The 50,675-nt window shown below is 35.9% G+C and overlaps 1 protein-coding gene and 1 non-coding gene across 2 annotated transcripts; one reads left to right on the top strand and one right to left on the bottom strand.

Moving 5' to 3' along the window:
• Positions 1 to 460: 460 nt before the first annotated feature.
• TRNAG-UCC (transfer RNA glycine (anticodon UCC)) lies at positions 461 to 532 on the bottom strand. Its single transcript has one exon. It is a non-coding gene; the product is annotated as a tRNA-Gly (tRNA).
• A 43,781-nt stretch (positions 533 to 44,313) lies between these two features.
• On the top strand, positions 44,314 to 49,146 carry LOC148869904 (protein SUPPRESSOR OF MAX2 1-like). Its single transcript, XM_088967322.1, has 3 exons — positions 44,314 to 46,336; positions 46,768 to 47,056; positions 47,157 to 49,146. The coding sequence occupies exons 1-3, from the start codon at positions 45,117 to 45,119 to the stop codon at positions 48,792 to 48,794; spliced, it is 3,147 nt and encodes a 1,048-aa protein (XP_088823448.1). The 5' UTR covers positions 44,314 to 45,116; the 3' UTR covers positions 48,795 to 49,146.
• The last annotated feature ends 1,529 nt before the right edge of the window (positions 49,147 to 50,675 follow it).

Raw genomic sequence — 50,675 nt, 5'->3', positions numbered from 1 at the left:
TACAACAAGAAAACATATTTCTCTCTTAAATTCCCTTGTTCACTCCATTGGTTCCCTAAAATTTCTAACCACCAATCCCTAAACAGTTTCTCTTGATCATCTAAACCTTGAATAGATGGATTAACCATCAACCAAACTTGTCTAGTACAATTATAGCTTTTAAAGATGTGATTAACATTTTCTTCTTCCCTGCAAAACTTAATCAACATCAATATTGACACCTCTACTTCTAAGATGAGATCTCAAGGGGAGCTTAGCAAAAAGGCACAGAAAAACTTGTAATTTTTTTCTTCCGGGTGTCTGCCCTGCCTCTCCTTGAGCAAACTCCCCACAAGTTATTCCTTGTTGCAACCTCCGTCCCAACTTGTTCCTTGTTGATGCTTTTGTAGGATTGTCCACCTTTCATATGTTAATGGCCGGAACTAGGGAGAGTTAATTGTTGGACTACAATTCGATTAAATGGGTTTGCCGGGAGTCGAACCCGGGTCTATTGCTTGGAAGGCAATTATCCTAACTGTTGGACTACAAACGCACCTTGTCCCATAAGGCAATGAATTTGAAGAGTTAATTAGTTAATTTCTGACGTCAGCTTTGGCCTAATAGCTCCACCAAGGGAAGGGTATGCATTAATTGCTGCCTCCGTCCTACTGAATTTCTTGAATGCTATAATTATTATTGGGTTATTGGAACGTGGCACAGCTATTTGAACTTTGAAGCACAAAGAAAGCCAAACCGTGCTAAATCAAGATGATTATACTAGAAAACTCTCAGAGATCTAATTTATATTTTTTGATTAATTTTATATTTCTATTAATACTAATTAATAATTTAATTTAAGTAAAAAATAACATACTAGTGGCTGAACTCAGGTTGATGCATGATATCTATATGTATTTATATGTTGATTGTAATGTGATGAATCAATTTTTGGTGATGTATTAATTTTTTATGCTAAGCATTTCGTTGTTCGGTCTGTTTCCAAATGGTCGATGACTTAGAGGCCGAAGTAGGGAATTTTGTTGGGTGAGGACCTGGATGTCGAGCTGACCAGGCTGAGTTGGGAGTGGACTAGGTGCTGAGCTGACTACAGGGCCAAGCTGACTACAGGGCCAAACTGATTGGTGGCGAGCTAGATTGATTGTTGAGTTTCGTAGTTCTTTAGAGACTTGCAAGGAATCAATGTCAGAGGACCCGGGGTGGCTAACCTGGCGATGTCACTCCGATGCTTAAGTCAGTACTGTCATAATAGAATGTGAGCTAAAAATCATAAAGTATGAGAACTAGAATATACTTACTTGCCCCCCCCCCATGTCATTGGGGTTGGTGCCTTTATATAGGCATTGTTTGGCGTGGGCTTCGTAAACCGCGTCCGAGATTTTCGAGAGGTCGTCTAAGTGGTCCAAGATTCCCGGAGGCAACCGCCATGCATGTTGACCATCCTCCAGAACGTTCGGTACATGGGCCAACTTCCAAGGATCGTGTGAGTGTTGGAATATGCATGCCAAATTTGTCGGCGAGGGAAGTTGCTCCTTGCGTCGAGGTTACTTTGGCCAATGACGAGGTGTTGCAGGTCGGCCCTGGATGAGGTGCTTCTAGCCGACCTGAATTATGGTCGAGCTCACTAGGTCAGCATAAAGGTAGGTGGCTAGGTCGGCGCCAATGCCAAGTCGTCATATCGGCGCCAGTGCCAGGTCACCAGATCGACGCCTATGCCAAGTCGCCAGGACGACGCCTGTGTCAGGTCGCCAGCTGGGACGCCATCATCTTGGCTAAGACAAGTTTTTGCCTAAGTGGTTTCGGGTGTCACCTAGTTGTTCCGAGATACCATGTGTCACAATGTCATCGGAGGGCCAAATCCACCCTCATCAATTGCCCCCCACTCCCGAACTGAAAGTAACTTGGCGAAGGGAGTAGATTGCTCCTTTTGGCCTAGAATGACTAATTCGATGAGCTCATAAGTGTCGATCCAATTTGCTTCTCAGGTCAGAAGAGTCCAAGTGTTTGCAGCTTTGTGCAGGGCCTCACCATCTTTATTTTTGGGGCACGAGAGCGAATTCATCTACTCGAGGAGAGGTGCAGCAGATACCCCGATGACATCTACCTTATTAGGGATGTGACCATTAAGAGGTTCTACGATCCGGCTAAGTACCTCAAGAGTGAAGCTCATTATGCCGTCCTTACCCACCTCAAGGTCGTCGAGTAGACCCAATCCAGGGAGGATGATGCAGCACGAAACTCCCAAAGTACGTTGTGACACGAAGGCTAAGCTACTATAAGAAAGGCCTTGATTACAATGAGACCCTAGGGAATGATGCATGGGGATTGGGGAGCAAGGAATCAATTGCGGTGCAATGAAATCACAAGGCCGCGATGCGCGATGAGAACTAGGTGCAAGCGCGATATATGCAGTAGGTAGGCGATGGGCAATGGACCAAGACTCGTCATATGAAGCTTAAAAATTGCATTGGCATGCATGCGATTACATGATGCATGCCCAAGCTGCAAAGTGCACAACTCTCTCATCACACATAAGGCAATCACCAAGGCTCCTGATTTCTTGAATCATTGTATTCATTACAAAGGGTTTGTTATTGAGAAGTCAATGAATTTCGCCTCGTCGGGCTTCAAATTAAGAAAAATAAAATTTGTCTTTTCACTTTATCAAAAGCTAGCATGTCCCAAATGAGAATCATCAATTGAAGATGTGATCTGTTTTCAGTTGAAGAAACTTCATTTTATACATTTGGTGTTTTGATTAGAAAATGAAGGGTGATTTGGCGTGACATAGCGAGAAGAGGACACGTGGACATGATCTGACTAAGGGATGATAGCTCAGCTTGGCAAGCCTAGCTCACAACGCTTGAGCTCAGGTATTTGGTCACCTCGGCGTCGGGTCACCTCAGCATAGAGTTATCTCGACATTCAATTCAGTCCAGAACTAAAGAACCGAAGTATCAGCTCGGGGATAACAGCCCGAACCGCCATGTAATGACTTCGGAAGTTTCGCTAGTATATTCTAAACCTCACGGGATCACACCGCGTAACAGTAGGCATTATCATCTCCCCACCCAGATCAGGCGGAAACGATAGACTTTATTGATTGATATGTTACTCCCCGATTAAAGTGGAAACGAATCTCATCCCCTTAGGCCGAAAATCCCGAAACTGTTCCATGAAATCCGTGGGAGCTCAGCTATATAAGAGCAACAACCCCTTCAAGGCCCAGGTACACGTGATCACTCTACTCTCTAGTTTTCAAGCTCTCAGATTCTCAAAGCATTCAGCTCGCACCACAGTACATTAACTTAAGTATCGGAGCGACGTCACCGGGTTAGCCACTCCGGGTTCTTTGATCTACTATCTTGCAGATTCATCTAACTCGCTGCTCAATTGAAAGCCAGATCACCCTCCAACTGGAAATAGCCAAATCACGCTGCATCAAAAACAAAGTTGTTGGTTGGAAGGAAAAATGAACTCTTCTTTCAAGTGTTCTTTCTAGCATCCCAGCTTATCTACTTTTAGGTTTCTTGGTAATTCATGTGTTATCATGTGAATAGAAAAGTTCTTTGATAGTTTTTGTAGTTGGAAGTGATGTGGAAGGCATATCATAATTCATAATTAAATATCATTGGGTTTCTTGGAGATATGTTTGTAAGCCTATTGATAGAGAGCTGAATATATATCAAGTGTGTGATCGATACAAGGTGTAATTTGATTTTTGATTCTTTGGATTGTATAGATCCCAAAATCTTTATAAATTTTATGGATGATGGGATTTTTTTCCTTTGGTATTCCTTTCTTGAGGATAATGATCAATAAGCTCTTACTTGTAAATAGGTTTTTCTTGCATTCCTTTATTAATAAAATTTACAGTATCTGCCCCATGGGAAGAGTAAATTTTGGGGTTAGAAAACAGAGTAATTTGTGAAATTAATTATTATGAAACAATTCATGGTTTTAAGCTTTGTAAAAGACAATTCCTTTCAATGAATTGTATTAATCACAAGAGGTAGGGTTGTGTTCAAGCTTGATTGGCATTGAACCTACCTCTAGGACTGTTGCCATAGATTCTTGCACAATTTGTGGGAGGCTCCAATTGTCTTCAAGAAGTATGTTATATGATTTGATTCGACCCAACAATTGTATCATTAATGCCTTCCCCATATCTACTTGACCTCCAAATTTTTTGTTCGAACAAAAAGATAAAATCCTAACAATTTAACCTAATTGCATAACAAGAACCATACGATTACTCAAACACCTCCCTATACCCTATCAACTAATGAGTTCTGTCTAAAAACACAATCAATTATATATTATTCCTTGGGATTTTATTTTTATTTTTTTGCATTGCATTGCATATCTGAACTAGGCACAAATTATGCACTTGGTGCAGTTTTCCCATACCAAAAACTGATGCAAAATTTGCACCACCTTCTTCTTATCTCAATTCTCTCACATCTAAAGTGGGGATCACCTTTTCTTACTTCCTACCTCATTCCCCAATAAATTACGTGCCTCTTAACTCCCTTCTCTTTCATATAATATGGGAATTAATACATCATGTTACTTGTTTTACTTATCACAAACAAATTAATTGAAGTCAACTCTAAAGTCAAAGTAAATAAAAAATGGCATTCAGTATATTTGCATTCTTATGCATTTAACCAGTGCAAATAAAATTCGAACTGCAAACAAATTGAAATTGAGCCTTGTATTCTCTTATGCTTGCCCACTAGCAGTCAAATTAGTACTGAAACTAATCACTATCGCTGCCACCTACAAGTGAATTTCCAGCCTCAAGGAATTCAAATCCGATAAGGCCAGAAGTAATCTACACCACATTCCTAGACAACCTGTCTAGCCAAACGTGAACCAAATTCCCAGAAATGTAAATGAATCTCACCACTTTATGAATTCAAATTCACTCATCAAGTCCATGTTTGGTTCACTGTTTTGGACTTCATTCTTTTAATTCTTACTCCTTTTAAGCAAGAATATAGGCAAGAATGAATAAGGTTAGGGTGTTTGGTTACAAAATTCTTGTCATGAGCCACAATTTTTTTAGAATAAAAAATCAGTCTCATAGCACAAAAATTGAGTAGCCTATAGCATAAAAAATAATCATGTCCTATCTTGCTCAGTTTCATTCTTTGAGGAAACACTACCTACAAAACTGTTTTCATATATGCTTACATTTGTGAAAGCACTTTTACAAAAAAAAATTTTTTATGAAAGTACTTTTATGAAAATACTTTTACACAAAAGCACTTTACAAAAATATTTATATAAAAACAAAATTTATGAAAAGCATTTTTGCGATACTTTTACATGAAAGCACTTTTATAAAAGTACTTTTATAAAATAACTTTTACAAATCATCTATACCAACTAGTAAACATTGGCTGTTGAAGACCTAGGCTGGCAGTTTATGAATACCAACACAATTTTTTTCTTTTTTTTTTTTTGAGGAATGAAAATGAACAACATAGGACACTTGTCAGTCTAAAAAGAATTAATTTTTAGGAAAAAAGTATTTGATTCATCACAATATTTTCTTATTCTGCCTACTTTTACCTATTTTTGTCCATTTTAGAATTACATCTTGGGTAGGAATGAAAATTGAACCAAACATGGCCCAAGTTTCCAAAATTCTGATGAAATTAGTGGAATCAAAAGGACTAGGGTGATGTTGGGTTCATGATTCTGAAAAGGGGCAATATTTGTTTTAAATCACACAATGTAAAAGATGCTGTTCTATTCATGAAAAGACACTATATATATAATTGTCATGTTTTGCTTACATCAATGGATCAATGTTTCCTAGTCGAGAAAACCCATAATTAAAATGTTGTATTGAAAAACAAATTAAAGGCCATTTTGTTGGCTCTTAGAACAATGAATTGTAGGCTTCAAAGCAAAAATCAGCAATAGCATAAAAATAGCATACAATGGTTGTGTTTCATAACAGTAGCAATGTATTGTTAGACTGAGTCTATGTGAGCTAGCTAAATGGGGATAACACCATTTTGTTTTGCTTCTCACAAGCAAATAAGATAATGTCAGATCTAAAGCAAAACTAAATCAGAATTTGCATTTGACATATTTAGATTTTCATCCATTTACACCAGAACTAATGAAATTTGCACTGCAAACAAATTGGAGAGCTTATGTTGCTTTCCCACTAGCAGTCAAATTAGTACTGAAACTGGTCACTATCACTGTCTCTAAATGCTTTACTTTTTGTTTACGCAAGAAAAAGTGCTTTGCTTTCTCTAAGGTTTTTATGTCTCAGCAATCATTCTTCTAGCAAAACCAATTAATCACCACACAATCTTGTAAAGCAGTACCAGCAAAACGACCATCTGATTACATGAGTGTCTAGCTAGACAAGGCAATTTATTGTTTGTGGACTCTACTAACTGTCTTTCCTGCTAAGGATTCAGACATTTTTTCCATGGAGGCTGGTAGTTGAAAGTTTTCAGTTTAAAAATGGGCCCAATACTGATCAGAGAAGGGCCCATATCCCCACCAACAAAATGCCTATATACGAAGACTTCATTTGGCCACGTTGTTAGGATAACACACAACCTGAAATGAATTTCCACCCTGAAGGTGAAGTACATCTTATATAAGTTAATAAATTTAACCATACAATAAATTTAAAGACCTCGCCTAATAATTTAAGCTTTTAAATTGAACAGTTTATTGAGATAATATCGGAACCTATTTGATCAAAGTAGAGTGTAGTGTTGAATCCCCGTCCTCTCATTATATGTAATTAAAAGTTATAGTAGAATCTAAAATTAATTGAATAAAGAGAATTAGTTCAGTTCCCAAAGTTCCTTTCCATCCAAGCACAGTTTCCGCCGATTCTCTTGATATTGCTTGCATCCACATTGAGGGAATATGATGTTTGAGTTCCTCCAATTAAACACAAACACACCGACAAAGGAAATAAAAAATGGATTCCATGATGTTTTGAATTTTATTTTCATCGTTGGCTTGATCATTTTGAGTTTAATTAGTTGTATTTAGTAGTGCCATTTAATATCTGATTGCTATCTGAATTCAATTTGAATCTAATATAAATCCAATAATAAGATCAAATAGAGATTTCAGTGTGAATTGAGTTCAGTGGTAAACCCACACTGACTCGACCCTATTGGGTTGGCCATAATCTGATGTTGGGTTCAGGTCTGGACTAAGGTGAACCCATGTTAAACCCCACCAATTAACATTGAAGTATTTGAAATGCTTATATATATTGGCTTGGTTGAGCATGGGTGCACTATATGTGAGAATAGGGATGGTAATTTTATGGGAATTTTTAGGTGTTTGACCCATCTTGGCTCTAATAGAACCCATTTATCAAAACCTTACAGGGTTGGGGATTTTAGATTAAAATCTTATAGGGTTTGGGTTTTGACTTTAGGGTATGTGATGCCCGATACCCAGGATGCATAAATATGAACCTATTATATTATATATCATGAACAAATTTATAAGTTTTAAGTATTAAGGTAATTATTCTATTATTAATATTTTATTTGTATAAATTTTATGGGATTAAAATCATCATTTGGTGTAAATTTGGATTTGATAAATTGTTTATTTCATTTAGTTATAAAATGCTAATTTTAAATATTATTTCTTTTAATTTTTAATTTTTATTTTGAATTGTTAATCATATATATGTATGGATTGTTTTGATGAATACAAATGATAACAAAACCTATTTATTTCAATAAATAGCACAAAAAGGTAAGATGGCTTAGTGGCTTAAAGTAGTGCTAAGAGATTTGGCGTTATCATTAATTGACCCAGGTTTAAGTCATGCTATAAGCATTAATATACTTTTTTAGTAGAAAAGTTGGGTCAAGGGATTTAACGGGTGGACTAGTTTGAGAGATCGAGAGGAAAAGTTAGACGAGTTTGGAATCAGGGATACATAGGCGGGTTCCGGAATGGGTAGGGCAATTTGCATGGGTACCCTACCTATTGCCATTCCTATGTGAGACAAACTAGCTAGAAAGGACTAGCTGATTAGCTGAAATTAATAATTTTTTTTATGGGTTGTTTGACCAATTATTTTTTCTACAAAATCAATGAACCACTAATATTCATTTATGACTGGTGTGGAGCAGAATCCTTAGTTCCATAGCCCCTCTTTATCTAGTTAGATCTTGTTGGGTTTGGGCAAAAATTATTTTGGTTGCATTTGGAATTGGTGTAAATTAAGAATGATGTAAAAGTTTTTGATGGTTCGACTTTATCAGCATTTGGAAGGAGTGTGTAATCATGATTGACATAAAACTCCATTCCGGTTCAATTTTGCATGCATTTGGATAGAATGGAGTTTTACATCGTGAACCAGTGTAAAGCCTCGTCAAATGTAAAATTTTACATCGATTATTGATGCTATTAAATACTATATCAATAAAATCGATGTAAAATTTTACATCAATCACATCACACTTTTCAAAAGTGCAACTGTCACTTCTTCATGGTTCAGTGTAAAATGTCATCTGTATACTTTTACACCGATGACGTTTTACACGAATTCCAAACGCTGCCTTTGTGTTTGATTCCATTTCACATTCCTAAATCCAACTCCTTATAAATCCGGATCACCTACTCATAAAATGTCTTCCAACACCCTCCCAACGTTACTTGACACTACACGTAGATGTTAGATCATTAGGTTGTTAGAATGTATTTTATTGGCAGGATCCAACTCGGTAGTTTTTAACTTTGTATTCCAATCTCTGCATTCAATTTCCAAGGCGGCTTGTCTAAGAAAACCGTGACACAGCATATCTGAACCACCAGATGTCACGGGCCAACCCTGACCTAAGTCCATGTGCCTAAGGGTCTAATTAGATACGCGTGAATCTCAACTAGATATGGCCCCTTGGCTTGGCAGCCAGCCTAGCTAGAGGCCTGGACGAGGTCAATAGGAGAGTCTAGCTCGAGGCTGACCGCTTGGGCGGCCGGCCAGTCACAGCCTACCTCTGCTGCTCGTCCCGTGTTGTTGCTGTTGTTGTTGTGTCTTAAGGTTTCATCAATTCAAACCAGCGTAACTTTTGGAAGTTTAAGTAGTATTGGACTTTCTTCCATCCTTTTGCATTTAATTAGTGTTGTAAACCAAACGCCCCTCTTTCTGTATTTGCTTATTTATTGGATTTTGTTGTTAAGAGATGTGAGCTAGGTGAAACAAGGGAATAGAGATGGTTAAGATGTTGTAACGTGAACTGTCTACTTTTTAGCTTCTTTTTCCTAACGATCAATGGTTTTTGCCTTGACTAATGTGCGTTGCTTATTTCAAGTCTTTCTGTATGCAAAAGTTTCTGGTCGGTCGGTGGAGTCATTTTTCCGCTACAAAAGAGTCTCTCGCACCTTGACTTCACGTCCAAACCTCCAATAAAAGGAGGTAAGCCGTCATGATAGAACTCTCCAGAAATAAAGAGAATTTATCAAAAGCACTTAAACAAAATTTTAGAAAAAGAAAAAAATATATTGAGCTCAAAAATGAAAGAATTTGTGGTTTATATGTGAAGACGAGAACATTAAGGGTCCGTTTGATACGCAGTCGGAATTGGAATGAAAATCTTTGGATTTGGAATCGGAATGTTTTATTTTTCTAATTTGTTTAATTCAGACAGGAATGGGAATGAGAATTAGAATCAGTAGTAATGGGATTTCATTCCTAAGGGAGGAGCAGGGAATGACCATTCATTCAAATGGGTGAATGCCATTCTAGTATGAATAGGAATGGGATTCCAATTCCTTCCAACTAAACAGTTGAGATTGGAATAGCCCATTTGGATTCCGATTCCAGACCTCTATTCCTAGAAACCAAAAGGGGCTTAAGTTTTTTCACACAATAATGATTAAAAGAAATAGGAATCAAATGCTTGGGGTGAGGAGTTCTCACAATGAATGGATTACTAAACTAAATCAAGTAAAAGAGATTTTTACTTAGACTTTCAAACATCGACTGCAAAGTGAAGGTATATGGAAGCAAAAGATGAGTTCTTAGAATCCTCCAACTAGGGTTGTTCATGGGTCAGGTTGGGTCGATTTGATAGTTTTTTTTTTTTTAACCAATCCGACCCGGTCGGGTTACTTAAAGAGTAAACCAAAACCGACCTAGTCAGTTTAGGTCGGTTTGGGTTGATTTGGCTGCTAAAAAAATCTCTCTCAATTTGGTTGAATGATTCAACCACAACTTGCATAACTTAACCTACCAATGCACCACACATAATAAAGCATAAACCAACCAATGCACCACCCTACACCTCTAGTGTAGGAAGGACTAGGACTCCTATTTCCCTATTTGGTGTAAAGGAGAGAACCTCTCTTTTACTCTTTCCAAAAGTGTAAGAAACCAACTAGCCAAGTCTCCAATGTGTCCACTCTCCATTTTTCCATGACTCCTATCATAGCATCAAATGAGAAATTTTCCAAGTTTGGCAAGTCTAAAGGTATATGGATTTTGCTTGCAATGCTTGCCAATCCCAAAATGATTTTTAAAATTGACTAAAATTGTGTCTTCCCCTCCTCCCCCATAGCCATATTCAAACTTTCCTATTTGATGTAAAATTTACTACTCAAAAAAAGAAAATAATCCTAAAGACTAGAAAGAAGAAACTAGAAAATTAATGTTAAAAATAAGTAACTAGGATAAAGATAACCTAGTTAGGGATTACCTAGTAACTACTAACTAGTTAACTTGGTTCGGTTCAGTTCGGTTTCGGTTTTCACATAAGAAAGCCGAAATCAAATTTGATAATTCGGTTTACCCCTCTTCACAACTTGAAACCGTCTGGTGGTGAAGAAAAACTAGTCAAATTGGGTTGGATTGGGCCAGGTTGGTCGGTTTGGTCGGTTTGGCATTGTTTGTGAACAGCCCTACCTCCAACCTCAAGTATCTTATGAATCTCTAAATTCCATAAATGAGTTAAAATCCCTAGCGATGCCCTCGATATAATAAAGAATATGTGATTGCTGTTATAAGAGCCTTCTTTCACTTTGGTAAGATGATTAGAGATCTTAATAAAACCTTTTTGCTTTTGTCTCAAAATGCAAAAATACGGAACACCTGGATCAATTTAGACCAAATAGCTTATGTAATGTCATTTACAAAATAAAAGCAAAATCTTGGTAAATCGAGTAAAACCCATCCTCACAAAGCTTATCTCTCTTTACAATATCAAATTACTGATAATGTCCTGATAGCACATAAAATCAATCATTCAACGAAAAGGTAAAAAGTAAAATGTAGTAGTATAGCTCTTCAGATTGATATGAAAAAAGCTTATGATAAGATGGAATGGGACTATTTGCTAACAACTCTCACAAACATGGGATTTCATAAGCAACTTATAGGATGGGTAATGGAATGCATGACAACAATAAGCTACAAAGTGTTAATAAATAGTTCTCCAGGCCAAGTAGAGGGATAAGATAGGAAGACCCTCTCTCCCCAAACCTTTTTTGTCTTGTGTAGTAAAGCTCTAACAAGACATGTGGAAAAGTTATCTATGGGAACTAAAGTAAATCCAGGATTTAAAACATCTAAAGTTATTTATGGGAAAAAAGTGTTAATAGATGGCTCTCCATCTTTGTAGATTATTGTTGTCACCATGACAAGTTATCTATGGGAACTATCTTGGATGGTGACCTCGTCCTTAGGAAAGTCATGGTGTCCGAATCCAATGTTGGAAACCTCGATTCTAATTGGTAAGGCTCCTACAGAATCAAGCAGGTCATCGGCCTTAGCACCTCTTGACTAGAACACTTGGGTGGAAGATCGGTTCCTCATACTTGGAACTCCGAGAACCTCTGGATTACTACCAGTGACATGTAATCCTTGCACAAAGAGCTTACCAATGAAAAGTGCAAAGCTCCCCTCACCTCGGCTTCAACTTTAGTGTAAATGTTCCTACTACGCTTAGCTAGTAGGACCCCTCGACCGTGCGACTAGCCATAGCACATGACCTTCACCAAGGTCATATGCTTGGATTGGACAATGGCCAAGGAACACGACTCTTGGCGAGTCGTACGCCTACTTGCCTTATTTGCCAAGGCAGAGAACCTCAGGGACCTTGGCCATGGTATCAACCAACAACTTCGGCCCACTACTTACTAAACAAATACACTAAAAAATAGATAATTTATTTTTCCAAGGTAGGAAACACTCGTGATCTTGGCCAGGCACGTCCCCATGGCCTCAACTGCACAAAGGCTTACAATCCAAACCCCCAGGAAAGTTAAGCCAGTCAACCTAAGGCATTCTCCTCCCTTCCCTTCTCAATAAGGAAAGGGGCCCCAAGCCCTCAACGGCATAGCTCCTTGGCCTAGCCACTTTAACGGGGATAGAGAACGAGCCACGAGATCTAAGGCACTCGCCTCCCTTTCCCTTATCGCTAAGAAAAGGGGCTCCGAGCCCTCGACACTGTAGCATGGCCTCAGCTTGGCTACCTCAAGTTAGTTTCCTAAGCGAATAACTAAGTAATGAACAACTACTTGCTACTTCTGACCTCTTGAATGAGGGGGCATCGCACCCTAGCACACCAAAAAAGAAAATTACAAAGAAAAAGAACAAAAAGCATAAGTTACATAAAAAAATATATTTCATTGATGTATTCTTTTAAGCTTTACAAAATTTGGCCTCGAATGGGGAGGCTGAGCCACTTTACAAAATGTGACAAAGTAAAAGGAAGTTGAGGAAGGACCAGCAAAAGGAGACCTCGTGACCCTTTAACCTTCAATGTTCTTGCTCTCCTTAGCCACTTCGGTCTGTGCAGACTGGCCATCGCCGGCCTAGCCCTTGAAAGGCTACACCCCCTTGGCTGGTTGGGACCCCTTGGCCACCGGATCAGGCAAAAGCCCCAACTGACTAATGTCAAATTCAAGCACCAAGGCCAACACCTAGGCCTCGCTGTCCCTGATGCTCTCTAGGTACAAAGTAGTACCAAAAGCCACCAGCTCTTTCTAGAAGTTTGGAGTGCTCTTCCATTCCTCCATAGCCGCCTCTGCCCTCCTCTCATCCGATGCCAGCCTCTCCTCGACAGACCGCAGTTCCACCTCAGCTGCTCACAACTTCTCCTCCAGCTCCTTTTTCTTCCCCTCTGCCTCATTGAGGGAAGCCCGGGCAGTCCTTTGTTGCTCCCTTTCGGCCACTAGGACTTTGTAGTGTAGGCGCTCCTCTCGCAAAGAATAGGTCACCTCCTCTTGGCCACTCTCGGCCTCAGCAACACAAAGCTCTAGTAGCTCCCTCTTCTCTTCCGAGGTCCTCAGCTACTCCAAGAGGACCTCGACCTTGTCACACATGCCAGCAGTTATAGAAGATGCCTGCAAGGAATATATAATCGTCAAGCTAAGGATGGAAAGAAAATAAAGATTTTTCTAAGTACCAAAGGAAAAATCACATACGTCGACCAAACGATCCAACAGGGTGTCCTAGACACCTTGTACACTGACTTGGGTCCAGTAGTGCCGATCTGCAGACGGGAGCACCCCAGTTAGCAAGGATCAGCTGACCCCTGGAGTGCTCAAGGAATCACCTTCTCAGACATTCCACTAAGGGCGGAAGATTCAACGCGTCGCCAGTGGCATATCATCATGAAGCTCGACAGACGTGTGGGTCCCCAAATGGCGATAATCCCCAGTTGCACCTTTGGTCGGGTGCCCCTACAACGTACATGGGCCTCCTTCACCACCCTCGACTGGGCAATCCTTTAAAGCCAATGTCTTACCCCTCAGAGGCTAGAGGGGATCAACAGGCCTCTTTATGGTAGGCTCTCTTCGCTGGTCGACCTCTACAGGCCCCTTTCCCTTCCCAGCCTTGGCAGGCCCTTTCCTATTGTCAGCTCTGACTCCAACAGACACCTTCGACTGAGGGTCCTTCTCAGCAAGCGCTCTTCCCTCTCGATGGCCCCTCGTTAGGATTCTTCTTCAAGGACTTGACAGCCTACAACAACATCTCTTTGGTGTTCCCTACATCTCTACAAAATCATGAGCATGTTGGTATGTGGTATAAATGATGAAAGCCGATGAGTAAAGCCGACAACGGGAGCTCCACTACCAAGGCGAGTGGGGTTGAGGCCAACCCACACCAAAGCTTCCTTTGACACCAAGAGCTCAGCTCAGATAATCCCGATTAACTGAATGTGGTTCATCACCTTGGCCTCCCCATCCTTGTCCAAGACATTATCCTCTTGGCCACGAGGTCCATCTCCCCCTATTCCGACGTGAATGGCCAACCCTTTGAACAAGACACAAAGAAATACTTCTTCTTCCAATTGTGGACAAACGATGGGTTATCCACCACCCTTCCATGATGGGCCTAGAAGTAGTAGAAAACCTCCCCAGAAGGGTGCCTCCTTAGAACGAACATGCACCAGGATATCTTTTTAGACACATAGACACCTCGGAGCCAAGCCATCACCTTTACAAAAATGAGCATCCTCACGGCAATGGGGCAAGTTGACTGAGAGAGATGTTGTAACACCTCAACAGCTCGGAGACGAGGGGAGGGATGGGGAACCTAAGGCCAAAGTGGAAATAGTGCTCATGCACACACACCTCGCCCTCATCTGGTCGCCACAGCCGATCACCGGTATAGGGGACTCTAAGCCTATATCCCCTCGGAATGTTGTACATCTTAGCAAGATCCCTCACTTGCTCTATGCTAAGTATGCTATCCATGTCGGAGCGTGGATAGCGCATTATTTCTATACCTTGGGCCGCAGCCTCGTCTACAAACTCGGGGCTCAGCTCCTTGCCTTCACCGCACTCCACCACCTCGAGCGAAGCCAAGGCATCAGCCGTGATGTCACCCCTTGGCCTTGTAAACCCAACACTTTCACTGGGAGAGTCATTGCCCTACCGGCTACTCTTGGCGCCTCTAGGAGCAGTCCTCTCCCTCAGTACTCAGATCTCGGGCCTCTAAGGCAAGCCCTCAGACTCATCATGGAAGTGGTGGGACAAGGCAAGCTTATGCCCGACATGTCAGGGAGATCATGGCATTCAGGACTGGAATCAGAGTAAGACATGGCTAAGGATATAGTCTTTACCTAGTGGATGAGGTCTCTGAAGGTTAAGGGATTGGCTAAGATGATGGTTGAGGTCTCTGAAGGTTAAGGGATTGGCTAAGATGATGGTTGAGGTCTCTGAAAGTTCAAGATGAAGAAGGCAAATGGTGACAACTACCTTGACCAATGCCCTACTGAAAGAAAAATGAATGGTTCAGATTCACTTAGATCTAGTGGCCGTGGAGCAGCAGACTTGACAGCCCAATCTGAGGTGTGACACGTGTCAGTGACCTCAGGATACAAAATGACACTGAGCAAGTCAGCCGGTTTGACCATTGATCCTGAGCCAGAAGCAACTCAACCTGGGCGACCCGACACCCATCTTGCATACAGTCATGACCCATCAACGCTGAGACCCGTCGCATGTACGACCATGACCTAACGTCTGTCCCACACATGGTCACAACTAACCGATACTGAGATGCATCCCATGTATAGTCATTACTAGTTGACACCAACACCCGTCTCGCACATGGCTATAGTAAATCGATTTGTCACCCGTCCCATGCACAACAACAATCAGCCGACACCAATGCCTATCCAACACAAGGGTCCACTACAACGACTGTGAAGCACATGGCTGAAGGGCACAATCACCTTGTACCCGTACATGGCACGGTACCTAGCCTTCGACCCTCCATGACACTCCTAAGAGGCAGAGTGACAGCAAAGCAACTACCACTGAGACAACTAAGGGGAGCCCTCAAATGCCTCGGTTGACGCCTCCACCCTTTTGAGCTACTGCACTCTCTGACGAATCCGAGGTCTTTGTTCAACATGCCATCCTATGCCTCCTAGTGATGATATTGCACTCTCTTCAGTCGAAGCCGAGGTGTCCACTCTACTAGCAGCCTCGGTTGACGCATGTGGTAGGGCCAGGATGGTGCCACATGGCATCAACCGGATTAAATCCTAGCCATCCTCTACTAACAGCCTCAACCAACTCCCAGGTGAGCTCAAGTATAAATAGGTGTGCCACTCCCTATGTAATCTATCTCAACTTTTTCTACTCTCAAGCTTTCTAGCACTCAGATGACCTCATTTGAGCTCCTCTTCTCAGGCCTCGTCCGACCCCTTACTGTGCACCTGACTAATTTAACCATTGGAGTCATCGCCCCTAAGATAACACCCAGGGCCTCTAACATGCTCTTTGATCTTCAGGTTGGACTCTGAAGCCCTTCGACATACTAGCCCTCAGCTAAGAAAGTAAAATTACCTTATTGCCCTCATCCCATCCTTGGCAGGAACAATAAGTAACCTAAAATAAATTTAGAATGTATTTGGTTTGGCACATAATTAGGGAAATTTGGAAATTTCCCAAATACTTATTTTATTTTTTATCCTAAAGATAGAGTACAATATATGATAAAGAAAACATGAAAATGGCTTCTCAAAATCAAGTGGGGTTGACAATACCTCTCTTTGAGTAGGTGTAAATTTTTATTCATGTAAAGACATATTGTCTACATGTTGTAAATGCTAGTGGGTCTTGCATGCATCCTTGCGACCTAACCCCACTAACCTGCTAATCAGGTCTAGCCCCATAAACGCCAAAGCTGAAATAATGGCTTCACCATAAAAGTTAAATCACAATACTTCAATGATGTTGTATAAAGTCAATAATCTTTGTAAGTATATGGTTGTATAAATTTTTCAATAAAGATTTAGGATATGTTTGGTTTGAAAGAAAAGATAGGGAAAGAAAAGGAAATATAGAAAAATCTATATAAGTTTTGTAAAGGTTTTCTTACCTTTACCTTCCTTTCTCTACTTTTTCCTTCAAACCAAGCATAACCTTAAAGAAAATACAATAAAAAGAAAATTCAAGACCTACATGTCTCTTCATCCATTTAATATACCTTTCTTTTTTCACTTGCAACATGCATGGCGCGTGTGCCTTTTGACTAGTGTAACTAGATCTCAATTGTAATTAGGAAAATAAAATTTAAGCTCTACCAAACCGACCACCAAAATTATTCTTCTTATCTCCTATCACTTTCAGAATGTAGTCTTATAGTGGTGTCAGGTCCTTATCTACTACTTAGAGAAGATGCCTGTGGACAACTGTGTTAAAGAAAACTGAAATTAAACCACCAAATGTACTGCCAAAGTCAATGGATTAGTACTGAGGAGGCAATGTGACACATTTATGTTGCCATGGCTGAAGCCATGGTTTGGTACTCAGGAGGCAATGCAGACATTTGGGCTGTTTTTTGTTTTGATAGAACATATGAGAGAAACGTAAAATTGAGGGGAAGTTCTTAAAGAATTAAAAAAATAAAAACAATATTAATTAGAACTTTCCCTCCTGACTCTTATTTTCTTTCAAACCAAACATAGCTTTAGGTTGAATTTATATAATATATATTTCTAGGTATCTTTTCATATAGAGACAACAATGAATTGATGAGAAGGTTGTGCATTTTCTTTTCTTTTTTGTTTTTGTGCATTTGGTGGTAGCTATATATATAGTGATTGATGTTGAATGAAAAGTGGTGATGCTGGTGCAGCCACTGTTCTATTTACCCATTTTGGGCCAATTCTTTTCCTTCTTTTTTTTTTTTTTTTTTGGGTGAATGAACCAAGGTGTTAGTTTGCAACTGGAAGTAACAGTGGAAGTGTTGGGCAAATTATCTTGAAGAAGCAAAATGTGAGGGTCGTTTGAAAACAGCTGAAACGACTTAACTAAAAAGCTTATTAGTTTGCCCATTAGTGAATAAGTTTTTAAGGAGGTTGTAGGCTACCTCCTTGTTGATTGCAGAAATTGAATGTTGTATAGATAATTACAGCCTTGAATATTTTATTATTTAATAAATTTATCAACTAGAAAACAAAGCAATAAGTCTTTCATTTCAACAAATTTGATCGTTATCAAACGACCCTAATTAATGCTGGTTCTGTCTTGTAGGCAAGAAGTAGATTGGGTAATGCTAGTTGAGCTGCTATATTGAGTAAGAAGGTGATATGGGCACCCGGCCTTTGGCTGGATGATGGCAATTTCTACCCTATCCGGTGGGTACCTGGCCTTTGGCTGGATGGTAGCAATTTCTACCCTACCCAGTGGGGAGGGGTCAGGTTTTAGGATTCTACAACCCATACGAATACGGGTACGGTACGGTATTAGGCTAAACCTGATCCTCCCCAACCCACATATTGTTAGAAATCATATAAATGTTATTATGTGTTGAATTTAATAATATTTCAAATTTTATGTCAAGGATAATTGATAGTTTATATGTTTTCTATATGTCTTAATCAAATAATTAAAAATTTTATTGTTTATTTATGTTATTTTACTTATTTAATACTTATATATGACAAGAAATAATAGAAAATTAGATGTGGGTTCTAAACCCAACCTGCCCCTTCCCTTGGATGTGGAGAGGGTAGGACTGGGGAGGTTTTTGTATTTTCATGTGCAGGGAGGGTTTGAATTCTCAAAATCCAATCCACTACAGGTTGGGAGGTTTAGGGAAATGAATAGGGTTTAGAATTCATAAAACCGTCCCTGAACCTGCCCCATTGCCATCCCTAGATGTAATGGGTGCCAGCATGCATGACTTTTCTCTAAGTCAACTATTTCCTACTTTTCTTTTCCCCACTTAATTTTCTGCAAACCATACACACACAACCTTCTTTCAGACATGCATTTTCACCCTTGATCTCTTGCTCTTCAGTGTGGTTTGGGAACTAATGGTATGGGTCTTAACTACGATATTATATGTGACAAAAGTTAGTACATTCAAACTATATAACTGAATATTTTTCCTTCCAAATTTGAACGATTTATAGAGACTAAAATGCTTGTGAGAAACCGAATATTCTTAGACTAAAATGCTTCCAAATTGAACTATATAACTGAATATTCTTAGAGATCAAAAAGTTGAAAATGACCAATGATATTGATTGTTTATGTAGGGGATCTCTTAGGTTGAATCCATTTTTTAGTAGGGCTGGAAATGATATCCAATTGTTTTACGAATTCAAATTTGAATTTCATCCATTCAGGGTGAATAAAATTCAATCTATTTATAATTGGATCAAATATGAATCCGCCCCTATCTGCTCTATTATAATTCAATTTGATTCAACTTCAATATATATGTTCATATATGTCTGAAGTTTATAGTATATCTATTTCGTAAAGTTGGTTTGAATGTTTTTTATTAAATTTTCAAAGGTTCAAATTTCATATAAGTAATTTTTAATTAATTTTGTTCATAAAATATAATATCAAAATCATTTTTAGTTCATTTTATTAATATTGTATAATATTTTGATCACTTTTATATATTATTCAATATCTGATTGCAATCCAAATTCAATTCAAATCCAACATAAATATGATGGATAAGATCCAATTCAACTTTGACTATAAATGAATCAAATTGGATCTACTTATATCTGATCCAATTCAATCCATTTGCAGACCTATACCAACATCACAATGCAAAAGGGAAAAAACAATAACTAAAATGTGTGACCCGAAATAAGTTTAATCCATCTTGGCCTACCTCCAAGTTAATTAGGGGTGCAAGTTGGGTAGTTATTTGAAAATTGGGTAAAATCCCTTAAACCTCCCATCAGTTTTCTGGAAAGGTCTTAAACCTCCCCTCAACTTTGGCTTGACCTTAAACTTCTCCTGACCTTTGGGGATAAAAAGATTTATACGAGTCCGGGTCTCCTGTCCATGAGAACTCTGCCCATGTTTATTGCAGCCACACATAGAGAACATCTCATCCTCTGCATAGTATTATGCAGGGGAGACGTTCCCATTTCACGGAGGATAGTGTGTTGTTGGTAGACGTGCGCAAAGTTCTCATGGGCAGGAGATCCAAACTTGACTTATGCACCTCCTTTATTACTAAGCATATTATAATGCCAATTATGCCCAAATGTTTGATAACTGAAATGCTTTTAACTTCTAATAAAAAACCCTTGCATCTTTAATAACCAAAAAGAAATAAATAACCTTAAACCTGTCTTTACCCCAAAACGGGTTTATTTATGCCATAAAAATGAAATATTAAAGCATATTTACTTGTATTAAGAGTTTAAGAGTAAAGTTGGAATTAAGAAAAATCAATTAACTTAATAAGAGGAATTAGTATGAGTCCAGTAGACATAAAATGTCTCTGTCAACCTTAAAACTCAGGGAGATTTAAGGGCAGGTAAAAGTTGAGGAGAGGTTTAAGGCATTTTTATATAATCCAGGGGAATTTTATGGGATTTACCCTTGAAAATTTTACATAGCTTGGGTTTCCAAAAGGGTCCATTTAAATTTTAACAAACTCTCAACCATACCCTGCCCAAGTTACACTCTCCAAGATTTTCCTATTACCAAAAGAAATCAATTTTAAAGAGTAAATGGGCTTATGATGATGATTGATGCATGTGCATGAATCAAAACAAATGTCTTTGGATAGTGCTTCAAATAAATGCAATTTTGAGCGTGAATTTTTTTTGCCTCCCATCAGAAAAATAACACCTAAAGATGTGGCAATATTTCTAACAGAACCCCTTGTTAAAAATAATTTGATTGTAGCATTTAAAGTGTTTGCCTCTTTTTCTACCAAAAGCAAACAATAAAATATTGTTTTGCTTCTCTTATTTAAAAATTATATTGCAATTACGATGACATCATAACCCATTGAAATATTCTGATCATTCACTTTTCAATATTCAATGTGAGACGGGAAAAAAAATCATAAAATATTTTTCTTCCAACACCTCCCAGCACAAAACCCTAGGTGTTGCATTGTGTTGCTGTTTAGGTTATGTTTGGTTTGAAGGAAAAGGTAGGGAAAGGAAGAGAAAGGAAGGTATAGGTTTTTTTACCTTTCCCTATTTTTCTTTCAAACCAAACATAATCTTAAGGAAAAGCAATTCCCATTTTTTTTGTTCAACCAAAGATGGAAAATGAAGTCATGGGGGGATGGTCCTTCCGATACATGCTTTTATTGAGGCATCAGTAACTAGGATTGTCAATGGACCAGCGGATATTGGTCCAACCTGACCCGGTCACATATGAGTCTCTTACAAATGGACTTGGCCCAATCCAATCAATAAATACTTTGGATTATTAAATTTGGACTGATCCTATTCAATGCCTTATTTGACTGTCCAACCTGTTCAAATTAGTTTTAGTTCAGATTGGGTCCAATAAAAACCTAGTCCTTTGACACCCCTATCTTTATCTTCTGTTAATGGACCGGATATTGATTCAATCGGACCCAATTCAACATAAATCCATTACAGATGGACGAGGTCAAATCCTATTCAATAAATACAATGGACCATTAAGTCTGGACTGGTCCAATTCAACATGTGTTATTGGATCGTCCAATCCATACAAATTGATTTTGATTTTGATGAATTCCAATCCAAACTCGATCCCATTGACACCCCTATGAATAAGAGCATGATGAGCTATTGCATGAGCACAAATTAAACATTACACTATGAGTGATCTTTAAGAACTTTATCAGTTGAAATCCCCTCTACAGTTTAAACAAGTACAAAAGAAAAAAAAAATGAAAAACAATCTCAAAATCTAAATGTCCCTTCATTTTCTTACCTTTTAGTTTTAGTTGCATCATTCATGGCCTGTCCCCCCCCCCCCTTTTTTTTCTTTTTGAGAAAAATGCCGGCCTGAGGAGTCTCTATCTATCTCTGTCTTGAGTCTCTTGACCCCAATTGTTCTTTAGACAGACCATAAAATCTAAATTCTACCAAACCGACCACCAAAATTATTCTTCTTATTACCTATCACTTTCAGAATGTAGTCTTATAGTGGTTGTGAGGTCCTTATCTACAGCTTAGAGATGTCTGTGGACAATTCTGCCGAAAATTCTGGAACCACCAAATGTGCAGACAAAGTCATGGATTAGTACTGAGGAGGCGATGTGGTACATTCTGTGTTTGGTTTTATAGAACTTTCCCTCAACTTTGATAGAATGTACCTTCTGTGCATAGGCATCTGGGTACAACATTTGATTGATAGCAGCCAAATATATAGTGGTTGATTTTCATCAAAGACAATGTGAATGAAAGGTAGTGAGGCTGGTGCAACCACTATTCTATACCCATTTTGGGCCAGTTCAACAGGTGCAACCACTATTCGTAGCAGGATAAACAGGTGCAGCTGGCTCTTTGTAAGCTATACAAAGGTAGGGAATATAGTGAGAATTGAAAGTGTAGTTTTTGAACTAGAAGTGATAGTGGAAGTGTTACCCAAATTATCTTGCATAAGCAAAACTATAAGGTTGATTCTGCCTCACATGCAAGAAGTAGATTGGGTAATGCTGGTTGAGTTGCTAGTGGTGGTGTTATGGGCCATATGGCTGAAGAAAGATGATATTGATGCCAGCATGAAATGTGGATGGATTGTGGATGTAATGGATGCCAGCATGACATGAATTTTCCCCAAGTCAACCAAACAACAAAAAGAGAAAGTGGTTCCCCTTCCCTTCTCTTTAACTTCTTTTATTTTTCTCCATTTCATTTTCTGCAAATCATACACAACCCTTCTTTCAGATATGCCTTTTCAGTTTTCACCCTTGTTCTCTTGCTCTTCAATATTGGTTTGTGTCCAACCCCCCACTCCCCAAGATTCTCCTATAACAAAAATTGTAAGAATCAATTTTAGATAGTTGGTAAAATGAGCTTCTTCTGATGTGATGATTGATTCATGAGTATTAATTTGTGCATGAATTAGAAACATAACAGTTTTTGGTTGATGCTTGGCATATATATAATTTTTGTCATAAGAAAGCAATACCATAAAGGATGTGGCAATATTTCTCTTGTTTGAAAGTTATGCTGTCGATTAGGATGTCATCACAAAGTGTTCTGATCACTTTTCTGTATGCAATACGTTATATTACATTAGTAGCGGGGATCTGTGCGATGCATAGGATTTATTAAATAAAAGCTAAATAATAGAAAGGGTCATTTATTAAAATATTCTTTATAGTTTTATGGGTTTACTAAAATCTATCCTATAGTTAAAATTTTACTAAAACACCACTTATAATTTGCAAAGAAATTAATCAATTTTCTATTAGATGATGGTGGAAAATAACAGTGTTTACCCTAATGTTCATTTAAATAAATTTAATCAAAAGAAAATCAAAATAAAAATACTACTTTTTCCCTTTATAAGACACGGGCAACCACTCTATTGGTTATATTTGGTTAATTTTGTTTTTTGTATGAAAAAAAAGTCTTAAGGGTATTTTGGAATAAAAAGTCATGGGCCTAATGACAAAACAAACACTCCTTAATGAAAGGTTGGTTAAATAAATAAGCTGTAAAATATATGGGATGTTTTAATAAAATGAAAACTATAAGGTTGGTTTAAGTAAATATGTAAAACTATAAGTTGTGTTCTAATAAATGACCCTAATAGAATCACATGAGAGTATACAATTGTTTTATATTTTCAACTTTTTAAATAATTAATAATTATTCATATTTTATATACAACTTTTAATAATTTTTTTATAATACAAAATCTCAATAAATAATTTTAGTTAGTTTATTCATTAAACTAATGAAACCGACCAACGTGATCAACTCGACCCAAGTTGGTCGGTTTTCTGGTATTTTAGGTGGCTTTGATTAAAAAATTTCCCAATTTGACCAAATTGGATCAATTTCACTTTGGTCATTTGTAAACCAACCAATTGAATTTTATGTTTAATATCATAAATCTAATTTTTAAATTTACTTTTTAATAATTGCACTATAATTTTTAAAATTAAATTAAATTTTTAAGTTTAAATCTTTTGAACTAACTAACCAAACAAAAAAATCGACCCAAACCGATACAACTTGAATGGGTCAGTTTTCACCAAAGGTCAGTCAGTTTTATTTGACCAACTCCCCAGCCTAACCAGATCAATTTGGTGGGCTAAATAGCCTATGACCAAACTGAACCAACTCATGAACACTCATAATTTCAACTAAATTAATACTCTCATTTTTTATAAGTAACAATAGTTTAATCTCCAATAATTATTGAAATTTTATAACAAAAATACACAATTATTAAAAACATATTGATAATAAAAAAATACAAGAATTACAAAAATACAATAATAACTAAAAATATATTCACTTAGTCAAAAAATACTATAATCTCAAATAATAGTTTAATCTCTAATAAGTAATAATCAATAAGTAAAAACAAAAATATAATAAGTACAATAAATTAAATATAAAAAATTTACTAATAGTAGTTTTATCTCCAATAATTATTGTAAATTTTTTATTAAAAAACAAAACAAAATAAATTTATACATAATCATTGAAAATACATTTATCACAAAATAATAAAAAATTATTGAAATACAATAAATATTAATTTTAGTATATATAATTATATAATAAATACAGATTAAGAGTTTAAAATTATTATTAATATATATTAATTTTTGAAAGTTATTTTCTTGAATTATTACTTGATATAAGTGAAATTAGTTATTTACAATATTATGTAAAAATATTAAATTATTATTAATTTCAATATTATGGTATAAATACTTTTGTACTTTTCATAATTTTTCTAAATTTATATAACTATTTAAAATCTAGTTCTGTTAAATATTTTGTTATTTAAAATACCTAGTTATTTAAATACTTAAACAATATGTAAAATATTTAAATTTTAAAATATTTGTTATTTATGGAATTTAATTATCCATAAAATCATAATTTATACTATTATTACCCAATTTCATTATTAATTTTTCAATATATTAAATTATTATTAATTTCAATCTTTTGTTATAATTATTTTTCTGCTTTAAAGAAATTTTTAAAATTTATTACATAATTTTGTCATATTAACTATTTAAAATCTAGTTATTTAAATAATATATAAAATATTTAATTTTTTTATTTAAGTTTTATTTATTTAAAGCTATTACATATTATTAAATGTTTGATAAACATTTAAATCGATGGCATGGAAAAACCTAATTTAAATTGTTAGTACATAATTTTTTGATATATTTTATAAGAATATAAAATTATTTATTAGAAAATTTCGTTATTTTAACTATTTAAAATATAGTTATGATAAATATTTAGTTATCTAAATAATCTATAAAATATTTAATTTTTTATTTGAATTTTATTTATTTAATGCTATTACATTTTATTAAATATTTGAAAAGCATTTAAATTGATAATCCAGAAGAACATCACTTAAATTCTTAATACATAATTTCATGATATATTTTGTAAAAATATAAAATTATTTTTTATGTTTTTAATAATTTTGTTTATGTTTAAAATACCCTGAAATGATGCTCTTAAAGCATCAAAATTCAGAGTTATAAAAAAAAAAACACTCCTTAATGAAAGGTTGATTAAGTAAATAGGTTGTAAAATATATGGGATGTCTTAATAAAATGAAAACTATAAAGTAGGAATGGCAATGGAGCAGGTTCGGGGTTGGAATCATATTCTCCGTCCCCGACCCCAATTCTGAAATTAACCCCCATCGTCGATCCCCAATGGGGATGGGTTCCCCATGGGCCCCATCAGGACCTAATTCCCCAAAATGTTTTCAGATAATAGTATTTTTTAAAATAAATAACAAATTTAAATTATAAATAATGTTTTAAATATATTTTGATATATATATAATATAAATAATATAATAGTATATTTATTATAAATAACATTTAATACATATATAATCGGGGTCGGGGTAGAGTGGGGACTGAGGTCCACACCCCCAACCCCGACTGGGGACTCCTATTAATCCCTACTCCCGCCCCCGCCCCGCCAAAACAATCTCCATCCCTAGCCCCATCGAGTCGAGGAAGTTGGGTCCTTGTCGAGGATGGGGAAAATTGGCATCCCTAAAGGTGTGTTCTAGTAAATGACCCTAATAGAAACATATAAGAGTATACAATTGTTTTATATTTTCAACTTTTTAAATAATTAATAATTATTCATATTTTATATACTACTTTTAATAAATTTTTATGACACAAAAATAATAATAATAAATTTAAGTTAGGTTTATTCATCAAACTGATGAAACCGGCCAACCCGATCAACTCGACTTGAGTTGCTCGATTTTCTAGTATTTTAGGTCGGCATTGAATAAAAAATTTTCCAATTCGACCAGCAAGTTGGATTAGTTTCACTTTGGTCATTTGTAAATCGACCAAAATCGAACGACCTAACCAGGGATATATATTAATATTTTATATTTTAAATATAATTTTTAATATAAAAAAGTGGAAATTTTCCCAAATTTCTTAGTTTAAAATGTTTTATATCATAAAGATGATTTTCAAATTTATTTTTTAATAATTGCACTGTATTTTTTAAAATTAAATTAAATTTTTTATTTTAAACATTTTGAGTCAACTAACCAAACCAAAAAATTGACCCAAACCGGTACAACTTGAGTGGGTTGGATTTTAGAAAAAAGTCAAATTAGTTTTAGCTTACCGACTCCCCAACCTAACCGAGTCAATTTGGTTCGCCAAATAGCATACGATAGAACCGAACCAACTCACAAACACTCATAATTTCATCTAAATTAATAGTCTCATCTCTCATAAATAAGAATAGTTTAATCTCCAATAGTTATTAAAAATTTATAGCAAAAATACATAATTATTGAAAATGTATTGATAATGAAAAAAATACAATAATTACAAAAATACAATAAGTACTAAAATTATATTAGCATAGTCAATAAATAGTATAATATCAAATAATAGTTTAATTTCTAATAAAATTTAATCAATAAGTTATAACAAAAATATAATAAATACAATAAGTACAATAAATTAAATTTAAAAATTTCAATAATAGTTGTTTAATCTCCAATACCTATTAAAAGTTTTATGTTAAATATCAAAACAAAATAAATTTATACAAAATCATTGAAAATACATTTATCACAAAAAATAATAAATAATTTCTAAAATATAATAAATATTAGTTTTAGTAGATATAATTATATAATAAATACGGATTAGGAGTTTAAAATTATTAAAATTAAATATTATTTTTTAAAATTTATTTTCTAGAATTATTACTTGATATAATTGAGATTAGTTATTTACAATGTTATGTAAAAATATTAAATTATTATTAATTTCAACATTATGTTATAAATATTTTTCTAATTTTCAGGATTTTTTTTAATTTATTACATAATTTCTTTGTTTTAACTATTTACAATCTAGTTATGTTAAATACTTTTTATTTAAAATATTTATTTATTTATTTAAATACTTAAAAATATGTAAAATATTTAAAATTTAAAATATGAATTATTTATTGAATTTAATTATCCATAAAATCATAATTTATACTATTATTACATAATTTCATCATTAATTTTGTAATATCTTAAATTAATATTAATTTCAATATTTTGTTACAAATATTTTTCTACTTTGAAGAAACTTTTTAAATTTATTACATAATTTCATGATTTTAACTATTTAAAATCTACTTATGATAAGTATTTGGTTATTTAAATATTTAAAAAACATTTAAGTTGATAGTCTGAAAAGCATAATTTAAATTTCTAGTACATCATTTCGTGATATTTTAAAGTTAATATATATTTTTTCTTAGAATATTTAAATAATTCTTAATTTTTTAATCTAAGATAGACATAGATAAAAAGTAGGAGAGATGATAAATAGGAATTAGAGATAATTTAGGAAAGAAACTCTACTAAATTAGAAATTATCTTTGAGATAAATGGGAATTAGAGATAATTTGTAAGATAAATAGGAAATAGAGTTAATTTTTGAGAAATTAGGGGATAATGGGGGAGGTAGTTTAGGAGAAATTTAGGAGAAGAGATTATTTAGGTTATCGGGAAAGTGCATCTCATTGGTTGTTTTGAAAATGACATGGAATAAAAAATAAAAAATTCAAAAAAAAGGAGAAAATTTGTTGGCCATTTTGTATAGATGAGGGCGTTCTTTTTTTTTTCTTTTTCTTTTTTTTTTTTTGGATTTCAGGAGGGGGAAGGTTTGGTTCCCATTGGCCAAGAATCCCATGTTCTTTTTTTAGATTAATGTGGGGACTAGGGAAAGTTTATTTTCTTGGGTGTAAGTGATACCCATCTTCTAGGTGGGTAAACAACTTTCCCACCTAGGGGGGAAGTTTCCAACACTTAAATGAGACAAAAATGCCCAACCCCTTTTAATAATGGATTTATATGGGTTACAAAAGGAAAAGGAAGTGGTGAGGCATGCCTAAATTAACTTCCTCAATGGCCTAGTATATCTTTTACTAGGCTTAATCTTTATGACAGTAAGTTAAAGGCAAGCAAGTGTTTATTATCTATTTATGGTTAGTGAAGAAGTAACAATAAAAAGTATGTTATTGTTAACTTTTACTAGGCTTAATCTTTATGACAGTAAGTTAAAGGCAAGCATGTGTTTTTCCTCCAACCAATATAAATCAAGGAGTTAAAGTAAATTGCAAATATAAAATAAAAATAAAAGAAGTTCATAAAAGAGGAATTGTATTAAAAGTCATATAATAAATAGAAATAAATTTAGCTTAACCTATTCTTTCTTTTTTTATAAGTATTAGTAAGTTTGCACATGCTTTGCACGTGGCAACTCTAGATTATGATAATTATAATAATAAAATATACAAAATTTTCTATAAACTTTATGTATTTTTATTTTAAGTTTTTATATTTTTATAATTAATCAAATGCACATTGAAAAATCCAAATCTGATTACATAAACACTTCATCCAAATATGTGATAATCAGATATAATTGTGAAGCTTTAAGTATCATTGACAGGCCTACTAGCTTGGGTAGACACTTCTTTGTATAGTGTTTCATATTTTTGGTGTACCTATTTTCTTTTGTTCATTTATCAAAAAAAAAATGTAAGGTTTAAATAGAGACAATTTAATAAGGTGAAAAGTGGTAGTTCAATTTACAATTTAAGCCTTACAATTAAATATAAACTAAATTCAAAAATGAGTATTTTAGTTACTGTTTTAAAAATCAGACCAAACTAGACACTCAAACCATTTGGCCAAGGAATTGATTAGGTCACCAGTTCCGTTTTGGCCCTGAATCGCTATTTTATAAAAAAAAAAAAAAAACCGTTGAAATGGTTAGAGAATTGCTAACCTGAATGATTTAACCATTAAAATGTTCGACTTGGTTAACAGTTCTTAGGTTGCTTTCAAATTAATTCTTTTTATTTCTTTTAAAATAGGATTTTTAGTTTTTCTGTTTTGATTTTGAGTTTTTTTTTTCATTTCTGTGATTCTTTTTAAGTTGTAACAGACTAATAAAAAAATGCAACTTAAATCGAAAAATCGAAGCAAGAAATGAGAGATTAAGCATTGATCTTATATTGAAAATCCGAGATACACAAACGAAGCAAACAATCTAGGATATGAGAGATTTAGAGAGATAAGAGAGATGTAAGAAGAGGGCAAACGATGTTGTAAGGATGGTAATGATGAACATGGAGATAACCGTCGTCGGTGGTTCCTTCTTCTTCTTCTTCTCAGCTTTAACGAATTGCCTCCTTCTCAAAGTCTCACACTCCCCTCTCACAATGATGTATATATACGTACTGTGGACTTAAACCTAATCCGAATCTAATGTCAGAATAAAAAGTTACATTTTGTTTTACATTTTACCGATTTCACCTGTTCAAATTGGACAGTTGAACTGTTGACTTAGAAATTGGAAGCCAAAGTGGATTTGTTTCCTTATTGGTTTTTAAAACCTTGATTTTAGTCAAAAGAAAGTTTCAAAATCTTTATTTTTATTTTTAATAGTAGTGTAAATATAAAATTATAGATGTGTTCAATTTTTTCTATAATTTTTTTTGTATTTTTGTGTGTAAAAATAATTTTGATGTGTCACACTTACTTTGTTTTTAATATGATAAATACATGATATTATACATGTACTTGAATGCTTTTTTTGCAAAAATTTATGTATTTTTTATTTTTGTATATTTATTTTTATTATATTTTATTATTTACTTATGGCATTAAAGGTTCACACATATAACAAAAAAGTTGAACTATTTATTATTAATTTTTATATTTCATTTTTCTATTAGTCCTAAATTATGTATTTAATGTTCATTATCATTAAAAATAATTCTTGTTTATTACACTTATTTTTTAATTTGATTAACAAAAATATCATAATTGTGTCTAATGTTTTTCTACATTTTTTATAATTTTCTATATTTATTTCTATTTCAAAAGTTTTATTACCTAACTATGAATTAATAGGTTGATCGATTTGATTTAAATGATTGAATTGCTTAGCCACCAATCGCTAAAGAATGGTTTTGTTTTTGAGTTACTTTTAAAATATATGGGTTTATATTGTTAAAAGTATTGTTATATATCTAATTAATAGCATTTATTAGTGAAAATAACTTAAAAATATAGGATTTAATAAGAGAAAATGGGATATAATACTTTAAATATAAGACTCAATGAGAGGGGGTTAAATGATGTGGAAAGTAATAATTAAAGTTACATTTTCTATCCTTACAATTAGAGATTGATTAAATATACACAAATATGGTCATTTTAGCAGCCATTAAAACTGACATTAAAGTTATAATAAAATGACTTTTATATGCCCTTTTCAAACAAAGAAATAGAGGATAATTTTATTCCAAAAAAAGTTCCACATTGCATGCACACTTTTATGTATAGTATAGATTTATTACAATGTCTCATGATAGCATAGACATATTAATTTTAGCCCACCAACTCATCTCTAAAGCATTATTATTGGAGACACCGGGGCTATTACATGAGTTGGGATCACCTACCAACAAAATAGGTTCAAACACCCTCTCAACAACATCTAACACCACACATCTCATACATGGTGGGTCCCACTTTTATGGTGGGCCTCAATTTTTATAGCAAAATGTACGGTGTCAGATCAAGTTGGTAGGGGGTCGGAAGTTGTTCTGTTGGCGGGTGATCCGGCCAACTCGCTATTATCCATCTCCTATTGGTGAATTCTTTAGAATCACCACCGAGTTGTCTGTGACATTGCTGGTGTTTGAACATGTAATGTTGAGTTAAAACGTCATTTATACTTAAAACACCACTATCTGTGATTGAATCTTTGGTGAAGAGAGTATTTTTTTTTTTCTTTTTTTTTTTTTGGGTGTTTAGATTTCGATTCGTCCCAAAGCAGAAAACATATATCAAATTGATGTTAACAACCCCTAGAATGGATTTTTATACAAAGTATTTTATGACTTTTTTAACTAAAAATAACTCCAGAAACCAAATAGAAAATTGACCATTAAACTCAAAGCACCTATATATATATATATATATATATATATATATATATATATGGTGATGTGGTGGCTTTTATACTTGAAATGCCACTGGTACCAATCAGCCCTCTAATCATCCCCAATTGTAAAAAACTCCTCCAATCTCGGTCATCATACATGGTTTGACATATTAATATGGTGCCAAACGTTATTGCTCACTCTTGCCCAGCATCTTTTTTCTAGTCTACAGAACTGCCAAATTAAATGTAAACTGAGTTTGTTGAATGAAATTGGCCTCTGGGCCAATAAATTAGAAACATTGTTATGAAAATCATTTTTAAATTTGCTATCAAAGCTGCTACATGTCTAATCTCAGGTTTGAAGAAAAATTAAAGGTTGGGGGCGACAAGCCCACGTGAAAAGTAAATAAGAAAATAATTGCTTAGCATTGCTGGACTCGTAGAAACAATAACAAGATGTATGAAAAATGCTTCGTATACCATGTGCTTGGTTTACAATAATATGACTACATGAGGAGACGGATAGCTAACCATTAGCTAAGCCTTAAAGCCTTGTTCAGTTGAAATTCCTGTTTCAAATGATGTCAACCAAAATGAAACCAAATTCCTTTGATACAACCTAACCTTTTCATTTTTTTTTCTTTTTGATGTAATGATTTTGTTTTCTTGTGGCGATTTTTCATTTTTTTATTGACTAAAGAAATTCTTTATTAAATTAAGAGTCTAATCACCAATAAATAACAATAGTTTAATCTCTAAACTTTTTTGAAAATTTATAAAAAAAAACATAATTATTGAAAATAAATTTATAGGAAATACAATAGATATTTAATAAAAATAAAAAAAATTAAAAATACAACAAATACTGAAAGTATGTTAAATTAGTCAATAAATAGTGTAATCTCAAATTATAATTTAATCTCTAATAAAAATTAATCAATAAATTATAAACAATACATAATTACTAAAAATACATTTATAACAAAAATACAATAAGTTAAATTATAGTTGCTTAATCTCCAATAATTATTGACAATTTTCTGTTAAATAACAACACAAATATAGATTTATAAATAATTATTGAAAACATATTTATCAAAAAATACAATAAATAATTACTGAAATGCAATAAATATTAATTTTAGTATATATAAATATATACTGAATATACACTATTATTGTAAAACAATTACTAATAAATATTAATTTTTTGAAAGTTGTTTTCTATAGTTATTAATTTATATAAGTGAAATTAGTTATTTACAGTATCATTTAGTTATTTAAATAATATTGTTATTTAAATTTTTAAGATATTAATTATTTACTGAATTTAATAATCCATAAAATGATAATTAGTACTATTATTACATAATTCATTATTAATTTTTTAAAATATTAAATTATTGTTAATATGAAATCTATTACAATTATTTGGGTAAAAAAAACCTCCCCTGAGTTTTCTGACAATCATAAAAACCTCCCTTGTGTTTTCATTTTAATAGAAACCTCCACTGTACTTTTTAGAAAACATGCAACCACCTCCCTTCTTCGGTTGAAAAGCCAATTTAATGTGCTTGTTTTTTGAAAATGCCTATTTTTCCTATCTATTTAGATATAAATTTATTAAAATTCCCTCCAAAACACTGTTCATTTTCTTCTGAGAACTGAGAACCAAATCCGCCAGCCTTCTCTCTCTCAAGTTTGTTTCACTGTTTTTTGTCTGCCATATCCATCGCATACCCATGGCCTTGATCAATTCTATAGTCTCCTTAGGGTGTCGTATAAATGTTTTAGTGGATTGGCAACGGTATGGAACCCACCATTGTAGTAAACAAAAGCATTTGAGTAGAATTTTTGGAGATCAAGTGCTCTGTAATCAAGGATCTTCTGTGCTTCTAGTAGGCAGTAATGAAGATCTAAATCCCCTCTATGCTTCGAGCATCTTTTTACTTTTCAAGCAAAATCTAAATCCCCCTGTGCTCTGTAATCAATGTTTTGTCAAAATTTAGAACACCATAATCAAATTAACATATATAGATGAAATTAAAAAATTTTGAATTACCCATGTAATTGAGAGTATAAGACAAACCATTGCAACCACAAGCCTTGACACCAAGCTTCAGAAACTAGCTTTGTCATTTCTCTAATATATGGTGTATTCTAATGACTACAACGCCCATTAGCATAAGTATTTGTTCTAGCTTTGGACCAACCTGTAAATGTTCTTTCTGGCTGTTTTTACCCTTGCTTTGATCTGCTCCAACTGTGCCCCTTTTTTTAATCTTATCACAACTTCCTACTTCCCAAGAGAAAATACATTTTGCTGTTAAAAACTCTCAAAACCAACCAAAGTCTACCTGTTTAGAAGATGATTCTCACCTTTGCTCGGTTGATGGGTCGAAGAGGAAGAAGAAGAAGAAGAAGAAGAAGAAGAATCTTTGTTGCTGAAGTCGAAGCCCATGAGATTGGAGATGGTGTCAAATTCCGATTAGAGGTCTTGCAACGCCAAATTATGACTATGCTTCACATCAATGAAATCAGAGATGATAGCTCCTCTACACAAATTTGGTTCAGATAGAGAAATAAATATCAAAATCAAATAAACCCAGAGTGATTCCACTACACACGCCTTTCATTAATAATGCATACATTATACTTACATCCCTGAGCCATCCATCCAATAATACCATAAACGAATAAAATCATAACTTTGCTTTTTCTTTTTGGTGCAAACATCTCTAATGGAGGGCAAATGAAAGTACGAAGAAGAAGAATACATAACGTATGATGGAGATCATGGGTGATGAGGAGGGGCATGTTTTGAAAATTTAATCAACAAGTAAGGACATTTTTGTGTTTTACATGAGAGAAGACCAGCAACTCTAGTCCTGAGTTCTCGAGAAAAAAATTAGTGTTTTGAAGGATATTTTAATAAATCTACATCAAGGAATAAGGGCAAAATAGGCATTTAGAAAAAACAAACACATTAAATTGGCTTTTCAACTAAGAAAGGGAGGTAGTTGCATGTTTTCTAAAAAGTACAGGGGAGGTTTTTATGATTGTTAGAAAACTCAGGGGAGGTTTTTGTATTTTACCCTAATAATTTTTCTACTTTTAAGAAATTTTTTAAATATATTACATAATTTCGTTATTTTAACTATCTAAAATGTAGTCATGTTAAATATTTCGTTACTTAAATATTTAAAATTTTTCATTATTTGGATATTATTTACTTTTAAAGTTATATGTAATATTAAATATTCTATTATATAATTATTTATCTATTTTTAATGTTTTGTTATTTAAGATATTTTGTTGTTAAAATATTTAAATACTGTTTTGTTTTTATTGTTTGAGTAACACTTGAATTTAATAATTCGTAAAATTATAATTTATATTGTTACTACATAATTTCACGATGAATTTTGTAAAAATATAGAATTATGAATAATATGAATATTATTAAATCTATGAATTTTATTAATTGAAACTTTCTTTAGATAGATGTAGATAAAAAGTGGGGGAGAGGATAAATAGGAATTAGAGATAGTTTTGGAGAGAATCTCTCTACTAAATTAGATAAAATTTAAGAAATAAATAAGAGTGAGAAATAATTTTAGAGATAAATAGGAATTGGAGACAATTTAGGAGAAAGTGGGGGAAAGTGGTGCCACTTGACTAAACATTAGAAAAGCAAATCCCTCTTTCTTTAAGGTTGTTAGAAATATTTAAGCCTATGTTATTTCCTTATTGCTTTAATGGATAATTATGTGAAATTCAAAAAAAAAAAAAACAGGAAATTGGTAAGGGGGGTTTGGAGCAAGGAGAGGCATGGTGATGTAAACCGTCTTAAGAGAGAGAGAGAGAAAGAGAGAGAGAGAGAGACTAGTCTAGAACACTGGATCTAGGCCACATTTTGTCTTAAAGTATGACTTGAATCTATAGTGTATTAATCCATGATCAATCATTCACTCATATCAGTTAGGTCATCGATTCCCTTATTGCAATATTCCTTTGGTCATGATCTATGCATGATTTATGCAATTCTCATGGCTTGTAGTTCACAACTTAATCTATTTAGGGGTAGCATGCATGGTTCAAAATATTGCAATATGTATATTAGTGTGTATCCTATATACGATATATATCAACTTTTAGAGTCATTGATATTTTACATTTAAGTTTTAACATTCATTGACAGAGCCCATCAAGCTGGAAAATGAAACCATTGAACCAGGGCAGATGATTCTCTGAGACAGTGGGACCCCTAGAAGAAGAAGAAAACCATTTAAACAGTAAACTGATGAGAATTAATTTACATGGGAAACTAACTTGAGAGTTAATTTACAGGTCAAGCCTTACCTAGCAATATGTTTCCAAACTGCCTATTATACAATTGGGTATTGGTAGTAACTTAAAAGGAAAAAGTACAAGTTTCCTCTTTTTGGTATCATCATCACTATTATTAAAGTTCTGTTTGTTTGCAATGTAAATCTGAATCAAATACAAAATTTGCACCACCTTCCTCCTACCTCAATTTTCCCTCATATAAAGAGGGGACCGCAGTATCTTACTTCCAATACACTCCAGAACAAATAATCCCCCTCCTAACTCTATTCTCTTTTCATATATGGTGGGTACCACATCATTTGAGCTGGTATTTTATTTATCACAAATAAATAAAACAAAATCAAATCTGAAGCAAATAAACCAGAATTTGCATCCTCACTCCTTTGCATATATGTCAGTGCAAATGAAATTCACACTGCACAAAACTGAGCCCTAGGCTCAGTTTGAAAGTAGTATAAATACAAATATGCACAGTATAAATATATACAAAATAATATAAAATAAAAGATTTTGCGCTCTACATATTTATATTTGTACTCCTTCCAAATGAAGCCTAAGGAAGTGATTTGCTACTAAGGTCACCAAGTCTAAACAACCATGCATTAAAATTTCCATGTGCAGATAAATCGGGAGTTCAATGGGCCTCAATGAAAAATGCTTCTCTCACCCACTTTTCATGTAGCAATTTTTAATCTGGAAATTTCTATCCATGAATCAAACTGAACACTTTTAGGAGTATTAATTCAAATTTGAAAATGGATGTTTTGATTGCTTACATTCAATGAACAAAAATGCCAACAAAAATGGGCTGACGTCTCCTCTCATATAGAAGATTTGGACTAGGCACATGATTCCTCCATGTGGCTGAAGCCTATTTGATCCCAACTCGACTACCCATTCGTTCCTAATCAACTAAAACATCAACGTGAAGAAAAGTAAATCTTTAGGTCTAGGTGGCAAATCAATCAAAGAACAACAAATCAACTTGTATCTACTGCATGGCTTATTGCTGTAAGGTCAGATCATCACATGTTTATTGATTTATATGAATTTGAAAGGAAGAGATTCTTCATAGGACCATACAAGACGATGACAATCTAGCCAAAACAGATTAACATTATTCCGTTTGACAAAACCCAACACAAGTAAGTTCTAAGCTTTGTAGCTTGTTTTTTCTCTCTAAATGTATTTATTTATTTCCTTGTGAGGTGGGATCCTTGAGAAAAAAGAAGGGATTGTCCCACTTTTCTTAATATTCTTTTGGCTTCATATGCTTTTTTCACATGTAGAATAACATATTGACAACTCCTTGTGCTTACTATATTTAAATCAATTAACTTTGGATATACGGTTTTTTGTCCCTTATGCTCCCTAATTTCATTAATAATTTGTAAACTCTTGCACCCACAAACAATGCAATGCCTCTGCCTACTTTTTAGAGCCCTTTATTGTATTATAAATTAGGGTGGACCTAAGGTCTTGTCATTAGGGTGACCTTTAAATTTTGAATCCCTTCAGGGGGCAAGACAATAAGGTATTAGTCTCTCTCTCTCTCATAGGTACAGCAATTGCCAACCAAGTTGGATTAATTGAAGTTGAAAATACATGGTAAGTTCTGACCATAGATATATTTATGAAAGTCAGTTAAGGTTGTAACTGCTATTGAATTCAAAGCATTATTAATGCATGGTCCTTCAATTTTAAGTTAGGGAACTATTGTGACTACAGTTTGGACCAAAAGTGTGTAAATGAGATGAAACACATACACTTTTGTTTTCTTGTCACCATGTTAGACAAGTGTTAGCTTAAGCAATCTGTAGCAACACTTCGGCTACTTTGTAAAAAATACATACATAAATAAAATTTTATTTAACTTCTATATTATATAAAGTGGAAATTTTCTTTGATTTTCATTTAGGATATATAAATTAAATCTAAAATACCATATATCATATATGATTAATAATTAATATTTATTTGCATGCATGCGTGTTCTTTACAGTACTATTATGTGATAATGAACATATCTATACTATATTTCTAGATAATCCCCCACATTTCTTTTGATGATAAATGTTAAATGATTTTTGAACCTTAGCCGTACATTTTTCTTGTTTTCCTATTTTTTCTTTATTTTATCCAGTAAACTAAAGAAACTGGATAAGTATTACCCAATTTGGTTGACAAAGCTAATTAAAGAAGTAGATTTTCAATTGAAGTCTCACACTCACCATGTGCCAAGAACATGTCTTTCTATAATTAATACTTAACTATAACAGCTACTATACCCCAGCCAATAAATAGTAGCTACTAGCTAGAGGTAATACTTGTAGCAATTGTCAATAAACATTGAAACATACGCATCAGTTAAGGGGTGTTCACTAATATGTATGGTTTAGATTTTCAAAGCAAAAAAAAGAAAAAAGCCATGTCAGCAAAATTGTGTTGACAAATACCCCCACCCTAAGTTTTTGAATTTCAAATTTTCCAAGCCAAAGGCTTGAACCAAGTTAAAGGTATTGACCAGACCAGATAATTTATATGATCTTTAGGTGGTTTATCTTGACTTTTTAAAACACATTAAGAAACCTACTTTATGGCTTAACTGAACCTTAAAAGTGCAATCCAGTAATGAAAATTTTATGATCTGGTGTACTATTGATTCATTTATTTTATGCAACCATTAGGGTTTGTCAATCTTGGAAAGTTCTTTTTCTTAGTAGTTGAATGCTTAGGTGTAAAGTTTGGCCATTTAATATGTCTAACAGCGTCTATATTAGTACTTAATAAGAAAAGAAATATATATACACTATTAGTGGAAGAGGATTATTTTTACTTCCCTTGTTCCAAGTGTTTCTATTGTGGGTAAGTTCTAAGGATTCTGGAAGTCTAAAAGCCAAAGAGAAATGATGCCATGTTTCTCTGATCAAGCCTCATGAAGCATCTCCCAGTTGTCCTTGTTGAAGAAAATTTGCTATCAAATTCTTACTTTTTGTGATAGTTTCTTTCTTTTTCTTAAAAATAATACAACCCTTTTTCTTTCTTTTGTAAAGAAAACCAAAGGTCATCCTTGATTGATTGATGCTTCTCAGACCTAATTTATCTTCTCATAAAGCAAAATACCACTTTCTTTATTCTAAACTGAAAAGGTGTGGGAAAAGAAGAAGCTGGAAAGTCTACTACCTTTGAGTGCAAGAAGCTACCAAAGCCTTTAACTTTTCCTTTCTTTCTTTCTTGGGGGGTGGGAGGTGTTTGGATCTATAAGATAGTGTTGCTTAAAGCTTTGACCTTGGTGCCATGAGTATCTATATATCAGGTGGGTGGCTTGCATTAGTGAAAAGAGGAATGGACCCCTCATGCCTCATAATTTTCCATCAATATCAACCACTAAGAGAGCTTTTCTTGACTTCAAACTTAATTTGAATGGGAAGAGGGGATAAAAGGAGGGAGGCTATGTTCTTATGAAGCCACAAAGTGGGTTGAGAGATCCTTACAAATAGGGCCATGGGTTGATCCAGGAATACTTGCCTGAAAAATTAAGGATCTGTTTGAATCATGGTTTCTCAATGCCCTACAATTATTGGAGAGAGAGTGAAAAGGCATTAGGTCCTTTTAGTGGGCAAGCTTTTCTTTGATTAAGGAACCAACTATAACAAGACACTTGTCGTTTGTCGACCATCCTACTGTAAGAGAGAGAGATGTAAAAGTTGTGGGGTTGAGAGTAATGAGGTCATTTGATGCTTTGAGTGGAAAGTAATTATCATTACATAGCATCATACTTATGATTCTACCAAAAAAATTACTTAAAATGAGGGAATGGAAAAAAAAAAAAAAAAAAAAAATCTAAAGATAAAAAAGCAAAGAGGGTTCCACAAGGAAACTCCACCAAGGCCCTCTAACTGCAATCAAATTTTCTTTTGAGGAACAGGGCATATTCAAGATTTCTTATAGTTGCATTTATTCACATCAGCTTATTTTTCTTATAGTCCTGAATCCATTTTCATATATATTCAATCATAACTGCACTCTCATCAAACTCAACCTATCAACCTAGATCAGATGATTGGGTGAGTAAATTAACTTGGGTTCGATTTCCTACACTTTTTTCTCTTTTTGTTTTTTCCCTTCAACTACCTATTCTTAGGAGAATATATACACATGTCATGGACACTTATCATAGTTTGAATACAAGTGTACGTAGAAGATGAAGTGTAGGAAATTCAGACTCGGGAAAGGGTAAGCTCATCACTCATGTCCTAAGTAAAACAAGATTTTGCTTTGGTTTGATTTGATTTTCTTCACTCCAGGTCTGCTACAAACAAGCCTTGTACACAAATGGCTACATGATCCAAAGAAGAATAAACACGGGACGCCAGTGATCCATGCAAGTAGGGACTTGTATAGATTCTGGTGAGCTCACTCTGATTTGGGTTCATATTATAGCCCCATTACTACTTATACATATTCAATCTGTAGCCCATTATACACTTACTTTGATTGTAGCCGATCCAACCCTGGTTTTCCTAATGGAATCGTTTTTTGGGCTGGCATTCATGTGCTAGCCAACCAATTGCATTCATGTCCATGAGTCATCATCATCATTATGACATTATCCAACTACCCCTGCATGTGTTGCAGGAGTAGTGTGATGGAATTTGAGGAGATCGGTTTTCCTCATGGCAAGCCCGTGCTCACTGTTTTAACCGTTATTTGCAATCTTGTATTAAAAATATTTTTTTCGTGAAATAAAGTAATTAAATAGGGAGATATTCTCAATGCAAGACTGTAATAACTGCTCTAAGAGACATTGCCCTGACAGAAGTTAAACTCGAATTGGAGAGAGAAATTAACATCTCTCTCTATATATAAGGCATGTGATAGGGGTTAAGGGTGCAATCTAATCCAACTTTAACCAAAAAATTAGTGGACTTCAATATAATTTGATTAGGTTCGATTTGAGTTTGGTGTCAATTGAGTTCGAATATAAGGATAACTTCAGTCAATTTTCCAAATTCGATTTCAACTGATAAATATTCAGTTTCAAAATTCACCAGCATAGCTGGTATAAATATATAAAATAAAATTATTTTTTTTTTCAAATCACACTCGACCTTGAATTTAAATATAAGAGGATTTTAGTTGAAGTCAAGATATGCAGAAGTACAATTTGATTCGGTTGGAATATTGCACCCCTGGCTACAAAAAACATACACAGGTCATTCCATGATTACTTGGATTTGATCCAATGCCTCCATGCAACCATCTCAATTTTTGGGTCATCGGCCAAAATTCAATTCAGATAGATTTCATCCTCATAAGAACATCCTAACACTGTCCTTATACCCTTTTGTAGCCGTGCACTGGGAATATCTCCTACTATTATGCTTTTATTTTCTAAGTACACATCTGCACGGGGCTGTGAGGACGATGTGTAGACACTTTTATAAGGACCAAACCTCAACTCCCAAAAATTAAGTTTGAAGGGAAAAATCACAAAGAGAAAATTCTTGAAGGATTTTTTGTGCTACACTACAAAGCCTAAATTATGTCTAACAATTATGGTCTTGTTTGGCAATGTGCTCATCTGTTTTTCTTTTTTTAGAAATTCTTGTGTTAGAACAAAAATTTTATTTCTTGTTCCTTGGAAGAAACAGAGGCGTTTGACAAATTGTTTTTTAAAAATGGATTGTGTTCCACAAAAACAGAAATAGTGTTTGGATAACAACAATGATCTATGCAATAGTAGATGTTTAACTAAATTGGCATATAGTAGCTTGAGTTCATGAAGATAATAACAAATGAGGAGATGCATTTAGGAAGAAACAACAGAGTATAAAAAAACTTTTAGGACGAAAAAAAAAAAAAACAGAGCATACAAAATTAGAAACGCCAATAATGAAGAAAACCTTACCTATACGAGATTTTGACTAGAAAATGTTCATCGGAGATGATAAACTAGTCGTTCGCCATCAGTCATTTATGCATAGTGGGATTGCAGCAAAAGCACTGAGAACAAATGAAGAAAATTGCTAGAGGATTAGGACTTGGAGGGGTGGAGAATTTATGTCATCAATGCAAAATGATGACGATGCCCCTAACGTGTTCGTAAATAAACTAAGATGATGTGGGAACCGTGCATTCCTTGAGAATGTATTCTTTGGATGTGCCAATTTGTCACTCCCAAAGAACACATTTTTTGGGTGTTGTTCTCACTCGGAAATGATTTGTTTCTCATGTCTTTTTTTTTTTATTGCCAAACATGTTTCGGTTCTGTGAAAACACCGGGAACAAGAAAAACACTTCCGCGGAACATTGCCAAACAGGCCCATTCCTTCTTTTCTCTAATTTTGTGAGAAACCAAACACAACCTATGATAATCCAATCCTATATATATATATATATATATATATATATATATATATATATAAATCACGTTATTCACCTGAGCTTAGTATTCTATCAGGCATTCATGTGCTGATTAGGAATTGCACAAACCGGTCCCGACCCAATTAGGAATCAGGACACCAATCACAAAACCAAACCGATATAATTACTTTGGTCGGCTTGGCTCTGAACCCGATCCACTGATTTCTCTCTTATTGAAAAAATTAGGTTTGCTACAATTTCCCTTTTCCTTAATTAGTTTTGTGAGAAATCAACACATCATCAACCTGCAACAATCCTATGTATATAAAAAAGGGTAAATTATAGATAGGTACCTTATATTTTGGGGTAGTCACAGATAGATATTTTGAATTTTCAATTGCAATATTTGAGTACCCTGAACTATAAATATTGTATAATGTCAAAAATACTTTAATCATGAATTTTTGAGATCATTGTAAGGAATAAAAGCATCACTAGAGAATACCGTCATCAGAAAATTTGAATGTTATTTGATGTCCATGTAAAATCATCATCATGAAAAAACGTTTGATTACTTGAGAATGATCTAAAAAATATACGAAAAATATATTTTTAACATTATGTAATATTTAACTATGTATCTATTTTTGAGAGTTCATGATATTCAAGTGTTACAATTGAAAGTTCCGAACCTATCTATCACTACCCCAAAGTACGATACCTATCTGTAATTTACCCTATAAAATTTCTAGCTATACGCCTGGACCGAGGAATTCTCCTCTTCTCCATTGTAAGGATTGACGTGGCAGATCTTAAAAGGTTCCACGTCATCATCCCACATGTACCCTTGATTAAATAACCAGGATAACGAAGCATCCCTTTCTCAGAAGTCAGAACCTGCGATCCGCCTAGAAAACCGGCTCGCTCGAACGCTGTGGCGGCTTGAACCGGGACTAGTTATTCAACAAGAGAGATGTTTCTCTCTCGTCAGATTAGAATCTAATTAATCTCAGTATCTGCACCCTCAGTTAAGGGCCTCCTCATTGTAACACAACACGTTACGACTAATGAGCACTTCTTCAAAAAAGAAGCTGCAGGCCACGTGCGGTGTATGATGAAAGCCGTTCTCTTTACCAATGGCAATTTGTAAATTTCAGGAAAAATTAAGGGCATTTCAGAGATTAAATAAGTCTACGTGAGAAAAACAACAGGCTGCAATAAATGCAGAAAGTGTTCTTTCTATAAGTCTCCCTCTTTTTTCTCGGTCGCTGAAAAAATGACGCGGCCAAGATGCACGCGTCGGCTGAGCTCTTCCGAACCGCTACGATAAACCACGACTTATCACGATAAATTGATAAAACGCCGATATTCAGATGTCGGACGAGACACAATATGCGAAAGGCTGGAAGCGTTTTATCTATGGGAGGGGCCCACGAGACATGATCAGAACCATCTGATCTCAGAATAAAGTCACGTTGGGTTTGCATGCGCGACACGTGTCAATCTGGTGTTTTTACTAAGCCGGGACGCTGTGAAAGTTAATCTCGAGAAGCGCGTAAAAAGGTGAAAAAGAGAAAGGGAACGGGGGGGTTGAGAGCGTGCGTTGTGGAAAGCGAATATGATGATTTCGTTTTGCCGACTTTGAAGACTTAAAAAGTAGCGAAAAGGCTGAGGGAAAATATTTTCCGAAAAAAAGCAAAAGAAAATAGGAAAAGAGAGAAGGTTCAGAGGGAAAAAGGTGAAATCCGTGCGGTGACTTTTTTACTGGCAGAGGTTGCGTGTGAAAAAGCAGGGTTTCGAACATCCCCATAGAAAGAGGAGAGAGAGGAAAGAGAGAGGATTTTTCAAGTAAAATTTGTTACTTATTGTGGAGAGAGGGAGAGGGGGTAAAAAGAGGGTTAAATCGTTAAATCACTCATTAGTGGGTCATCAGTTGCGTAGACTGTAGACGGAAAAAGAGACTGAACTGAACTCATATTTAAATGGACTTTTAAGCAGAGGAGCCATGAAAAAGAGGGAAGAAAACCCACTTCAGAAATATCCTAAGAGGGAATTTCACCAAACCCGAAATCTTTCCAATGTAAAATATAGTTAAATTAAATAAAAAAATATTGCAAATCTCTCTCTCCTCTTTCTCTCTATCTCTCTAAATGTATGTAGTTTGTTAGAGCCATAAACAGTATTGTAATTGAATTAGGTTCAGTAGTAAAACGGTAGCTTTGATTTTCTTTGTTTTGTTTTGTTTTGGTGATTTTTTTTTTTTTTTCTGGGTTGCCTTCTCGTTTTGGTAGTTCGGGGGACGTATGCTTGTAATTGAATGAGAAAAGGACGGTAGTCTATCTTTTTTCACCCTGTGATGAGAAAAAGAAAAAAGGGTTCGGTTTTTATGTGAATGAGATGATCTGATGGCTTCTGTTCTTGCTCTCTCATGCGTTTGTTAGCGAGCGTGAGTCTAACTAGTTTTGAAGCGAGAAATAGAGATCTTTATTTCTGATGGGGGAGGAGAGAGGAGTGAATAAGTTTTCCATGAAAGTGCGAATTTGTCCACTCGTAAGCGTTCACACCTTACGAAACTTACGAAACTGAAACCCAGAACAACCTTCGAGGGGAACCCTGATTGTACTTGTTTTGCTGCTGCTGATAGGGGGAGAAGAAGAACAAGACCCATTAAGGATAGAGGCGAAAGAGGAAGACGACGCAGGGGGGAATTGAATTTTCGCTGTCTTTTGTTGATTTCCGGGGATGAGATGTCTTTGATGCTCTTGTTGGAGTTGAAGGATTTCAAGTACGGTTATTGGTTTCTGGATAGAGACAGACAGATTTAGATTGCTAGGTTTAATTCGAAATTGGGTTTCGTGTTTGAAGAAAGAAGGAACCTGACGAGATTCAGAGGGAGCTTTTGTTCTGTTTTTCACTTTGAATTGGTTGGACTTCGAAGGGGTGATCCTTTTTTTCCGGGTGAGATTTGTTTGGAACCATGAGAGCTGGATTAAGCACGATCCAGCAGACTCTAACGCCGGAGGCAGCCAGTGTTCTCAACCACTCGATTGCCGAGGCTTCTCGCCGGAACCACGGCCAGACTACCCCACTTCATGTAGCTGCTACCCTTTTGGCTTCGCCGTCCGGTTACCTTCGCCAGGCATGTATCCGATCCCACCCCAATTCGTCCCACCCGCTTCAGTGCCGGGCACTGGAGCTCTGTTTCAGTGTCGCACTCGAGCGTCTCCCGTCGGCGCAAAACCTCTCCCCTGGACACGAGCCCCCAATCTCCAATGCTCTCATGGCTGCTCTGAAACGTGCTCAAGCACATCAACGTCGGGGATGCCCAGAGCAGCAACAGCAGCCTCTCTTGGCTGTTAAGGTGGAGCTCGAGCAGCTCATTATTTCTATTCTCGATGACCCGAGTGTGAGCCGAGTTATGCGAGAAGCGAGTTTCTCAAGCCCTGCTGTGAAGGCCACTATCGAACAGTCTCTGAATGCTTCAAGCTCTGCTAATTCTCCCACAATTGGATGTGGATTGGGTTTCCGTCCAGCGCCCACGGCGACCACGATGGCAGCAGCAGGGACGAATAGGAACTTGTATTTGAATCCCAGGTTGCAGCAGGGGAATTCTCCTCAACCAGGGCAGCACAGAGGCGAGGATGTGAAGCGGGTTATAGATATTTTGCTGAGGACGAAGAAACGGAATCCGATTCTGGTCGGAGAGTCTGAGCTCGACGCAGTAATGAGGGAGCTCTTACAGAGGATTGGCAATAAAGAGGTCGGAGAAGGGCCACTCAGGAATGTTCAGGTGATCTCCTTGGATAAGGAATTTGCTTCTGATAGAACCCAGATCCCGACCAAGCTTAAGGAGTTGGAGAGTTCGATTGAGACCCGAATGAGTGGCAGCAATGGAGGTGGTGTGATTCTTGACTTAGGTGACCTGAAATGGCTTGTTGAGCAGCCCGTTGGAGTTTCGGGTTCGGTACCATCGGCTCAGCAGCAGGTTGTCTCTGAAACAGGTAGAGTAGCGGTATCAGAGATGGGAAAACTGTTGGTCAAGTTCGGTGAGGGCAAAGGCCGGCTGTGGTTGATTGGAATGGCGACTTGTGAGACTTATCTGAGGTGCCAGGTCTATCACCCTTCAATGGAGAATGACTGGGATCTGCAGGCAGTTCCAATTACTGCAAAATCGCCACATCCAGGACTGTTTCCAAGGTGCACCTCCAGTTCCTTCATTTGTTTTTTGGTTAAGTTCCAGTTCCTTCTTTAATTTTGAAACACAGAGCTTCAATTTTAATTTTCACTTTAGTTTGGATCAATTTCAAAGCACTTTTCTTAATTTCACTGATGAATTTAGCTATATTTTATCATTTACTATGTGAAAGTATCTTACTACAGTAGTTTGCTGTTGATTTTAAAATTTCCATCATTTGGATGACAAACTTGCTCAATATTGAGTTTTAAAGCTCAAATTCATGATGTTCACTTTTATGCTTCTTGTTTTATGATTGATTCAATCTAGGATGAAGTCTTCCTTATTCTGTTGTGCTTCTTATAGAGAAAAGAAAATGGAATTTTTTGGAATATATAAATGATGTTGCCCATTAGACTGAGGATTGAATGCTATTATACTTGTGGAATTTCAGACTTGGGAACAATGGGATTCTGAGCAGCTCAGTTGAATCTCTCACCCCTTTGAAGAGCTTCCCAATTGCGGCAACTGCTCTACAAAGGCGGCTGCCATCTGAAAACATGGATCCTGCTCAAAGAACAGCTTGTTGCCCTCAATGCATGAACAATTACGAGCAAGAACTAGCTAAGCTTGTAGCTAAGGAGGTTGACAAGTCTGCTTCTGATGCCAAAACAGAAGCCGCATGGACACCATTACCACAGTGGTTGCAGAATGCGAAACCAAACCTGAAAGATCAGTCACAGGTGTGCCCCATGAAGTCCCAAATCAACTTTCTCATTGTGAACTTAAATACAGCTTAGTTTTCCAACTAATTTCAATCAATCCTCTGTTTTATTTTTGTAGCTATCACAGACTAAGGAACAAGAATTGATGTGGAAGCAGAAAAATCAAGAATTACAGAAGAAATGGAACGATACTTGCTTGCGTCTTCATCCCAGTTTCCATCAAAATGTCAGCTCTGAAAGAATTTCTCCAACTCTTATTCCAATGACAAGCTTGTACAACCCAAAGCTGCTAGAACGCCAATCTTTCCAACCCAAGTTACAACTTACCAGAAACCTTGGAGGAACCCTGCAAATGAGCCAGAGTGAGGCTCCAAACCCACCATCCGAACGTGGTAGCACTCCACCAGGGAGCCCTGTAAGAACAGACCTTGTTCTTGGACGACCAAAGGTTACTGAAAATATGCCAGAGAAAACCCACAGTGAACGCATCAAAGACTTAGCTGGCTGTATTTCTTCAGAGACACAGGACAAACTCTCTGATTGGCAAAAGGAAAAACTCATAAGTCCATTGGATGCTGACTCGTTCAAGAGACTCCTCAAGGGACTAAGAGAGAAGGTCGCATGGCAGGCAGATGCAGCATCTGCAATAGCTACAACTGTGACACAGTGCAAATCAGGCAATGGCAAAAGGCGAGGTGCTGGCACAAAGGGTGATATATGGATATTGTTTACAGGTCCTGACAAGGTTGGCAAGAAGAAGATGGCATCGGCCCTGTCAGAGCTAGTCAACAGAACCAGTCCGATCACAATTCGTCTTGGCTCCAAGTCTGGAAATGATGAGGAACCAGAGATGAATTTCCGTGGGAAGACTGTGATCGATCGAATAGCAGAAGCTGTGCAGAGGAACCCCTTCTCAGTGGTCGTGCTTGAGGACATTGATCAAGCAGATATGCTTGTCCATGGAAGCATCAAACGGGCAATTGAGAGAGGTAGACTTGCAGATTCCTATGGCCGTGAAGTCAGCCTAGGGAATGTGATATTTATCCTGACTGTGAGTTGGTTGCCGGAAGATCTGAACAACTTGTCGAACTGTCTTTCGCTCCATGAGGAGAAGCTTGCAAATGTAGCCTGTAGTAGTTGGCAATTACAACTATCCATTGGCGTGAAGACTAGCAAGCGCTGTCTGGACTGGCTAAATGACGACCATAGGCTCACAAGGCCAAGGAAAGATGCAGCTCATGCTCTATCATTTGATTTGAATCAAGCAGCTGATGCAGAGGATGATGCAGCACAGGAGTCCTGCAACTCAAGTGACCTCACCATGGAGCATGAGCATGAAAATGGCCTCATGATCAAGCTCTCTTCCATGGCATCACTGTCACGAGAGCTGCTCAACTTCGTAGACGAAGCCATCGTCTTCAAGCCTGTCGACTTCAGCCCAATACGGAGCAAGATCGCCGGCACCATTACATCAAAATTCAAAGCCATTGTTGGGCATGGGCAGTCAATTGTAGTTGACAACGAGACACTGAACAAAATTGCAGGGGGAGTCTGGTTTGGCAGGACTGAGTTTGAGGATTGGACAGAGAAGGTCCTAGTCCCCAGCTTCCACCAGCTGAAAACAAGCTTATCATCTCCTACCGTCGCTGGAAACGATGGATTTTCCATAAAGCTCACCTCAGCTACAGACTCAGAGAGACGGACTGCCGGCGATTGGTTGCCGAGCAAGATCACGGTGACCATGGACGGGCTATGAAGACGGATTGATATGTACATATGTCTCTACATAGAGGGGGTGATAGTAAAGAAGGCGGCATATTGAGGGAGTAAAAGCTAAATACCAAAATATCAAAGAAAAACAGTTAGAAGGACAGAAACTTGGGAGAGTAACGGAATCGTTAACGGCCGGCGGATGTCACACAGAAATCCATAATTAAATTAAAAATTTTCAAGTAAGCTTTTTGAGGCTATTTATTATTGTTGTTGTCGTTGCTATCATGCTATTGGATTCATGTTAATTACGTGGGCCTTGGTTAATAAGAACAAATTCCCTCCCACAGATTCAATGTAAAGATAGGAAAATGAGAATTTCAATATTTTTCTTTCTATTTTTGTCTAATTTTGTGGATAAATGTGGACTATGTTAGTGGTTACCATTAATGAATCGTACACCATCAGATTGGAACCTTTTTATGTGGACTAAGTCGTTGGAATTAAGAGAAAAGCGAGTAGTTATCGTGTCCCATGAATAACATGCAAAGTCGGAAAGTCCTTTTGGACTGAGACTGAGAGCGCTTTTTGTTGATGTGGACAGTAGAGAACCGGCACGTGTTAATGCGGTGGGAGCGCGAATCCGTGGCTTTCCAGTTTGGTATACGTACCTTTATGCCCAGTTAATACGGCCACGTGTCGGGAATAATTTATTGGCAAGTATTTAGTTCTTCTTTCGGTGTGAACGCTTTTGGGGGGAAAGGATTCGAGCAATCTATATCCACACGTGTAAGAGTGAGGGAATGTAGTCCCCACACGCCCTGGACTACAACCACTTTGTTGGATTCCTCTAATCTTTTGGGGGGAAAGGATTGCTTGCATTTGAACTCGTGGGGAGAATTCCAGCAGGTCCACAACATTTAAACTCATCTTGTGGTCTTGGTCCAAGTCAGATTCTTCTCTCTTCACTTCCCAATGCTTTTCAAATTTCGATCCTAGAGCTGTCCATGGATCCGGTCTACCCGAGGAACCAATAATATCATTTTTTGTGAATAAGTACCTCGTCATCCCATCTGCTCTTAGGTGGCTGATGACTCAAGGGCTGAAGTGGAGTTTTTTGGCGTAGTGCAACCCGACTATTCCCTGTAGGAGATGATCTACTCATCTTTGTAGACGATGGGAACTAGTTGCCTGCAAGAGCTGAATCAGAGAACCTGGGGTGGCATACACGGTGGGGATACTCCGATGGCTAAATTAGCACATAGTAGAGAGCTTGAAGATGATATCAAAGAGTTAGAGAGCTAGAGAGCAGGGGTTACCATCTCTTTTCTCGCCTTCCTTCATTTCCTCCTTTGGGGGGTGAGGTCTTTATATATTGGAGTCCTCACGGGTTTGGTGGAGTAGTTCATGGATTCCCGTTGTGATGGGACCTGTTTTCGTGTTGTGTGGGGATAATGCCACCAACTAGTGAGGTTGCCCATTCCCGCCTGAATCGGGGAGTGAGTGAGCTAATATAGTCGTTACAATTCATAATCCCGTAAAATGCGGGGTACGGTGGTGAGCTCCTCGGGGTTGTCATGCGGTGGTCGGCCAGACTAGGAAACGAGCTACCTGTAAGGTGCCAGGCAGCTGCCTAGGGGTGAGCTGCCTGTGAGTGCCAGGCTCTGTAAGGTGCCAGGCTACATGATGGCGAGCTGCCTAGTGCTTGTAAGTGCTGCATGGTGGCGAGCTGCCTACTGCCTGCGAGTGTTGCATGGTGGCGAGCTGCCTACTGCCTGCAAGTGCTGCATGGGGGCGAGCTGCCTGTAAGTGGTTAGTTGCCTGGAAGTGGCGAGCTGCCTAGTTAGTTAGCACTTAGTTCTCATGAGGTGCTAGGTGTCATAATGTCATTGAAGTGCCAAATCCGCCCTCATCATTTGCCCCCACT

This window comes from Nelumbo lutea, chromosome 2, assembly GCF_056320005.1.
Source record: "Nelumbo lutea isolate HS-2025 chromosome 2, American lotus-T2T, whole genome shotgun sequence".
Classification (NCBI taxonomy): Eukaryota; Viridiplantae; Streptophyta; class Magnoliopsida; order Proteales; family Nelumbonaceae; genus Nelumbo; species Nelumbo lutea.
This window is presented reverse-complemented; position numbering and strand designations above follow the sequence as displayed.

What these genes read in the sequence shown, in the direction of transcription:
- LOC148869904 (XM_088967322.1), top strand. Translation starts at nt 45,117, where the DNA reads ATGAGAGCTGGATTAAGCACGATCCAGCAGACTCTAACGCCGGAGGCA. An exon ending in CATCCAGGACTGTTTCCAAG is followed by an intron (nt 46,337 to 46,767) that starts GTGCACCTCCAG and finishes GTGGAATTTCAG; the next exon opens with ACTTGGGAACAATGGGATTC. An exon ending in ACCTGAAAGATCAGTCACAG is followed by an intron (nt 47,057 to 47,156) that starts GTGTGCCCCATG and finishes TTATTTTTGTAG; the next exon opens with CTATCACAGACTAAGGAACA.